Source organism: Amia ocellicauda, chromosome 15, assembly GCF_036373705.1.
Source record: "Amia ocellicauda isolate fAmiCal2 chromosome 15, fAmiCal2.hap1, whole genome shotgun sequence".
Taxonomy (NCBI): Eukaryota; Metazoa; Chordata; class Actinopteri; order Amiiformes; family Amiidae; genus Amia; species Amia ocellicauda.
In genome coordinates, this window is record NC_089864.1 from 11,685,878 (window position 1) to 11,757,966 (window position 72,089).

Sequence of the window (72,089 nt, forward strand, 5' to 3'; positions counted from 1 at the left end):
ACTACAAACATTCTTTCAACCTGATGTATTAGCTACCCTATCAGCAAAGTGATGTTCCTAAAATCATTAGAAAAAGTGCAAGTACAATATAGCACAAATTTAAAGTGAACTGAACTCAGAACAAAATACAATACAATGGTTACAACTAATATGAACCCATAACCCTTGGCCTATTTAAATGAAAACACTAAATGATGTGACACATTTAGATTCAATCAAAGGCAAATATATTCAAATGCAACAATCAATCTGCAGGTCTTCTAAATACAGCTTAGGTCAGGTTAGGTCATTCTGTTACACAATAGCTTTGAAAAGAAAATGTAATTCCATTTGTGGTTGAAAGTATTCAAATCCTTCATTTTACTAATGTGATTTGTGGATTAAATTATTTAAAAAATATTGTTTAAAAAAAACTATACATATTTATGAAATGACATATTATCAGATCCTTTTGAATGCTGATTCAACCAATAAAAATGCCTGTGGAGTTCAGACAGTGTAAGCGTAAACCTTTGACTGCCATTGAATGTATTTTTATTTTTAAGTAGAAAATGGTAGACAACCAACCCCAGAAATGTAACATTTGCTAAATGACATTTTATAAACGTCTTTCTCTGATGTTTGAAGTTTTGGTTATGGCATCATGGAAGCAGCTTTTCATTTTTTTCTTAAATAGATACATGGATTTTTAAACATTAATGCATTAAAATGACATCGGTTCCAGAAGCTTTGGAAAGGGAATGCATTTTCAGAAAGGATTAACAGGGCTACTGAATAAGTCATATTCCGATGAAAGTGGGAAATCTCAGACAGCATGGATTAAAGGTTGGGTCAGGTCATCAACAGTAGTATGTGGTAGATGCTGAAAACATCTACAAAAATGAGTAATTCAGGGTAATAAGAGGTTATTCATAGGTAATGCAAATGTGTGTACCTTTATTGCTACGTCTTGTAGTTTTAACAGCAAGTCCACAGTTGCTACTATCTTTTATAAACCACAAAGCAAGGGCAAATAACTCTTCATAGATTTGGTAATCACACATTTTATGAAAAAAATATATGCTGTCCATACAAACCTGAGGATTTGTCATCAAAGGTAAACTATAACTTTCCTGAGTATTCCTGATTTTTCCTGATCTCTCACAACCCAGAAATGTCCAGAGTTTGTTGTCTGTATTGAGAGAAAGGTACCAAAAACAGATAAAAATCTAATTCTCTTTTCTTTCCTCTAGTTCTCCATATATCCAGCAAATCATATAATGAATAGAGCCACGACCACACCTTTTTAATTTGAACTCGAAATCTTCCTAAGCAGCTGTAAGTCACTAATTAAGAAATAAATGAATACATTAATTCATTAATTAATCATACTATACCATCAGGCACATTGGTGAATTGCAATTGACAATCCCTGTAGTCTTCCCTTCATTTAATAATTGGGTAGTAGATGACTAGGTAGTGGTGAAAATCTCTCCTGTACACGGTATCATTAATTAGGTCTCTGTTGCCTTGTCTGATTTAATAAATCATGTTGCTTATCACTTAAGACTTGCTCGTGTCTCAAATGCAGTTTTGAATAACTTGAATATATGCAATTTTGTCAACCTCTGCCTATACTTTGCAAGACAATTATGGCTCGTCACGTCCAAGATGAATCTGTCTCTCAAATCCCATTGCCACACCGAGGTCAGTTTTCTCCTGTGAGAAGATTTCAGCTTAACGTTTCCAACTTCCAAAAAACAGACTACAAATTTGTAACTGTCTCATTCTTCTAACACATTATTTACTTTTTTTAATGTATGAACAAACAAAGGACTTCTAATGAATCTTGACACTCTTGTTATTACCATCAAGTAACATTTACAGATTAAGACTGTACATTACAATACTTCATCCAAATGATCAATTGTATTCAGTTTGTACAGATGGAGAAATGATGAATGGCCCCTTAAATGTGTACTGCTTGCCACCGATAAATCACTGTCAAATAATGAAGGATGGGAATTGTGCAGAAACCACTTTAATAACCAATTATGTTTATGAACATGGGAAATGCTTACAAGAACTGCAATGATATATTCCAGGCAATAACCATTTTTATGAAGTTCCGGATATGTTGTACAATAATACCGAACCAAAGTGAATGTTTTGCAATGTGTCTGTTAAATTAAGACACAGTGTAATATATATGTAAAGCATGCTATTCTTCTGCAGTTACAGAATTGACTGTTAATCTTTAGACGGTGTCCTAAGATTTGCCAAAGGCTGGTTATGCATTTATTGTTAATACATATTTTCTTGTGCGATCTTTGTGCTATTGTCTGGCATTGCCACCCTGATTTCAGCTTCACAATGTGTACTTCTTATAATTTATTAAATTCAATGATTAATAACACTCAACAAAATGGATTGTATAAAATTGTGAAGTCTGTAATGTAATAAATCACAAGGCACTAGAAACCATAAAACAAATTGCACTTCAATTTTAGGTGGAGAGCAGATTTTGTAGGATGTGTTAGAAAATTAAATGATCTATTCTCTTCATTATAGTGGTTTTTATTAAATTTCTATTTTAAAAAAAATGCAACTCATCGCCATGTTGAATAAATGAGTTAATAATGTGTGTCCATTAGAAAACTGATAGGAAACTAATGTCCTTCCCATCTTGTCAAGTCTACAGACAGCAGTATGAAGGCCACTGGTCATATTGCGTCATTTTACAGCTAAAACAAAGCGATTAAACCACACTGGATAACTACATAGTGCCTCTTTCTCTGTGATTGAGTTTCTGGTATCCTGGGGCCAGTGTTGTGATGCTGTTCTGCAGTGGTTACTTGTTACCTGCCAAACAAAGGTGAAATTAGTGTGCTTTTGATAGAAGCTACAATAAGATGCATACAGCACTGTGCAATTCAATGCCAGGAATTTGCTCTTGATTATTTCCGTTTAAAGTGACTAAATGGTTAATGGTAAACAATAATCTTGACTTGTCTTTTAATGGCCTGTGTTGCAGTTTAGATGGATTGTAATGCCTCTGCCTTCCAGTCACCAATAATGAAACTAATTTTTCAAATCTTTAAAATAAAATAGATGGTGTTGGCTATTTTGGCTCCAGGGAAAATTAATATTTTTATTCATTAAAAGTCTCATAAATATTTCACAGTTCCATAATGAAGCCCGTCTAATGTATTTTGGATGGTTCTGTTATTTAGTCCTGTATCTATGAAACTCGAGAAGATTAATAATTCCTTTAAAAGTCACAGTATGATTTGCTAAATAAAAAGTGTCACAGATTAATATTTCCTTTCTTAATAATAAAGCCACTAGTGGTTTTACAGAGAAAATCTAGTAATATCTACTATAATTTGTAACAAATCAGAAATGCTACGTTGTAGGAAAATCTATCTTGTATATAAATAAAGACCTAAAGCAATAACATGGTTTAACACTTTATAACAACAGTTAAATAGTTGGTAATCTGTTGCTATATGAATAAGGTATATTAGAGTTAATTCTTTATTCTCTAGTTCATCAACTTACTTTTGATTCTCATTTTTAAACTCCTTATATTAATAAGTAACAAATGCTTATTCTTTTTCAAATTGTACCTTTATTTGTATATATATGATTTTGTCTACAGAGAACTTCATTAAGATCCAATATAGAGCAACTGATATGTAAAAGTTAGAAGCAATAGGATGTTGGGATCAAGGGATTCAAGGGATGTTCAAGGCCTTTGATATATTTTTATACCCATCCCCCAATCTGTGCCTTTAAACAACTTTTCCTGCAGTTCTTTTGAAAGCTCCTTGGGGCTCACGGTTGAGTCTTTGTTTGAAATGCACTACCCAGCAGAGGGACCCTTCAGGGACCGCCGAATTCATACTGAAACTATGTGACTCACTACAATCTAACACAGGTGGAGGCCACTTAATGTAGTGTTTGATTTTGAAGGCAATTGCTGTAGAGCTATAAACTAATAAACGTAATTGTTGGACACATGATGGCTGTCTCCTTGATGTCTAAACCCCCCAGTACAGGGAACTTTTTTGGTATATATATATAATGTGTATGTATATGTGTGTTGGTGTACATGTGTGTGCTTGTGCTTAATTTCCAATTGTCAAATCATCTTTGCTTGCTTCCTGCTTATTATTCTCATAATTCCTAAGAGGAAATAGCATGTCTTTGTCTTGTTTCAATTTCTAATTAAATAAGCCTGCTGAATTTTATCCTTTTGATATTTTTCTAGTTAAATAGCTTTGTGTTGTAAGCTGTATTTGACAGCTCATTATACTGTTATCTACATGGATTGATCCAATGGACATTGTTTCCAAAACTTTATCTATATATATTCAGATCATGTTATTTGATAATACATCAGTAATGCCATGATGCATTTAAAGCTAGTTACCTTTACATATATATATATATATATATATATATATATATATATATATGGATAAAGTTGTCTGTAAAATAATTATTATGCTATGCACCATTCACTCTGTGAATTCATTTCCAATTTTTAACCAAGAAAGTGTGATGCCATACATGCCAATAATAATCTGCCCTTTGAATGTATTCCAAAATCATTTAGCGTTTTAAATAAATATAATCCTCTTTGGGGTGGACAGTCTGTTAATTGTCACAAAAACCTTTTTTTCTCTATTTAAATCTAAACAACTCACTGCACATAGGTCATGCCCTCCGCACCACACACCTGTCAGTATGTTAAGCTGCAGCATAATGGGATGTACACATATGATATTTAATAATATTAATAATAATTATTATTATTATAATGATTCTATTACATGTGAATAAAATACTGTACAGACACTTTTTTGTATTAAAATTATGTTCTATTTTTTTTAAAACAGGAGATTAAATACACAGGTAATATTCCTTTCCATAACAAAAGTACTATTATTTCAGGTGAAATTGAAAAATGTGTTATCTATAATAGATATCACTCCACTTTGTACTATTCAGTCTGATTAAATGTCTTTTTCAGTCTCACTGCTCCAGTGAGGGAAAAAAGTATTTGATCCCCTGCTGATTTTGTGCGTTTGCCCACTGACAAAGAAATGATCAGTCTATAATTTTAATGGTAGGTGTATTTTAACAGTGAGAGACAGAATAACAACAACAAAATCCAGAAAAACGCATTTCAAAAACGTTATAAATTGATTTACATGTTAATGGGGGAAATAAGTATTTGATCCCCGATCAATCAGCAAGATTTCTGGCTCCCAGGTGTCTTTTATACAAATAACAAGCTGAGATTAGGAGCACTCTCTTAAAGGGAGTGCTCCTAATCTCAGCTCGTTACCTGTATAAAAGACACCTGTCCACAGAAGCAATCAATCAATCAGATTCCAAACTCTCCACAATGGCCAAGACCAAAGAGCTGTCCAAGGATGTCAGGGACAAGACTGTAGACCTACACAAGGCTGGAATGGGCTACAAGACCATCGCCAAGCAGCTTGGTGAGAAGGTGACAACAGTTGGTGCGATTATTCGCAATGGAAGAAACACAAAATAACTGTCAGTCTCCCTCCGTCTGGGGCTCCATGCAAGATCTCCCCTCATGGAGTTTCAATGATCATGACAATGGTGAGGAATCAGCCCAGAACTACACGGGAGGATCTAGTTAATGATCTCAAGGCAGCTGGGACCATAGTCACCAAGAAAACAATTGGTAACACACTACGCAGTGAAGGACTGAAATCCTGCAGCGCCCGCAAGGTCCCCCTGCTCAAGAAAGCACATGTACAGGCCCGTCTGAAGTTTGCCAATGAACATCTGAATGATTCAGAGGAGAACTGGGTGAAAGTGTTGTGGTCAGATGAGACCAAAATCAAGCTCTTTGGCATCAACTCAACTCGCCGTGTTTGGAGGAGGAGGAATGCTACCTATGACCCCAAGAACACCATCCCCACCGTCAAACATGGAGGTGGAAACATTATGCTTTGGGGGTGTTTTTCTGCTAAGGGGACAGGACAACTGCACCGCATCAAAGGGACGATGGACGGGGCCATGTACCGTCAAATGTTGGGTGAGAACCTCCCTCCCTCAGCCAGGGCATTGAAAATGGGTCGTGGATGGTTATTACAGCATGACAATGACCCAAAACACACAGCCAAGGCAACAAGAGTGGCTCAAGAAGAAGCACATTAAGGTCCTGGAGTGGCCTAGCCAGTCTCCAGACCTTAATCCCATAGAAAATCTGTGGAGGGAGCTGAAGGTACAAGTTGCCAAACGTCAGCCTCGAAACCTTAATGACTTGGAGAGGATCTGCAAAGAGGACTGGGACAAAATCCCTCCTGAGATGTGTGCAAACCTGGTGGCCAACTACAAGAAACGTCTGACCTCTGTGATTGCCAACAAGGGTTTTGCCACCAAGTACCAAGTCGAAGGGGTCAAATACTTATTTCACTCATTAACATGCAAATCAATTTATAACTTTCTTGGAATGCGTTTTTCTGGATTTTTTTGTTGTTATTCTGTCTCTCACTGTTAAAATACACCTACCATTAAAATTATAGACTGATCATTTCTTTGTCAGTGGGCAAACGTACAAAATCAGCAGGGGATCAAATACTTTTTTCCCCCACTGTATATAACAAGGATTTATACTTTTAGAGCATAAAAGCAAAGATTCCTAATCACTTTCTGAACATGTACAAACAGAGGCAACGAGGGTGACAATATGGCCCTTGAAGCTTAAAAGAAAGATAACCAGTACATAAAACGATCAATTTTGTTAATATATTTTTGGTGTATTTTATTTATAAATCCCATCAGTTTAAGAGTAAATGATGATGAAGAAATCAATCCTCTCTTCAAATCCACTCATTTTCTATGAAGGATTCTGAATGGGACACACAAAACAAAAAATAATTATCAAAAGCAATATACTAGCAATTATTACATACAACCTTTGTGGCCGTTTGTGGATTTGCATCAGTGTGATAGAAGTGTTTACAGGGACTAGAAAGCAGTCCACTTGGCTGCATGATATTTTCCAAAAGAAAATATTAATAAATTACATTGCCAAAAACTAAAATAATTCAACAAACTGGTGGATCGCATTTACTGGAAAATTACAAATCTTATATTCATCCATAAGAAGAAGAAGAAAAAGACAACTGTGAGACAAAAAAGGAATGACCAATCAGTATTTACTATATCGATATGGAAAACATTGTTAGAACTAAAATTTGACCATAATATTATCATTAGTGATTGTCTGCATACACTTAGATAGAGCATATATTGTTTAACTAACTATATTTCTCAGAACAAGGAAGAGAGACAACTGATGTAAAATGTACAGATGACTATTTAGACATCCACAAAGTGTTTCAATAAGGTTTCAAAATAAAAGGATCGCTCTCAAATTGACAGCTACGGGAATACATGGAAATATATGAGAATGGCTTTGATGCTGGTCGAAAGAGAAATAAATCAGTTACAGCAATAGGAGAGAACTATAAATGGACACATAATTAGTAAAGTACTACAGGGATATGCTGAGGCCCATTGCTCTCTAAAGTTCAGCCATCTGTATTTTGTACATTTTGCAGCTGATACAGAAAAGGGTTGTGTAGCTACTGCACTATTTGAGTGGTATTAACAGGATATAGCTAAACATCACTGTCACATTTTCTGTTGTGGTCCTTGGACACATGAAAACCATTTTATTTTTGATATAGAAGCTTCTTCGTGGCGCCAAACAAGAAATGGCACAAAATAAATAAATAGGGAAAGGTAGTTCTTTTTAACCAAGGTTTACATATGATAACAGGAATGCTATGGCGGACAGTGACTCGTCAACATATTTCTTTAGTACCACTATTTTTCTGTTTCTTTCTACTGTAATTATCTTTTGCAGCCTGTCATGCATGCTGTGAGGGACTAAGTGTTAGCTGAAGAAAGAAGCATGTGGGCTAGTGATTAAGAGCTCCTGCTGGAACTGCATTAACATGGAAACAAATGCCTGGAAGTGTAATGGGCTTCAGGTTGAATGTCACATGACACCTTTTAAGATGAATGTCATTCTTTCAAGAATATATGACATGACATTCAAAGATTTGTGCATTTTTGTATATAAGCCTTCTGACAGAATTTAGCCCTTTTCATATTCAAAGTAAATCACCCACCATGTTAAGTGGTCTCCACCTGTATTAAATTGTAGTGATTCACGTGATTTCAGGATAAATTCTGCAGTTCCTGTAGGTTCCCTCTGTTGGGTACAGAGCACTACAGTGCATTTCAAAGCAAAGACTCAACCATGAGCATCAAGCAGCTTTCAAAAGAACTCCAGGACAAAGTTGTGAAAGGCACAGATTAGGGGAAGTGTATAAAAAATATCAAAGGCCTTGAATATCCCTTGATGTACAGTCAAGAGGATTATTAAGAAGTGGAAGGCATATGGCACCACCAAGACCCTGCCTACATCAGACCATCCCTCCAACATGGATGACTGAGCAAGAAGGAAACTGATCAGAGAGGCAAATTAAAAGGCAAATGGCAAGTTTGCAAGAGCTACAGGCTTCTATGGCCAAGACTGCTCAAAGTGTGCATGGGAAAACAATATCCCAAGCAGTCCACAAAGCTGGTTGGTAAGGTAGGGTGTCAAGAAGGAAGCCATTACGCAAGAAAGTCCTCCTTGCAATAAACACTTGCAGGAGATTGTGTAGCCATGTGTCAAAAAGTATTGTTGTGGGACAAAACTAAATTTAAACTTTTTTGCCTAAATGCAAAATATTATGTTATGTTTATTTGTACAGTTTTCAAAATGTACTTATATAGTGACATCTATTGGTTGGAATAGTATTTAAAATTTATTACATTCATGTTTTCATACATTACTAAAAGTAAGAAGGGCAAAGTGCACTAAAAAAGTGAAGTTAATGGTTTAAATATCTATCTAACTATATATGTATATATAGAGAGAAGGCTTGATCTATAAGATAATTCTTAATAGCATGTAGTACTATACCTAATCCATATAACTCTGGGCAGCTCCAGATACAATACATGGAGATTACTGCAATCAATAATGGGCTGAGCTGTCTGTGCTTTGCCCACCTATATGCCAAGATCTCTCTATCTCTTTTGTCTTTGTTGTTCCTGTAATTTAGAAGGCATGCCACACTATCAGACTTCTCAAAATACAAGAACAAAAGAATCAAAGATGCAGATTGTGCTGCAGACACTCAAGTACATGGATTCATTAACTTTAATAAGAACCAAACACACACACACACACAATATGGTTTCCAATTTCATTTAATTAAGAAAGAAATTTGCACTGAGCGTCAAAGGGTTCTTGAACTGTTTGTTTTGGGCACAGGCCAGATACATTCTCCTGGACACCTACTTCACTGATTGTTCTTCATCTTGATTTCTTATTACAACAGAGCCTAGAGCAGGACAATAATAAAAGTGCAATCTTCCGCAGGCATTGAGTTAATCACATTTAATGTAATAATATATATATATACATTTTGATCATTTTCTGTTTGTGTTCAGCCGAAGCTCCGCTCCCCTCACATATTTGCCACATGACTCCCTCAGCGTTATTTCAAACTGAACCTAGGCACACTTGGTTTTAACAGTCAGGGTTCAGGCTGATAGTGGTAGTTGCTGAGGCAGCCATACACCCACCATGTAAAACGATCAGCAGTTCCATTCTCTTTACTCTTGAGCAACTTCATAGTGCATCGTCATATGTGCCTTGGCAAAAGACCAAAATTAAATCAACACACCGTACACTGGCCAGGTACTGCGCTATTATCTGTGCTCTCTGGCCCTTGTACAACCTGTTGTCCCAGCTCTCTTGATCCCTGTCACACCATCTCCCTAGACTCCTGACTGGCTTCTCTGACAGTCTACTTTTCATTTATGGATAGAAATGCTCAATCCTGGCCCATTTAATCTAGTATTCATTGTGGTCATAGGGGACATGTTGTCCATAGCATACATGTCGTATATAATGATAGTCACATGCCAGGTGCCAGGCAGTCTCCTCCCCTCACTCATTTTGCATATGTACTAAACTGTCATGCCCTTAAAATCTTTTGATATTCTTAAGTGATGCAAATTAGATAAGTCACTCGGTTTTGCTTATTATATAAAACAGATTCTTGCAAATAAAGAAATAATGTAAAGCAGCAAATAGATGTGGGATGGTTATTATTAAAATCTATAGGCACAAAATCAGGCTAAAATTGCTGGATTAAGAGCAATTTTAATAATTTTTACATGCAAACATTCTTGAACAAACAGAATATAATATGGCCTGAACAGATGGAATTGATCCGTGTTGGAACACAGTATCTGTGGAATCATTTCTGAATAAATACCTGATGAATAAGCATTGTTCTTGCCTAACCATTTGCTTCTTGGTGCAGTTTACACAGTAAAACAACTAATACAAAACTGTAAACCAATACAATTATTTGCCATTACGATGTAAAAACTGTACATTGTTAAAATTAAGAACAAAATGCATTTACTGAATACTGAATACTCAAGTTCTATGCTCCAGTTCAAGCCCATCTTTGTTGGATCTAAATATTTTTCACAAATCCAAAGTAGCTAAAATAAGAAAGCGATCAAGTGACTCGTAGATAAAGTGTCCCCACACGTTGGGCACTACTAATGGAAAACGAACAAAAAGACAAGAGTGACGTTGGCCAATGCAGATTTGTTTTTATTATTGCTAGGAGGAAGATTTCAGATGCAACTCCCTACACTATAGATGGCCTTACATTCTCAGTAATACGATGAAATGTGCAAACACCAGAAATGACAAAAACCCAGCAACAATGTATGGCATTACACCAAGTATTAAATAGCAAAGACAAACAGATAAAAACACTGTTGTGAGAAAACAGTCACACAAATTCAGAAATGATATACAACTAGAGATAAATAGTCCAAAGTGTTCATTAGTTATTCACTTGCTGATAAAAGAGACTAAAGGAACAATCATCGAGTTCAGCCAGTACTCGGGTCAATATAAAATAAAAATAGTTTACATTTGTTTTTGAAGCCAACTTTGGAATCAAAGAGAAAGGGCAGAAAAATATAAATGGACGACTGAGATAGAGAGAGAGCTGGTGGAATTATTCTGTGGGAATATCCGATTACAGCTACACTAGCTGAACAGGTGGCTGTACATGGCTGTTGCAATTCCCCAGAGAGAGAGAGAGGCACAGCAGTAGTATTGTGGTTTAAGTTTTGAATCTGATTGTAAAGCTCTTCTTGCACACATGCTGCAGAGATATGTATTAGGGGCACTGTGTAATTGGCAGTCTTCAAAGATTAAACTAGTTGCATTCGTGTGAGATGTACAATGGGCCCCAAATTATTAAAGTTAATTTATTCTTCTTCTAAAAAAGAAACCAGTATATTGAACTGACATTTTAAATAGTGTATTTTCATAAAACATATGTAAAGGATTAGATTTGTATGAACTACATTTATAATTGAAATTATTTTGCCTTTTCTGCACTCAAACCAACAGAGTGAAACATAAAGGGGGAAAATGTAAATCCAGGCTTAATGATTAGATTTAAAAAACAAACAGATTTCAGTACATGGGCTATTAATAGCTGTTTGGATTATTAGCATGTTACGTGTGACACCAGATTTGCCATTCCTGATTTGCAGTGACCGAGTTCCATGCATTTTGGACATTATAGTGTAACAGAGCTATAACTGGTGCTGCTGGAAATTGGTTCGATCTGGTCAGCCATATCCGTTACAGACACCACAATGTGCTGAGACGCTGCATATCAACAGTTAACTGCAGCATGCCCAGTACATGGGATTTAGGGATTGGTACACGTGGTGCAGCTTCACCAGAAATTGGGCATTCAAGCTGTTGCCATGGCAGGATTCAAAACCGTGCTTTAAGAGATAAGGTTTACAAAGATTTGTTATGATCGTATCTGAGTAAGACGAGATGTTTAATATCCGATCCAAAGTATCAGCACAGAGCAGGTATTACTTGAACAAACAGATGGGGAACACAGACAAAATGGGTTTCTATTTATATACTAAATACTGACACAAAATAGGTTCCGTTTTATTTAGTTTGTTTTGATAAATACACTGAAATCGCTAGATGCCAAATGCATGTTTAATTGCTGGAGCTCTGCTCTGCACAGGTCACTTGCTCAGTTCCAATCCAAAAGCATTTTACAAAGTCCTCCATTTATGGGATCATAAGCTAAAATCAGAGGCCATATTTCTTCCGAAGAGATCTGACTGTTTCATCTTCTAAGCCTGCTTGATGAATGCAGGAGAATAATTCTTGTACATCTGAAAAGAACACAGAAAACACATTATTTTAGATGTATAATGTCTATATATATAAAAATACATGATTTAAAGTATCTATAATGCCATTGTCTCACTGAATGAAAACAGCTGATCATTGATAAAACTACAAATATTATGTATTGTTTGTCACAATATGAAAATACAGGTTTAAAATATATAAGAGATGGATTACCTTTCTTTTCTCCTGCAGACATAAACATGACTGCCATGTCAAACCTCTTCACTTCTGCCAGGTTCCTCAGAATCTCTAATATCAGAGATGGATCTTCATGCCTGATTTATATGAAAGGAAGTTAAATCTCACTAGATGTTTGTCTCTGAAAATATACTCAAATAATTCAACCATTCAAAAGCAAACAAAAATAATGTTGGTTACTTTTGAGTGTCAAAAGACGCATCTTCTTTACATACATGCTGCAGATATTTAAGCAGAAGTGTAATTATATTCTTTAACTGTATATCCTCACAATTAAGAGGTTTTGAGGGCATTTCTGCAGAAAGGTACATAGGTACATTCAGTACATGATTGATGGAAAACAAGTAAAGACCAAAGGAAACCCGAGACAGTACTAAAAGAAAAAGTTCGAGAACTAATGGTGTTTTGAAAAGGGCAAGTGGTTGTCAAATGGGATATTGGGGAAAGCTGAAGAAACCCCCCCCAAGGCACAGGATATTACACTGTTATATCAGGGTGATTGTCCAGCACAAGACAAAGTAATAGACAATAGTTCCTAGGTGTCCTGGATACACAAAATAATACTTCAAGCTGCAAACAAAGACTGGCAAAACTGAGTCCTGACTTTATCTAATAACACGGCAGAGCATCTGCAAAAGACAAGACCATGAAAGCTTAGATGCACAGCACGGGTCACAATGGAAGAACATCGATATTTCACAGCATGACGTTTCCCTCAAGACTTCTGTAATGACCAAAACTAACAATCTGCTTTAAATCAGTTACTCCCACTAAGTCAGTCATGGAAAGCAGAGGTAAACACAATGCATTCACTTTTCAAAGCTTATTTAAAATAAATTTCAATAAAACCAGTTGAGGTTTTCTACTTAACATGTACAAAACAAAAGACATCTTTCAGGGCATGCAGGTGTGGATTATACTTACTGTATATAAAAGTCCCGAAACACCTTCAGAATCTGGTTGAGAAGATCAGGCTCTAAAGACTTCTGAAATATTTTGGGGTACATGCATGGTTCTATTTGCTGGAAATAAATAAAACACAGATTAGTCCTGCACTAACCTAACATTGCTATAAAGTTAGCTAAATATGTCTGTCATATTCAGCAAAATAGGATTAAAATAATGTTTGACATCCCCACACCTTTAAGTACTTGTAGATCATGTCTGGGTAATCCTTTAGCTTCCTCACATCTGTTTCCAGTTGAAAGGCGTTTGCAGGGATGGGTGGAATAGATACAGATTCAGATGAGGAAGATGCATCTTCCTGACTTGTAGCATTTCTCACATCAATACTTTTTTCAGTTAACTTGTTCGAGTGGTCTGTGTTGGGAATCCTACAATACAAAAAAAAACACTCCATTTAAAATATGTCCATGTCAATTTGAGAATGCACACTTATATTACTTATATTACATGCTGGTGGGAAAGAGGTCAAATTTGGATAATGTTTACAAGATACAGACTTGTTTCCTGTTATTTGTTTATTGATTACGATGTTTAAAAGGTAACATTTAATGCCAGCTTGTCATTATGAGTCCCAGGAGTATAAAAACATCAAAGTTAAAAGGGGAATAAAGCAAACTAAAACTGATGATCTTACTTGCCAGGGGGATGTGCTGGAGTGTTTGAGATCTCCTCTATTTTTAGGATCTTGGCACAAGGGGCACATTCTAGCGGCACAGATCCTTCCTGGCTTGTACCGATTTCTGTTATGGATGAGGATGCCACTTTACATGGTGCCGAGGTAGCTGCCATTTCTAACCCATGCAGAACTGGAATCTCACTGCCCACTTCTTCAATAACAATCCTCCTCAATGGCTTCTGCACAGTGAAATAAACCAAGTACACAGTCAGAATTATAGTATCCGTTGGAGGAAAAGGCAAATGTTTTAATACTCATAAATTAAATTACTAGACACAGGGTAACAGCACATTTTAGAATGGAATACACACTATCATAGCAACTTCTATTAAAGAAACTCTAAAATACCCAGCTTTTAGCACTTCCTTATTAAATTACACCATATTTCAAAGGGGTGTTTACTTTCTGGTTGGTGCATCCTCCTCTTACAAGCAATAGTTCACTAAAGCAGCCATTTCTAGATTAATTAGCTTCAATACACTCTAATTCAAAGAAAAACCCAATAGGCCAGCAAAGGATTGTATTGTATCGCCCAACTGATTTTACTTGCTTTCTTGCTATTAAAATGAAAATTTAAGAAAACAGATTGCTACAGGGAGGACAAATCACTTGATATTGGAGGGTACGATAAATCATACACAAGGCCAACAAGAGACCAGACTGAAATACCACTACAGTAATAAACTAAACTAATGTATAACATGTATAGTTCACTCAGAAACACTTAGAAAAGGCATAAGAAAACATTAACTGCCCCCCCTCCCAATTTAAAGACTGAGCCAATGAGAGTACATAAAATTAAAACAAAAAAATGTATTAATAATGCCCCTGGAGATGGTTCTTCTCATGCGTGTCTGCTGAATAAAAAACATTTCTTCCAATTATTTGCATTTAATTTTTTTTCTTCACAATATACGCTAACAAATCAATGTGGAGAAAGTAGACTGATTAAGCAGCTCAACTGTGTGATTATTTAAAGGCTGGATGTGTTAATTACTCTCTCCGGTCTAATTTGCACGCATCTTTCTGTCCTTCATACAAAACTAAAGCAGAACGGGCTTTTGCAGGAAAAGCGGGCCCTGCTGTGCGTCTGTGTCACTCGTCTGGTTTCAACCTGCAGCTGCCCACAGCGACAAAAGAAGAAGGATGCTTGCCCTGCTTCCTGACTTGTGTGGTTTAATAATGCACAATTCATGGCAGAGCTGAAGATTAATTTGAGCGAGAGATTCACAGTGCTGGTGGTGGAGAGGTGGCTACTCAATCTTTTCCTGACTAGGAAGTTATTTTGGGTAACCAGGGCAATCGTGTCAGACTTTTGTTCGGCAGAATTAGGAAGGTCGAAAAACGATCAGGAGTGTTATTTAAAGAGATTATTGGGTACCACAGTTGTATGCGTGCATTTAATTTGCATAAGGCTTCTATGGGCATTTTAGTGTTTTACTAACAGTAATACATGAAAGTGATGTTTAACAACAAAAAAATGCTTTTCAAATTGTACCCTAATGCAATTCCTCAAAGAGCTATGACATCAGTCTAACAAAAAGCAAACCATGCAAAATGATCAAATTGTACTTACTGTTGAACGCAGATGAGGTGGTTTATTGATTGGCTGTACTATTCTCCTTTGACTGGTGCTGTGAGTGTGCTGTTCTGCAAACTGCTCTTCTGATAACAAACCTTTCGCCAGCATCTCCTTTCATCAAAACAAAAGTCAAATAATTAGGGCATGTATTTTTCTGCAGACTCAATTTAAAAACTAATCTTATTTTCCTGATACACATATCTATATACATTCTACACTTCCATTGCATTATTTGTTGATCCATTACTAATACATACATTCTTGATTTTCTCAAGTTCATTCATTGCTTGTTTATTTCCTGGTTCCAGCTTCAAAACAGCTTCAAAATCTGCAAAACAAAATACCAGAGGTTTGTTTAGCTAGTGAAAAGGTACGAACACTAGGTTCATTTACAAACATTCTTCCACAGATCTCCAGATAAAAACATTCCCCCCCCCCCCCCCTCTGAGAATATTACTTTTGTAAAGCAAAACTTCATTAAGAATCCAGTAGTAAATAAAATACAACCTTACAATCTATTTGTTTGCATGTTCTTGTGCCACTGAAAACTATTTTCTCAGGAGAAGCATTTGAGGGTGGAATAGACTTGCACATAAAGCGAACCTCTATATATTCCTAAATCGAAACTTACCTCTAAAGGCCTATATTACAAAAGAAGCCCCTTTGAAAAACATCAATACACAATATAAACCACACAGTTAATCAAAATTCCAGATCTAACAGAAAAGGATAACTATTTTGATGGTTGAATGCTTTATTGATCAGTTTGTACATTCTCATGGTAAAGTACAATGCTCTGCTACCTTCTTTAGCTTCCTTCAGTTTCCCCAGCGCTGCTCTTGCACTCCCCCTCCTGGCGAAGGCCTTTGTGTAAGTAGCATCCAGAGCTATAGCACTGCTACAGTCGCCCTCGGCCTCTTCGTACCTTTTCAAACCAAGCAACACACACACACACACGACACGTTTAGAATTGGTAATGCAACAGCTGTAACTGTGGATTCTGGGTCTCGGCACTCTCTGTGTAATATTGTTTTATATATACAGTGATGACTTACTTCTGCAGCTTCAAATAAGCCATTGCCCGGTTTGCTGGCAATAGTGCATTAGTGCCATCTGCTGCCATTCCCCTGGTATAGCACTCCACAGCCGCCTCGTACTTTCCTTCTTTGAAATATCCATTGCCCTGTGAAAAGGTACGTCTCAGATTAATTATGAAAAAGAGGTGCGGCAATCTGCTGCCTGGGAGGCCATTGCCAGGAAAACACACAAATAGTGCCCTGTAGTCCCCCTAGAACACAAACTCTGACGGACATTTAACACCAAAGAAATCTGACTTATTACAACAGGCACTGATATCATTTCACAATCTCTTCTGAAAGCCTGTGTGGATTGGAGAAGTGTAGTGCAAAACCAACTCACCAGATCTTTTTGCACCACAGCCTGCAGCTTTGCCTGCTGCTCTTCAGTCCGCCTCTGTTCACTCTCGTCAACTGGTGGCGTTTCCATTTTGGAGGTTCCCTTTTCTTCTGGTTGAGCCACTTGAGAATTTAAAGCCTACGAATAGGAAGATGGGTATGAATACAGACGCATATTAGAGGTTAGGACCTGGTGAAGACTCGGGCGTGTGAACCAAGGGTGTAGGTTTGGTTTGAACATTGATGGGGACACAATAGTTTGCAGGTGTGGAGGGTTGCTAGGGGGGTCTGGGGGCATGCCCCCTGGGAAGTTTTTTTTTTTTTTTTTTTAATTTAAATACCCTTTAAATGCTTGTTTCTTGTGACATTTCAGAGGGGATTTAAGCATTTCTAAGCCAGTCATGCTCTGAATAAACTGCTTGCCAAACAAGAAAATACAAAAAAACACTACATAAAGTAAATATTAAATGGCACACACCACTTCATAGATCATTTTGATCTTATGACTGTATTTATGTCATAAGGACACAGACTCCAACTTGAACTTTGAAGTGCTTTATATTGTTGGAAGAATCAAATTAAAACAAGAATAACTAGAACATTTCTTGTTTTTATGGGGAAAACTTCAAAGGGCAGCTGAAACGTTTCATTATCTGACAACCAGAGACCAGATACAACTTAGAGTAAATTTAAGTTACTGAAGTAGCACAATATTACCTTGAAGGGCATAAGTATCTCACTAACAAGAACAAATCATTCAATTTATAGAGCAACACAGAAAAAGTGCAATGTTTGTCTTTGAATGTCTCTCAATCTATGGTTGCGTCACCCCTCCTCGACAGAAGAAAACCTAGACTGTGCAGTTCGCCTAATAAATCATTTAACACTAAAGGCTGGAGATTTCACTTTCCCATTCCCATAAGTATTCATGCAGACTCTCGCCCTGCTGGGGGCATGTTTGATGAGAATGATGATCGATACTGCAGATGATCTAGGATGCTGATCTACATTCTGTTTTTTGATGTCAGTGAGAAAAGTGTATCTCTCTCAAAAATCATTGCAAGTGTCATGAGCACGCAGCGAGTATTGTGTGCGCACAGACAGAACTGCGCATGTGTGAACGGTATTGAAGGAGCGCAGAGTGGAGCTGTTGGCGGAAAATAAAACCTGCGATTGTAGAAAATGCAAGTTGTATTTTTGCTCTCGAATGTTGACAGTGAATTCAATCCATACTTAAAAACATGCTCCAGCACGTACACTCACATCATTATGTGTGAGTGCCCCAAACCAAAGGTAAGGATCTCTAAACACCTATTCATCCAAGGATGCTATTAAATTTCAAGCTCCAGGACCTTTTTTTCACGCTTTAATAACTAAGAAAGTTAACAAACAAGAGGAGGCCATTCGACCCATCGTGCTCGTTTGGTGTCCATTAATAACCGAGTGATCCAAGGATCCTATCCAGTCTATTTTTAAATGTTCCCAAATTTTCAGCTTCAGCCACATCGCTGGGGAGTTTGTTCAGATTGTGACACCTCTCTGTGTGAAGAAGTGTCTCCTGTTTTCTGTCTTGAATGCCTTGAAGCCCAATTTCCATTCAGTTCAGTTCCCTCAGTCTCTCAGTAGGACTTTCCCTTCAGACCTGGAATAAGTCTGGTTGCTCTCCTCTGAACTGCCTCTAGAGCAGCGATATCTTTCTTGAAGTGTGGAGCCCAGAACTGTCCACAGTACCCAGATGAGCTCTAACTAGTGCATTGTACAGTCTGAACATCACTGCCCTTGTTCTCAATTCTACACTTTTGACAATATACCCTAACATCCTGTTTGCCTTTTTATTGCTTCCCCACATTGTTTGGATGGAGAAAGTGAGGAGTCCACGTAGACTCCTAGGTCTTTCTCATGCGTTACTTCATCTAGTTCTATTCCTCCCATAGTGTAACTATAGTGGACATTTTTGTTACCTGCATGTAATATCTTGCACTTGTCCACATTGAATTTAATCTGCAGCGCAATCTGAATAACCTGTGCTGCCAAGATTGTATCTGCTGAGCCACCTATTTCAGTATCATCTGCAAATTAGTTTGCTAATTATCCCAGAGTCCAGATTATTAATATAGATTAGAAAAAGCAAAGGCCCTAGTACTGATCCCTGTGGAACTCCACTAACAACCTCACTCCAGTTAGAAGCGGTGACTCTAATCGACACCCTCCGTTTCCTATACATCAACCAGTTCATAATCCATCTACTCACATTACCCTGAATGCCTACAGCTTCCAATTTGAGGATCGTCTTTGGTGTGGAACCTTATCAAAAGCTTTTTGAAAATCTAAGTATATCATATCACTCTGCACTCACAGGTGAAATCGGCAGCAATACACTATTGAAACGTTCACTGCGCCCCAGCTTCAGAACCTAAAGCCAAAGACAATCACATTAGCGCTTTGGTTTTCAGGCAGTAGGGGCAACAATTTGGACAGAGTTAACTCTTTCTGTAGCGGATAACATTAAATCAATGTTTCAGATTTATCAGAATTATTGGTAGGGACAATTAAATGTTCCCTTGACATTGGTAGGGACATGTCCCTACCATCCCTACCTAAATCTACACACCAATTAAACAAGTAATTAAGTGAAAGAGAAATACCTCCTTAATTTTCTTTATCTCATTCGGCGCTTCAAGGTTTTCCGGATCCAGTTTGAGAACCATCTCATAATCTTACAATCGAGGAAAAACAAGAACAAAATCAAAGAGAATAAATACATTATATTTTTTCTTTAAAAAGAAGAAAAACATTTTAAAGATTATAATATTACAAGAACTTTACATGGACAACTACCATGCAACAACAAACTAAGAAAGCTTACAGTAAACGTGTTCTAGAACCCTCTTATCTTCTCAGCCCGTCAAGTTGTTGTGGATGCTGAAGTACCCATCCACTCACCTTCTTGTGCGCTCTCATATTTCTTAAGAGCAAACCGAGCTGCTCCTCTTCTCGCATAAGCTTTTATGTAGTTTCTGTCCAGTGCAATGGCTAGATTACAATCAGACTCAGCCACAGCATACCTACCAAAAACACATCAAATGGTTCAATAATAAAGACATGTTTTTTCCTGAGAAGGATATGTATACTATCTGTTCTTTAGGAATAAAAAGCTACTCACTTTTTCTGCCTGAAGAAAGCAGTTGCTCGATTTGTGGGCAAAACTGGATTGTAAGGATCAGCATCCATACCTCTGGTATAACAGCCTATTGCCTCATCGTATTTCCCCTCTTTGAAGAAATCATTGCCCTGAGAGTGAATTGATCCGAATTATAAAACTAAAAGTGCAATACAACTTGAATTTCTCTCATTTCTTCATGGCGTTTCACATTATGTTTTATGACAATTATATAAGTTAAACCTAAATATATTGTACAATACACAAACTGCCCTCTGTTTGATTTTAACATGTCCATCAAGTTGTTGCTTCAACTAAATAAAATAATTCGCCACTTTGACCTTAGTTCATGCATACCAAAACTATGGTGATGTACAACTTACTCTTTCCTTCTCAGAAAGTGCTGCGTCTCTGTCGATATGCAGCCCATCCTCATCAGAATCGGATTCATGCGATTCAGTAGGACTGTCCTCTTTGTCCAGGGTTTCTAATACTTTATTCTACAATTTGAACAAAAATAATAAATACATTGGATTTATTATTTTCAGTGCAGAATGTAGCCTATATTTGACTGAGGCACCATGTTAGGAAGTTAAATAATTACTGAACTATATTTAGAGGAAAAAACAAGTGTAACTTAGAATATGCCATTTTAAAGATATATCACGTATTTTAGGTTAACAAAACACTACATTTAACATTAGATAAACGTGGGAAAAAATATGCTTTTAATTGACTTGACAAAATTATAAAAAATATATGCATTTTCTGAAAATTATAATTTACATGCAGGTCCAAAGGTCAAAAAAGGTAATTAACTTACCACATCAAATTTGTCCCAGGCCTGGTAATCATAAGATTTAATTCGAGATGCTTTCTTCTTTTCATTCTTTGCATTCTTGGCGGCCACTTTGCTCTTCTCTCTCTTTTTCTTTTTGTAGTCCTTATTACGAACAGGCGGTAAACTTTGCTAAACCAAAAATAAGTGTTTAAGAGTTAGAATTACATTTTCAATCACAGCAATCTGTAAAACATGCAGCAAACAGTGGAAGCACTTTTTCATCTACAAAGAATACAAATTATTCAAGCGTGGTTCTCTATAGTATGTATTATGCTCATGAAGAGTTGATTATTTTAATTAGGGAAAATAGTCTAAATTACAACTGTTTTAGTTATTGTAGATTTAAAGTTTCCTAAGCTATGGTTCTACATTTGCGAGTATCAAAGCTATTCCAAAGTATGAGTATCAGATTTCAACAATAATATCAGAAGGCCCAATTCACAACAACAAAAGAAGGTCTTACACTTCTGTAGACTCGACGCCAAAAGACCAGATCCCCTGACAGACACAGGGGGTTTATACACTCTCCTGATTTCGCAGAGGGTTTACATCACGTAACGAGCTCATGTACACATCGAGCCCCATTTAACTGACACATAACACTTACTTGCGGAAGTTCAACTCCACTCTCTCTCCTCAGATTATCATCTTTCTTCTTGATATCCGTTTCCCAGCTCTCCAGTTCTTTCATGAAATCCTGCAGCTCCTCTGCATTTTGTCGCATCTGCAGCTGCAGCTCAATGGCTTTATTTGGTCCAGACATGCTACTTGTCAATCTAAATTAATTTGAAAATAAAATTACATAAAGTATAGACAACACATACCAACATATTATATACACCAGAAGTCAATATTATTGTTACATCTGTGAGTGTACTGAAGTACAAGGTAGAAAGATTACTTTGGATTGCATTAGCCTTCACCAAACATGGTCTGTAGGGTTTTTACTGGGAAATATCACTGCTTTATAGGAATCACCAGTGTATAGCAGTTTATTTTGGCCTCTTTAGTCTAAATTATCTACCAAAGCATATTGATTGCTCACCTCCAGTCTAGCTTATCCCATTACATGTTAAGGAGACAAAGATTACACAAATTGCAAGTACATTAGTTTCTAAAACTCACTATTCTACACATATAAACGACTTTAAGAATGGAGATTGATTTAAATCTCACACGTAGGCATCTCATATAGACTAAAGTACAGGCTGTGGCAGCTTTCTAACGTTAGCCTACAGCTTTATGACTTTACGTTTGAAATACATAAATGATAATGCAAGTACAAAAGATCAATTGCTTGAACTGGATAATACGTGTGCATAAACTGAACTAATGAATTAATCATGGTATGAATTAACCAATACTTAAACAACCTAACCAACAACAGCCAGGAAACGAATGAATAATGCACTGTACTGTTGTCTTACGTCTACACATTACTGACAATGAACGAGTTACAGGTGTAAACTATGCGTCATCACACACGCGTACACCATCTTCCAGCTAAACCGTTAATTGCGCCTGCGCATCACACAGCGTGAAACAAACTTCATACAATTCATTATGGGTACTTCATTACTAGTGTTAACGCAACGTTTCTATATGAAACTCATTAAACTCATGCTATGTTTGGCAGCAAGAGCTGGGCAGGTTCACTCACTATACACTCGCAGTTCTGGTGATTATTAATAAACACCGACTTCTCTACCTGTCACTTATACTCCCGGCGTGTCTGAGCCCTTCTTCCTTAACGAGCAGTTTCCCCCGGACACGGCGCAACGAGGCTCCGCAGTTTTCCAGCTACTTCTATCCCACCCGTGTTGTGTTTGTGCGCGCCGCCATGACAGCACTTCCCAGCAGCCTCAGCGCGTCTCCAGAAACGAATAAAACGACAGGAGTCATGGAAACCCGAGTCAGTCTGCTAAAATATTACACATATAGTGGATTAAACAAATAACTCAAACATCTGTGGGTGCGCTAACTGGGAATCGTTATTATTTTTTTAATTTACGTTTCTATCGAACAAGCCAAACATACGACGAACACCGCATGACCCTTAACCTTTCACCTTTGGCATAACATGTGACGTACAACTTCAGAATGCCCTTTTGCTGGGGAACGATTCTGAAAGGTTGAGTGAAGTGCATGACGAGAAGGATTGCGAATCATTTGACACTTCCCCCCTGTAATGGATCAAAACAAACAAAATGAAGACGACTACGGCTATCAGTTGTTCCCAGAGAGAAATACATCGAAATATAAAAAGGGGTCTATCGCAGAAAGCCTGTTTACCTTCAAGCACAAGTGTCAGGTCATGCTTCAGTTTACACTGGACACAAGTAGGTTTGAACATTTGTATTGGTTACTGTTTATTTTCATCATGCATGTCTGGCAGGCGAAACAACCTGAATGCATTCGCAAAATTAGCATTTTGTAATGCTAGGCCTATACTTGTGAAGATCTGTGAATTAATTGTATATCTAGTGTAGGACACTGTTACACTAGTACTAGTTAGAATATATTGCACTTTTTTGTAAATATTTGCTGACAATATGGAGAAATAAGTTAATATGTACAGCGATGTTTTGTATGTATTTAATTGATTTATCTTCAACTTTTTCTGAGAAAGTTAAATGCATGTATTTATTGCTTCAGGTCCCTATGCAAAACTGCTTCTTGGTGCAATGAAACATTCCGGGTGGTATGTGTAACTTTATCAGCTTTACATAACATCTATTTTATATGCATGTGTAATTTAGGAGTTTATACAATACGAAGTGAATAAATAATGCATCACTTTGTTAGTTACTTTTTATGACCTGTTGTTACAGCTCTGTTTATACAGATCGGCATTTCTCCTGTGAGGATTGTGATGGAAAAGTTAGCGGTGGTTTCGATGCCACAACCTCACAAGTAAGGATGTTTCTTGTTTTATTTTCTGTTTTATTTTATCTATATTATGGAAAAACACTTTATTTTGGTCCAGAAACTCTTGATTCCTAATGATTTCTGTGTATTCTATTTATTTATTAGCAGACCTTATCCAGGGCGACTTGCAATTAACACACACACACAAGAACATTTTAAACCATTACAAAAGTGCAGTAATACAAAATACCATAGTCCTACATCCTAGTACAATGAGCAAACGAGTGCAGACATAATACAGTTAAGTCCTGGGTATGTGCTAAAGGCATAGGAGAAATTGCAACAAAACCATGCTAACCCATAACTTTAATGAAAATGTTAATCAATCATGATTTTGGGAGGCAATATAGGATGACATTGTCTTTTCAATTTGCAGATTGTTTTGTGCCAGAATAATATTCACCAGCAGTCCCATATGAACAGGGTCGTCACCCATGAACTTATTCACGCCTTTGATCACTGCAGGGCCCATGTTGATTGGTTCGATAATTTCAAGCATTTGGCCTGTTCAGAGGTAAGTGTGTTTGTCATGCACTGATACAGAAAAGTTGTCTGATTGTATAGATGTTTGCTGCCTACATGTAAAATGGTGTCCTGACATGTGCATGCAATAATACATGTTTCCACTGTTGATTTATTGTATATTTATTTGACCTTTTTTGGTCACTGGTTGTGTTTCATAGATCCGGGCAGCCAATCTGAGTGGAGACTGTTCCTTTAGTAATGAAATGGGTAGATTCAACTTCGGCCTTAAACAACACCATCAGGTAATTTCTTATTGGGACTGGACTGAGTAGCACGAGTTCTGGGAAACCCAATGTTATGTGAGATGTGCAAGTAGAGCTCATTGAAACCAGTTGATATTGTTCTTCAGATTTGTTTGACTCGTATGATTTTCATTTTCTCACATTTAATTGTGTTTTTATATTACCCTTAATAGAAAAATAACAGAAACCTTTTTCAATATACTGTTTATGGGGAGATTTTGTATTTATTTATTTGAGACTACACTAGGATTAAAGGACGGGGTGCAAAATGTGCAAAAGCAATCTTGTAGAACAATCTCATGTCTTTCTCGCCACAGGATTGTGTTCGGGATCGAGCCCTTCGCTCCATCTTAGCTGTTCGGAAAGTGAGTCGAGAAGATGCAGAGAAAGCAGTGGACAAAGTCTTTGATAGCTGTTTTAATGACTTTGCGCCCTTTGGAAGAATCCCACATGGCAACAATGATGCAAAATATGCATACAGAGAATTCCAAAATCGAAATCGCTACTATGCAAATCTTTAATAAAAAGTAAATAATAAAAAGGTGTATTTCAAAGGTGCTATCATACTGATTCGCTCAATAGCACCAGTTTTGTTGCTTCTGAGCTCTGCATGGGTGCAGCCCTAACGGGAACAACATTCATGCTTTTGTATATATGACTAAAACGCCACATGACTTGTGGCAAGTTATAAAATAATTTGGTGAAAATACCATATTTAAAAAATAAGTACTTTTTATGAACTTGTAACCAAAATGTTTTAATAAAACATGAAAAACACATTGGTGTCACCTGCAAAAAGTTGTATTTATTGGTTGCTATATAGATTGTTTGTAAGTTTGAGTTAAGGTTTCATATTTATATTTTTCATCTTGTAGTGTTTGATTAAACAGGAATTTCCAGTCCTGTTTATTTGGGATCTTTTAATAGACGTCTTTATTCCTCAACCATCTGTCTTACTGAATGTATTCAAAACATTGTATTTTTCCTGTTCAGTCTGATTAATTCAAGGGGATACATGTAGTGTTATTTAACAATTGCCCATAATTACAACCAGAATAAAAAGAAAGCCAAAAAACAATATTCTGCAATAGCACATCAGTTGTTTTTTATAGACATATAACAATTTGCAAGTTCATTTAGATTTTATAAGGCTGTTTTTTATTTTTAGGTTTATATATTTAATAATCATATATTTCCTTGCTTCAGACAGTAGAGGGAGCTTTCACACCACCTATCTATTTTTGATCGAAAAAGGAAAACTTTTAGTCACAGCACTCATTGTATTTTTGCCACTTATATGCTAAGCAGCTAAAGCAATTCAGCAGAATTCTTCTGAAACACTTTTCTTTCTAATCTGCTATGTATTGATCTACAAATATCCTTCTTTGGGAAGGTAAGCTGAAAAGTGGAACAGATGGCAGAAGTGAAAATACCAATCGTTAAGGAGTTTCCACTTCAAAGGATATGGTAAATAAACAGGATGTTATTTTTATCTTTGAACATATACATTATTGTGTAGCTGTATCAGAAAGCCTTGTACTTTGAGGATTAAAGAATACACTTATGATTACACACTTATACATTGCATTGTTCATTTTCTTGCCGTTATTTAACCTCTGTAACAAAAGAATCCACTATTTATTATGAAAAATAATACTCCGTGAAATGTATGTACTTTGAAATATGTAATGAATTATTTTCAAACCCTTGACAAGGTATTCTACTTTGAAGATAATTTGTCAAAATATTACAATTTCTATTTGCATGTTTCACATTCATACTACCAAGAACTGTGTAAACAGAATTTAGATTTTATAGTAATAATAATGAATAATAACAACATTAATTGAGAAAATGTTATTGTTCCTGGTACAGATAGTAATATGGTACTATCTACATTCAAGTAATCCTTATTTTAATCTCGTACTAATGTGATTCAAAATGAATTAATGCTGCAGATAATTATTAATATGCAGTATTTACTCCATGCAAGTATTAATTATGTAGCATTTGTAAGACACAAAGGGTGACATATAACAGCAAATAATTACACCGACCATGACAGAAATGTTTCAAAGTCAAAAGTGTCACCTTGCTGTCAAATAATCCTGAAGATTACCATAAACAGAGCCTCGGAAATAGCACTGCAATTGAGAAAAATATGTGATGGGAATCCTAGTCATTATCAGAGGCATGACTTCCATTAAAATTTCCTTCCCATCCTGATTTGAGATTCCTGCATTCATTCACTCACTAACCTGCCAACACATAAACACATTCATATTTTGTACTAGAGCAACACTATTTGTACAGTAAACCTCAGTGTTATGCAAGGTCACCCCTTATTAATGAAGGACTGCAGAAAGCAGCCCATCATTGAATTCAGAACTAAAATCTTTCACATTTACACATATGAATGACTTATATGCCGAGGTGTTATAGTGTATCATCTTGGGATAAATCTTCTTTTATGTGTTATGCACATTGGTCACTCTTGATATGCCTCCTAATATCCATGTTTTGTTGACCTTCGGATATTTTATTTATACTTAATTTATAAAGTCTCCAAATGTGTCCATGAGATATTTAATGTAGTATAGTTAAATATAGCATTACAATCTTTGACTTTGTTTTGTTGTTATCCCTTTGTTTTTAATGTTATAAGTATAACACTTTAGTACTGACAAACATTGTAAATAAAATCCTTCCATATCACAGCTTATGCCACAGTCTTGTTGTTCTGCAAAATGTATGTAATGGTTGCATACAATGAATCAACTAAAGCAAAAATCCCAAAATGTGTGAAAATGTTAGCGATGGCAAATTATGGTATCCTGACAGTGTAATGCTATTTTAAATTCTTCATTAGTTTTTTTATCGTTTTTGAACATGTGATTGTGTAAAGTTATAGCTCTATTAATTTCTTCTAAGCTCTTTTGAAGTTGTCTTTGACATCAATGCAGTGCAAATTCTGTAGTCTAAAATTACTTTTTCCATTTGAATGGTTTCATGCAATACCTGTCCTTCATCTCGCAGTACTGCACAATACAAATTATTGTTCTTCATCTTGTTTGTTGTAACTTCAGCAAGACCCCTTCTATGTGTGCTAAAGCAATTACTAAGTATAGCCACAGTTGGCCGTTTCTTACATTGCAGATTACAGCAACCTTAATCAACGAGAAGGTGTTCTGTCTGTCAATATAGGGGAAGTGGCAGATACACCGATCATCCATAACATTATGACCACCTGCCTAATATTGTGTAGGTCCCCCTTTTGCCACCAAAACAGCCCTGACCCGTCGAGGCATGGACTCCACTAGACCTCTGAAGGTGTGCTGTGGTATCTGGCACCTAGACGTTAGCAGCAGATCCTTTAAGTCCTGTAAGTTGCGAGGTGAGGCCTCCATGGATCGGACTTGTTTGTCCAGCACATCCCACAGATGCTCGATTGGATTGAGATCTGGAGAATTTGGAGGCCAAGTCATCACCTTGAACTAGTGATTCATCAGACCAGGCCACATTCTTCCATTGCTCCGTGGTCCAGTTCTGATGCTCACGTGCCCATTGTAGGCGCTTTCGGCAGTGGACAGGGGTCAGCATGGACACCCTGACTGGTCTGCGGCTACGCAGCCCCATACGCAACAAACTGCGATGCACTGTGTGTTCTGACACCTTTCTATCAGAACCAGCATTCACTTTCTCAGCAATTTGAGCTACAGTAGCTCGTCTGTTGGACCAGCCTTTGCTCCCCACGTGCATTAATGAGCCTTGGCCGCCCATGACCCTGTCGCCAGTTCACCGCTTTTCCTTCCTTGGACCACTTTTGATAGGTACTGACCACTGCAGACCGGGAACACCCCACAAGAACTGAAGTTTTGGAGATGCTCTGACCCAGTCGTCTAGTCATCACAATTTGGCCCTTGTCAAAGTCGCTCTAACACATCAACTTTCAGGACAAAATGTTCACTTGTTGCCTAATATATCCACCCACTGACAGGTGCCATGATAACGAGATTATCAGTGTTATTCACTTCACCTGTGAGTGGTCATAATGTTATGGTTGATCGGTGTATATATATTTCTGAATTGTTTAAAATGAGAAATAGTTATTCCCATGGTTTCGCTCATTCCATGACTTCATCCTGTACATTCTTAAGTGTAATTAATTGGTTTAGCTGAAGTCAACAGGCTGTAGTTTCAATCAGTTGATAGAGTCAGGAGGTTGACCAGATGTCATGGTTTAACTGGGACAATCCCAATTTTCCATTAAAGGTTCCAGTGACCCAAAAAAGTGATATCCTTTTGAGTTGTTTGTTTTTTACCCACTGTTCTGTTCTGATAATTGTGCCAAGACAATTTAATTCTGTCACTGTAATGATAAAGCATTTGGAATAATGCTAGTACCCATAATTCCCTTCTGCAATTATATAGCAGCCTAATAGGCAGTATCAGTAGCACTGTTCCTTGATAATCATAAACTCGATCTATTGGACTGTTTATTACTCTGTCTTTAGCATCTGACACACAAAAAATGCTTTCAGGCACAGGTGGGCAGCCAAAATATTTTTGAAATACACAGGATCCTAAGATCACTAATTTACAATAATAAACAATATATAACAATGTATAACCACATGAATTGTTTTTAAACATGAATGAACTAATCATTTTCCATTTATGAAAACCCATATACAGTTAACAGTTTAATTTAAAATACATACATTATCTCATAAAAACTTTTCATTTATTTGCCAGATTACCAAGCCTGGAATAGTCTAATTAAATGGTGTCTACTGGATATGTGTTGAATGGCAAGTCTAACTTATTGATCAATATGAGGTGTATTCCAGCATTGTATTATTCCCCTAAATAGAAATAATATATTGAGGTCATCTGTATAGCTGGCACAAGTAATAGTGTTCCGGTCTGGATGATTTTAAAACTTGGAAATGGTATGCAAACAAGCAATCATATATTTATTTTCTGCAGCAATGATAGACACATTGAATACTATATTTATTAAAGCCCCCCTAGTTTTTCGAGATGTCACAGCACATCATGACCTGGCAATTAACTGGAGTGTCTTCTATTGTCATACAGGGTCTGTCCTTTTCCCCGACAACAAATTCTGGTACTTAATGTTTCCATTTAGAAGAAGAAAAATGTCCTATGAGAAGATAATATTACCTGCCACATGCCAATCTGCTCTTTCACACATTCACAGAGTCAGTGAGCCATATTTGTTTCTGATAATGGCTGCACAAAAATAACACCTGCTGTGCTATTATTATAGTAATTATTAATAATAATTTATTTATTTTGATGACTATCTTTAGCTTCCAACTGTGGTTATTATAATAACAGTTTGACTTAATGAGTGGTGATAGATGTGGCATGTCTATTTATTATACACTGTCATTCTTTGGGTTTGAGTATCATTCCACTAATTGCCATATTTACAATTTTGAGTGATTTTGTTGCTAGAACCAGTAGTTGTTGCAGCATTATTGTGCCTGTGTTTACTAGAAAATATGCCAAAGTTTGACTGGGTGTTTCTCAGCCTATCTGCTTTAAGTACAGGTGGCTTGGCTGCTTAAATTCGGCAAAAGATGTGGATGCTTTGTTACAGTTACTGTAACTTCACTTTATTTATAACCTATTTTTATCTTAATTTAAAATGTGATTATAAAATATCAAGAGACTTCCAAGAACATACTCTACCAGAAAATGATACAATTCCATTGATGAAAAGTCTGGAAACTGACTTTTTGCAGCATAACAAATTCCACATATGCTACAATCAAGGGCATAGGTTTGGTTTGAACATTGGTGGGGACACAATACTTTTGGGGGGTGGAGTCATAGTTGCTAGGGGGGTCTGGGGAAAGAAAAAAAAAACATCCTTTAAATGCTTGTTTCTTGTGATATTTCAGAGGGGTTTAAGCATTTCTAAGCCAGTCATGCTCTGAATATACTACTCGTCATCCAAGAACATAAACAAATCACTACTTATATACATAAAGTAAATATTAAATGGCACACACAACTTCATAGACCATTTTGTTTCTAAACTGTGATTGTAGGTTACTGCATTTCTGTCATAAGGACAAAGACTCCTACTTCAACTTTGAAGTGCTTTATAGTGTTGGAAAAATTCAAATTAAAACAACAATAATAATTAGAAACGTTCTTGTTTTTATGGGGAACACTTCAAAGGGCTGCTGAAAGCAGCTGAAAAGTTTCATAATCTGACAGCCAGAGAACAGATCAAACTTAGAGTAAACTTAAGTTTCTGAAGTAGCGGAATATTGCCTTGAATGGTGTAAGTGCTCACTAACAAGATCAAATCATTCAAGTAATAGAAAGTAAAAAGTGCAGTGTTTGTCTCTCAATCTATGGTTGTGTCACACCTCTATGTAAATTAATCATTTTCATTAAGGCTGGAGATTTCACTTTCCCATTCCCATAAGTATTCATGCAGACTCTCGCCCTGCTGGGGGCATGTTTGATGAGAATGATGATCGATACTGCAGATGATCTAGGATGCTGATCTACACTCTGTGTTTTGATGTCAGTGAGAGAAGAGCATCTCTCTCAAAAATCATTGCAAGCGTGACACAAGCGCGCACAGAACTGCGCATGTGTGAACGGTATTGAAGAGCGCAGAGTGAAACTGTGGAGTAAAATAAACCCGTAAGTGTAGAAAGTGCAGTTTTAGACGCACAAGTTGTATTTTTGCTCTCGGCTGTTAACAGTGAATTCACTCCAGCACGTACACTGATACATCATGACGCAGCTGTGAAACAAATCGCAAACCACCAAGGACGTACGCCCCACCGAAATGTATTTTAATATCTGCCCCCGCTTTTCAAATTAACTTATACATTAAAAAGACCTAGTCTATATAATATAGTGCGTTTACTCAGCCCCCTGAATAGTCACACTGTCCGTTCAATCTAATACACCTGATACAGTTCGAGTTCACTGTACACACGATAACAAAATATCAAGCAAAGCGTTATAAAGGGAGGAAGGAGGATACAAATATATTGACAATATTAACACATTAAATATTAAACTGATTAAATTTACTAAATAGGCACAATATACACCATTTAAGAATGACTACGGTTTATTTGATTTTAGACCTGGATAATGTCCTTTTCCTCCCGAGTCCTCACACACTTCCGCGCCTCAGTACACCCTCCACGTGGTCCCTGACGTCAGCCGCGCGATGTGTGATGCATTCTGGGATTCGACATTCTCTTGTCTGCTGATTGCGCCCTAAACCGGAAATACATGCATACCTGCAATTACACAATTAGCTGTTTTTATGTATGTATGTATGTATTTATTTATTTATTTATTTTTAAGTTAGAAGTGAGAAAGGAATAATTGAATTAATTACTTGTACCCTTTCAAATGCCTGCAGGTGTCCTTTGGTTGTTTTTCTGCAAAGTAAATAAACACAAATATCTATTTAATAATACTACCATTTATTTATTTATTATTTTGTTAATGGTAATTTAAGGATTGTTTAAATTTCCTCATTCACTTCCAAATTATTCTTTATCTGTTTGCCAAGCACGGGGAACTGAATTCTTAATGTGTTAAGACTTAAACCTAGTTTGAATATTATATAGGGTTTTTCTGGTCAGATTTAGCTTCTTATAAAGGGGGAGGGGGTGACAATGACATTTGCTCAAGCATTGTATTTAAAGTTTTAGTCTTAGTTTGTGAAAGGATAATGAAATTGACTTTGTATAGATTTGTAAATGCCAGTCGCATTTGCTTCTTCATGGGATATCTCACTGGAATTTAAATAAAGAAAACCAGAGAGCTGATATATAAATGGCAATCTGTAATGCATTTAATTGTTATTTACACCACAGAGACACTGTAAACACTCCTACCCATTAACAAAAGACAACTTGGGAAGATATAAAAATCTTCAATTAAACACACAAAAGATAAATTGTATTAAATACTTTGGTCTAGGAACTGTGGAAAAAAACTTGCATAAATTGCAAAAGAAGAAAACATTTCAGTTGCATTCAAATATGAATATCTTTGTAATTGAGCTATTTTAATGATAAGGTATGTGCTAAATTTTATTCATGTGAGTGAGGTACTTACCTAGATTCTTCCAGTATAAAATGGGTAATTGTAAGTACAAATAATGTGATGTATTGTAAGTAATAATAATAATTGTGGTATTTTGGTATCTGTGCTTAAATAACATCAGTCTATTGATCATTACTTCAGCAAGATGAGTGCAATGTTTTGCTTTTTGCGTCTTTATTACTCATTTTAAATGGCTTGTTTCCAGTCTCCCTATTTTATTTGTGTTGGGTTAGAGTGAACAGCAAAGTGTATTGTTATATATCATGGTTTATAGTTTACAGGCAACTGTTGTTAAAATATTAATCTATGGGATTCTGAAAAAAGGAAAATATATTCTGAAGAATGAAAAAACATTGTTTAGAAAGCATGGAAACCATTCCCTCTGTTATTTAAATAAAATATAATGTAATTTTGTTTATATGCAATCAATCCTGATGAAGTGAAGATCTGCAGAACTGACTTGTTATATCTCCAGATAACGAATGGATATATCATGCTGCCTGTGGAAATCATAAAGAAGATGCAGCTTATATAAAAATGTATTAGCTAAATACATTTTTAACTGTTTTAGTTTTCTGAACTAAACAAACTGTATATAAATGTTACGCTTATCAATATTTAAGTATATAAAGCAAGACATCTTCAGTCTGTTTCTGCATCCTAGCAATGCTGCTTTATTTAAAATGTGTCATGTTTTATTCATATTCTTACTTTAATGTAATTATTTACATTATTCTAGATTTAGTTCTTTGTTTTGTGTTTGTTTTTGCTGCTGCCTTTAATACCTTTTGAACTTTTTCATATTGTCATTGTGTTGATATAGTGTGGTGGAACTCTTTCCAGATTTTTCTTTACAAGCAAACAAACGAAAAAAGGAAAGGAAACAAACAAACAAAGCATTTCTATACAATAACTTTGAATAGTAGAGTACAACACATTTTACTTTGACTATTCTGTTCTAGTTTTTGCAGCCAATTATTAATTTTGTGATTATTCCTCCAGCATTCTCATTCACCACATTCATTATTTCTTAGATTATCTCTATTGTCAAGATTTTTGTGAAATGGGGCTCAATGTGTACATGAGCTCATTACAGTGACATAACCCTTCCATGAAATCAGTAGAGTGTATAAACCTGTGTCAGGGCATCTGGTCTTTTGGAGTAGCGTGTTTATCACTCTACTGGGTGGAGCTATGTGGTGCCAGTTCAAATCCCAAGTATGAACACCTATTATTAAAATGGTGTCATTAAAACAATTTCCCTTCAAAATCAGTTCATTTTCACAAAGCAACTACAATATCTACTCACTGTAGAGTTTCAACACCAACAGATATAAAGGGAAAAGCTCCTCTCAGCTGGTTCACTACTGAGACCCTTGCTGTTCATGGGTCAATAACTTGGATTCCCATTTCAGCAATATAAAGCTCTGCCCTACACAGCAAGATACCAATATTTTGAGGCCAAACTAGATCAACATGCTGTCTAGGGTGGCACATTCTTTCTTTCACAATGTATTAAGGAAACTAGATGAACACGCTGCGATCGCAATGCTGTTCATAGATGGGAACTGTGTCCATCAGTTCCAAGTCCAGAGGTTGATTTGGAGACACCAGGGATGCAGAAGAGCAAAATATTACTAAGCTTATACACAAGTCCCAAAAACACATTATACATAGAATCCCAGTAACATCATCACACTTAGATATACACTTTTTAATGTCTTGGATGTCTTGGTTTAGAGGACTTATATCCATGAGTCTGGCCAAAGGTGATAGGTGATTGATTTGAGTCAGACAGACTGACTCTTAGTGATATCCCAGTAAGGTACCATAAATTACCAACACTTTGCTTTACCTATATTGGTGATTTTCAGTGAACCTAGACATCAAGTGAAGTATATGTACTTTTATTTTTGTGCCACTTTAAATACCTTAAATAATGTAACATTAATTTGATCATCAGTCTTATTACAAGTGATTTGTTTTATAAAGAATAACATTTTTTTTGTATTGCATTGTATGTTGCAAAGATCATGAATAAAACATGGTACTTATCAACAAACTCAAACAAATACATGTAATTTCACTTTGCGATTGAGTACCAGTAGCTCAATATTAGAAATCCTGCTTTAACATGATATTGAACGCTTGAACATTTGATTAATAGATCTTATTACTTGCATATTAAAAAAACACTATGTGTGAACACTAATTAAATAAATAAATCAATCAAAATAAACACATTCATGCTAGTCAAAACTGTTTGCCCTCACTGACACTGGAAATTATTTTTCTGATCTGCTGCCAGTGATGTCCTTTAAGATGCAAACTAGCTCTGGGACTGCACTTACCCCACAGTCAGTATCAGAGTAAGATGCTAACAAAGATACATCACACCCTCTTTCCAGCTGTGTCAACCCAGGGCTACTACTAATGAATAGGAAAAAAAGTTGTGGGTTTAGGAATTGAAATTTATTTCAAAATATATTCAACCTTTGACCTCTATAGTAACTGTAAAGGAGATCTCTTTTTCCTCTTGATTTGCCAGAATGCCAGATCTACAGTAAGAGAATACAAATCAGCTTTCCTTATTTTTTCAGGTATTAAATATCCTTTTGTGAGTCACATTTCTTTCTTGTGCTTATACAGGGTCTACTTTACTTTCATCAGTAAAAAGCAATCTTGTAAAAAAAATATGGTCTGGAAGTATTTTTTTATCAATCTTTTGTGCAACTAGAAAGAAAAAAATAATTATTGTTTCCTCTCTGGTGTTCCTCTGGGCAGTTTATCTCATCACAGTTTGTCAATGCATTTCAAAATTGTCACAACACACACATGCACGCACACACACAAATATATATGTGTGTGTCTAGTTAAAAGCAGTCACACCATTCATATGAAGCAATTGAACAATGAAAAGTTATTAATTTCAGTAAGCTAATAATGTTTAATAAATGATACTTACAATTATACTGTTTCAGAGTTTGAGGAACACTGATGCAGCCTAGAACAATCTGCACAGTTTCATGTTCATTTTCAAAAGAGTTGAATGGTTTTTAAGCTCTTGACCAACATGACTATATCATTAAAGCTAATTAACTTATGACATGTTATAAGCCATGTCTTTGTGAGTTTATAATTACCTTAAAAGACAAATTAAATGTTTAAAAATCCTCCTGTATCCCTAAAGCCAAAGCATTTTTTCTTTGTCAGCGTGCTGCTCCTCTGACCCTAAGAGATTTTGAGGGCTTGTTATGCCCCAAGCTCTTTCAGTGCTTAGATTAATAATGGATCAATATTAGACTGACATCATGAATGACTCTCGCTTCTGATCTCTTGCTGTGTATGGCACATGGATCTCCATTTCCATTGGATAAAATGTCTACAGCAAATTTGTTAGGTCTCTCTACAATCTAATGAAACTTGGATTCCCACTTTTCTGCTCAGACAGTCTGTCTCCACTTGTAGTATTTTATGCAGGTCTGATTCCTCTGATTTACATTTTGTCTTTGCTCTTTTAGATATTCCTATTATAATTACTACATTTAATTGTTATTTTTTAATTGCCTTGTGTGGAATTGCATGTTAATTGCAGTTGATAGTGCCAAACATTTTTCAGTAGTATAGCTACTGTTCTTGCTTTTTATCTGTTATAATTGTATCATTTTCATACCAATCAAATGAACAAACTGATCACTGTACGTGAAAATATATTTTCTACATGCACCAGTGAAGCCAAACAAACGACCCTAACACCTGGGGAAATATGGAGATATTAACATCTAAGCACAATGACAACAGCATGGCAAGAAATCATCTAATTATAGTGCCATCAGTTTTTTTACACTAGAGAACACCGAACCAAAGGAAATGTGCAAATGCATCTCATATAACATCTCAAATATGCACACAGAGTACAAATACACATAGTAATTTCAACACATTATTCTAGGATTGTCTGTATAAATATATATTTAATACATTGAAACATTACAACAACATGCTATTATTTATTATATTATAGTATTAAGATTAATCAATATTAATAATAATGTATATATATAAATAATCTGCATATTGAAATGGATACCTTACTATCATTTAGGCAGCACAATAAAGAACAGCAAGTAATAGATCAAGAAAGTCCTTCATTAGAGCTAGAAAGGTATATAGTTATTATAGATTAGCAACAAGTAACATATTCAAACAGCAAGATATAGATGGACATATATGTATATATTGGTTAGGTAGATCAGTGATCCATTTGCGTAAACAATGAACACAAGACAATAATAATTGTATTGTAGGTGTGTGTACATTCTCTTCTATCGAAATCCATCTGGTGTAATTGTCCTATGACAACAGCGATGTGACAAGAAAATGTCATGTCCCATGTGTCATAGCAGAGTGTTATAACATAATGTCTTACATGTATCTAATACATGCATTTTGATGCTTAGCCCTAAAACACGGAGGAATCATTATATGTCATGTGGCATGTTATGTCCAGTGCTATGGTTACTTATGTGTCTTATGTCATTTGAAAAATTGTTTATGAATGGCTTATAACTGTGTTATATATCATTTATGAAGGTGTTATGAAGGCTACACAGAGGGGTGTTCAAATAAACCATTACCATTAATTCATCATCAATTTCTGTTTAGAGAGTGATCCAGTTTTCTCTTTAATCCCTTACCATCTTGTTGTCTATACTCCTACTAGTACACACTAAAGAAATTAATATAAAACAAATGATTCACTGTTCATATGTACTAAGGTGTAATTAGATTAACAAAGTAGTTCAAATTAATTCATTGTCAGTTTAAAGAAGTATTGTATGAGCTTTAACATGCAGGCAATACTCTTTAGCCGTTTTGTATTTGAGCTCTATGTTACGATATATTATTAAATCATATTCAACAATCCAACAGAATGTGAGACAATGGTAATACAAAATTACAAGGTTGACATATTACAGCTGACAAACTGATCATTAGCTCTTTTACTTTTAATGTTTACTTACTTTTCTTTACTTTTCTTTAAACATTTAGATTAGAAACAAAATCTTAAAAGGTTTCAAAAGCACATTAATAAACAAAGACATTCTGGATGAACAGTTAATTGGGCGAGTTTTAACTAAGCAGACCAATTATAATTAGGGATGCAAAAACCATTAACGGCAATGTGTTTTCAAAACTTCTAAGTGGAGGACTTTTTCAGCCATAAATGATCATTTATAATGAAGTCTTCACCAGGTTGGCCATGCTGCTACCTTTTATAATAAATCACTAACGCACTGAAGACATTGTTTTCCTCCGGAAGATCACTCTGTCAGAAGTATAAGGTCAGTCCATAACAAAAGGTAACTCAGACATAATGAGCGGAACAGATCTCACGTCTTGATGTGTTCTCCATTATGTTTTGCAATCTAGCAGGGATTAAAGGAACTGTAATGCAGATTGTTAGCATTGCCAGAACTCAGTCAATTTCAGCCAGATATTAATGGTTGCCGTCAAGAATACAGTTTATTAATTATATGCATATCAATTAGAATTAGATTAGAAAGACAATCCAGTCTCATTTTTCTATTGCCAATATTCAGGTGGAATAACTTTTTCAAAGAACAAACTATGTTTTTGAACTATAATTGAATAAACATTAGCTCTTTCTGATACTTCCTGTAGAAAAAGCCTGGTACTTGCATTGTGGAAGGTAAGTTGGAATAGAGTGTCTTGCTGAAAACCACGTTAATTGAGTGAACAACGGTGCCATGATGGATTTGTAGGTATTGAATATGAAACAGACTGCAATCCAGTGAAGTTGATACAAATAGCTGCCTTGGGAGTATAGACAAGAAGTCAGTGCAACAAGCAGAAATCTAGTTTATTTTGGCCTCAAGACACACAAAGCTCTTGTTGTATTTTTTCTCTTCCCTGAGACACCCAGTGCAATATTTCAATGCTTTTATCATTATTATTATTTTATTATTAAATTGACTGAGTGATTTTAAATAGTAGCATATTTTTTGATGTTTTATAGATGCCTTGGCAGCCAGCATCACAGAAAATGAAGGTGTTGGTGCATGTGCATAATACGTAACTAAAACTACATCAAATAATACAAAACTGAATTTGCACAGAGTGACAGCAGCACTGGCTAATTCCAGTAACATTATCAATAGAATATCTATATAATCTGAAAGCAGATAAGTTACAGTAATTAAAGAAAAATACTTTGGTAACATAATGTGAAATGCACAAGTAGATTTGTATAGCTGACCAACACATGCACCTAATCTCAGATATAAAAATGAGAAATGTAAAACACTAAGAAAATGTGAATTTCTAGAGGTATAACACAGTAAATAAAGTTAATGTTACTTAGAAATTCTTAAGTAAGAAGATTTTATTTTTGTCCTGTTTACAGTAAACATTGTTTTGCTACTTCTGGATTTAAGATTAAACACTTAATGTTTTATATTCCTAATTAGGTTTGCACTCAATCATTATTCATTCTTTCTGTAATTCTGAATTTTATCTCTGTTAATTAGAAAGATTCATTTTCATAGTCACATGTATCGTTTTTTATTATACATATAAAGGATCATAACAATGTAATTTTTTTTTTCTCTGTCAGTAAGAAACCTCTCCAGCTCCTCCAGGTTGAACAGCTTGTGTTCGTAAAATGCATTTCCTGCTGGAAAGACCTTTAGACTTTCTCTAAGATGATGAACGATTGTTTTCTCCTAATTGAACTGTTTTGATACAATCATCAAGGGTGTGAATCCATTTGGAGGCGACTATGAACAGCAGCACGGCTTTGAAAAAAAACTCTCGTCTCTGCTACTGGTATTTTAATTGTACATTGTTCAAATGTTACATCATGTCAGTCAGACATTTGCTAGGATCTGACAGCAGTTTGACCAGATCTAACAGAACCCATAGAATCCATAGAATCAACAGTAGACAAGAACTCCAACAGATGCAGACCATTGTTAATGCAAATGCAAATCAGCTGGAAATGGATCCCAATTTTCCATAATAATGCTGTGACAAGACTGGCTTTGAGGTGAATTGTTAATAGTCCTTGGAGGTTGCATGGTAAGTAAACAGAGTAAACAGAGGACTCGATGCCAGTAGCTGACGGCATAGACAGACAGAGATATGGGCATGCTTGCACTGTGAAGGGACAGAGAGTCCAACCATGCAGCAAGGAAAATTAAGTCAAACCTCGGAGGCAAGTTTCAATGCTGCATCCGGAGAGTGTAAAGTACATCGTGAGGCACATAAGCCGATACAAAGGTGAGGGGAGATAGTATAATTGAGAATAAAGCAGTGTGTGATGAATAAAAAAGGCCATGCACTGAATTGCCCACTTATGCACAGGCTATGCCTTTGAAGCTGCAGTTTTCATTTATATGCCTCTACTTTAGTGCCTGGAGGAGGCGTTCAGTGTACATTGAGGTAAAAGTGTGATATGCAATAGCCTCATTCTTTGCAGTCTCCACAACAAAAGGATTTAAATAACTGGATCCTATTTTAGATGGAAATATACAGTAGGAGAACCAGCTAAAGGAGAGAATGAATCTGGGAAAGACAGCAGTAAAGGCCATGGACCTGCACAAAAGAAACATCTGCCACTTGTGTTCTTGTGATCTGAAGCAAGAGAAAACCTGCAAAAGGTTTCTTTTTTGTAGCTGAGACCAAAGAGTTCGGTTTAGACCAGTGTTAGAGAGTTTCCCTGTCTTCTTTATGTAAAACAGGGCATCTATTATAAATACAGTTGAACATAATGGTTAGCACTTCTTCAGACGTGCTTCAGTTCTACTTTTAATAGACTGTTGCTTGTGATACCATTACTCATTATACATAGATGATATGTTTTATGCTAATTATAAACAGAGAACTTTACGCATTGGTGGTGCTTCAGCAAACACCTTCAAAGCACACCAAATAGATGTGATTCAGGATACAACCTATTTCTATATTAATTATGTACAGAGTGTCAGTTTCTGTGAAAAAAAAAATACATTCAAAGCAAGGCACTTGACTGATAGGGCCGACTAGCTTCTGGCAGAGGACAACACAGCCTTGCTTGCTTTGATAGTCTTATAGAAGAGGGCTGGTAAATCGGGTTGGTCTGCAGCTTTCATGCCCTGCCAATGTGTAGGAGTTGTCTGTCTCTCAGTCACAGCCAGTTCATTTAATTTAAATTGGTCTGAGATACATTTCAGATTAATGTAAAAAGCATGCAGTACATTGCTGGTGGTGTTTTTAGTGAAAACAGTAAAAATGCATTTGCAGTTTCCTATACTATTCCATAAATATTGGTATCATATTACTGATACCAATCAAGCTATAAGCATAAAAGGTAATTGCTGTAGTTTAAATGCTAACGAGTGCTGATATTAGCTTATATTCATTGATATCAGTTGGCTATATGGCTATTCAAAGGAGAAGCTGAGAAACAATCTACTTCAGCTGATTTCACTGAACCCTACCTTGTGTGGCAAAAGTAACAAGATGGATGTGCTGGAAAATACCTGATTTACAAAAATGTCTAAAGAGGTACTCAGCGACCTGTCTGGCCAATGTGATGAGTTATGGCTAACAAACCCCCATGATGTTGATATTTCTATATCTATCTCTATATCATTGGTGTTTATATAAGCTATAGATCAATGCAAGTGGAAGCGTCTTGTGGATGCCTTCATCCAGCAGTGGATCAATATAGGCTAATGGTGAAGATTATATATATATATATATATATATATATATATATATATATATATATATATATATATACACTCACCTAAAGGATTATTAGGAACACCTGTTCAATTTCTCATTAATGCAATTATCTAACCAACCAATCACATGGCAGTTGCTTCAATGCATTTAGGGGTGTGGTCCTGGTCAAGACAATCTCCTGAACTCCAAACTGAATGTCTGAATGGGAAAGAAAGGTGATTTAAGCAATTTTGAGCGTGGCAGGGTTGTTGGTGCCAGACGGGCCGGTCTGAGTATTTCACAATCTGCTCAGTTACTGGGATTTTCACGCACAACCATTTCTAGGGTTTACAAAGAATGGTGTGAAAAGGGAAAAACATCCAGTATGCGGCAGTCCTGTGGGCGAAAATGCCTTGTTAATGCTAGAGGTCAGAGGAGAATGGGCCGACTGATTCAAGCTGATAGAAGAGCAACTTTGACTGAAATAACCACTCGTTACAACCGAGGTATGCAGCAAAGCATTTGTGAAGCCACAACACGTACAACCTTGAGGCGGATGGGCTACAACAGCAGAAGACCCCACCGGGTACCACTCATCTCCACTACAAATAGGAAAAAGAGGCTACAATTTGCACAAGCTCACCAAAATTGGACAGTTGAAGACTGGAAAAATGTTGCCTGGTCTGATGAGTCTCGATTTCTGTTGAGACATTCAGATGGTAGAGTCAGAATTTGGCGTAAACAGAATGAGAACATGGATCCATCATGCCTTGTTACCACTGTGCAGGCTGGTGGTGGTGGTGTAATGGTGTGGGGGATGTTTTCTTGGCACACTTTAGGCCCCTTAGTGCCAATTGGGCATCGTTTAAATGCCACGGCCTACCTGAGCATTGTTTCTGACCATGTCCATCCCTTTATGACCAACATGTACCCATCCTCTGATGGCTACTTCCAGCAGGATAATGCACCATGTCACAAAGGTCGAATCATTTCAAATTGGTTTCTTGAACATGACAATGAGTTCACTGTACTAAACTGGCCACCACAGTCACCAGATCTCAACCCAATAGAGCATCTTTGGGATGTGTTGGAATGGGAGCTTCGTGCCCTGGATGTGCATCCCACAAATCTCCATCAACTGCAAGATGCTATCCTATCAATATGGGCCAACATTTCTAAAGAATGCTTTCAGCACCTTGTTGAATCAATGCCACGTAGAATTAAGGCAGTTCTGAAGGCGAAAGGGGGTCAAACACATTATTAGTATGGTGTTCCTAATAATCCTTTAGGTGAGTGTATGTGTGCATATTGAGATTTATAAATATGCCTTGAATTCTATATCAATATCTAATATTTGTTTTATTTATTTTTAATTTCCCCTGTATGCAAGTTGAGTATATTGGTCAGTGAGCAGGCATGCATTGTAAGGACAACCAACATCTTCCAGTATCTTCCACTTGATGGCACTGAAAGACTGAAATTTTAAGTAATGCTCTACTATAGAGTGTGTAATGCAGTCCTTTTAGGATTTTAGGATGATGGATTCCATATAAAGCTGAAGCTCACTGTATAAGTAAGTAGCCCGACCACTGTGCACCTCAGGATAATTCTCATGATACATGGAGATAACACAATAGAAATCGCAGTTTAGAGATCCAATTTATCTTGCTGTGAATAGAATTGCTTCCACCACAGAAAGCAATTAGTTTTGTTCCACAATGTGTCTGTAAAAGTCTGACTTTGAAAAACTTGACAACAGAACGAGACAATTTTCTGTCAGAATTATTACACTGTCATATAAAAGTTAATTGAACGACTTTCATAAACAAACTACAAACAATTAAGTCTAAGATTAAAGATATATATATATATATATATATATATATATATATATTATATATATATATATATATATATATATCAGGCAAAATAAAAACTGTAGAACTATAATTCTGTGTTTACCATATGTGCTGAGAGCTTGTAATTAGTTAATCAGTGTTTCATGGCTTTATTTATAAATAAGGTGCTGCTGGTAATACATTAAGCTATTTTAATTGGAAACAGCTGGTGCTGGCAGTAAAACTGATTAGTTTTTTCTTCACAATTAATTGTAATCTTATCTGTTTGAAAGGTATGATCCCTACATTTATTTTGAGCACAGTCTAAAATTAATATATCCTAGAAAGTAAATGTAGTAGGTTTTCTGTTATGCTGTCCACAGTACAAAAACCCTTTTATAAAAATTATTGGATAAATATAGAAATAGGAAAATAGTTGAATTGACTGTTTCAGTTTCAAGGTTGCCCAGGATTCTTCTGATCTTTTATAAAAGAGTACCTATAAATACAAATGATGTATTTTTAACCTCATGTATAGCATGTATTGTTCTCTATTTTACAGTACATGTATTTTTTTAACAAGCTCCATACATGTATAATATATTTAATTCCAATCACACATAAACAGAGATATGATTTAACTGCCTTTGTATTATTTTTATATACATGGTATGCAAAACTGAAATTCATGTGCCTTTATTTGATCCTAAATGCCAAATTAATGTTTCTGCTGATTAATCATTTCCTACTCATATCTTCTGCATGTTTACTCTAACTCTGTATCATCAGATTTAACAGCACGCTTTATATACTGAATATCAAACATCACGGCATCTCTTGACATTGAAGTCAGCAGGAGCTTCAGACATGGATTGGGAAGAAAAAAGAGCAGTGAGCGAAGGCCGGGCGTATCTGAGCTACAGCAGCAGTATTTCAACAGCACCGAGTACCGAGTTAATTGAGTTCTTAGATGAATATGAAGCTAGAATCTCTTCATTTTGTAGTCCAATGAAATCTTAATAACATGACACTTGTAGTTATTTGCTGGTAATTGTTTTCATGAAATGATTCACTCTCTATCTATAGAGATTTCCAAATAGTTTGAATGACTGAAGCAGCTCACTGGCCTCAGGGCAATTCTCACATTTCCAGCAGCTCTTTCTTTGGACATCGTTGGGTTGAATGGCATTGGTTACCCTTAATAATTTGTACATTAACACTGAACTTGATTTTTCATCATCTTTTTGGGTGAAGCCCAAAGGGTGGTTGGTGACTGTTGATCAGACTTTTGTTGCATGTCATGTGACTGGAAATACTTTCTTAGTTTATATAAATAATTGTGATATATATTTCACACTGTTGTCATTTATTAAAGCATATGCGAGGAAACTCTTCCTTTCAGTGAGTGATTAGTGTGTGTTTTGGCTGCTTAGGCTATTGTGTGTTTAGGCAACTGCACCCATTTGACATCAGACTTCTCTCGTCCCAGCCATATAATATTGATTTCCTTTGACACACTTCATACTACATTAAAAACTCACATTTCCCTTATTTTGCACTTCACATGGTTGTTTTTGATTCTTAATTAGTTTGAATCAAATTCAGTCCAAAACCTCATTTTTGATTATAAACTGATGTGCATTTTCATAATATGTTGCTTTTTAATGTATTTATTTTATTAACAGACCATTGTAATGTCTTTGTTTTCAAAAAGTAATAACTAAAGCATATTTGTTCTATAATAAATCTTGGAGAAACTGGATTAACATAATGTATTGGCAAATTAGATATCTAGCCCAGTGTATCTGAGAGGTTTGAGTGTCCTAGGCAGAACAAACTATACAGATTCAAGTACAACTGGCTATTTTTGTACAATGATTAATCTGCTCTTAAGCAGCTTGCTGGAATTTGAATTTCCAGTATCTAATTTATTAAGACTATAGAGCTTAGTTAGCATTTAACCATAGGCTTTGTTACCCAGAGGAAGTTTTCAATTGACCTAATACTCATTTTACGGCTGTCGGGGTGAAGACTATTTTTTATACCAGCATTCTACGACTCGATCATCATTTCCCACAGCATAAATATTAATGCTGCTATGTTATTCTATTGACCTAATTGACTTTATTATAATGTTCCAAAGTCACTTGGAGTCTGCATGAAAAGCTCAGTGTTTGGGCATGTTTTATGAAGAGAAGCTTTTAAATAATTTGAAAGAAAGAAATAACAGCACCATTGCCCTCTCTAGCCACCCTGACCCCTGTAATGCTTTAACTCAATAGATTTAAATGTCCACAAAATACCTTTTTAAGGAAAATGCTTGTCAGGGAATACTTATGGAGTGAAATGGCACGTGGTTGTAATGGATGAGTGCGACTATTTAGCAACGGCTTGGTGAGGAAGCTATAAGTTAGTGCCGAGGACATTCAAACGGATCTCCATCAATCCGGTGGGAAAACTATTTCTTAGGGAAGTGAGACTGGACAGTAGCCAACCCTCTGTGAGTAAGTGGGAAAAGATTGCTTGTCTCCAGAGGCCGAGCTACAATGCGCCGTTGACAAGATGGTGAAGAAGGAACAAAGAACTGCCCAGAGAAAAATGGAAAAGTAATACATTTTAGATCAGATATCACTTGGATTGTGACAGAATGCAGGGCTTGCACAATTTGTCTGAATCTCAGGTGAAATTTGATTAGATGAATCATGCTGTTCTAGTCAATTTAACCCGGTGGAAGTAGATGATGGGAAGGTCCATCGCTGTTCTTTCGTTTGTACAGAAGGCAGTGCGATGTAATTCAAACTGGGGTTGCAGGTCTGAAGTGCTGTCTATATTGTAGAGTCAAAGATCCTCTGTGTAGGCAAGATGGTCAACTCCCCCTTGTCTTCCAACCATGCCAAAGTGTGGCATTGTGGGATTGCAAGGAGTTCCGGAGGTGATTGTTTTCCCTAGTAGAGTATACAAATCCCGTGTCGGGAGGTCAGTCTTTTGGTTTGGCGCATTTATCACTCTTTAAATTAGTGCCTGAGATGCAATGGTCTGAATCCGTTACAATAGCTAAAAAAGTCCAGGAAAAAAAAACAGACAGTAATATATGAACTCAACTGCCAAAGAGTTTATAACACTCACCAAATGTATAGTGAGAAAATCACCTGATGCTGCTTATGCACACATGCAATTATTTTCAGACCACAATTATAATCCCAGAAAGACATATTTTAACAGGGTATTATTTGCTTTACAAAAACCTTTGTCGTGATGTGGAAAACATCATGAACACTTTGCACTAAACATAAGAAAATCTATAAAGAAAGAGTATTTCTGAGGGATAGTTAGCCTGTATTTATATATTTATTATTATTATTATTATTATTATTATTATTATTATTATTATTATTATTATTATATTATATTTATTTATTTATTTATTTATTTATTAGCAGACGCTCTTGTCCAGGACGACTTACAAAATATAAGCGCAATACAAAGTTCAATAATACTGTGCAATTCAAGGCATATGATGATTATTCAGCCATAATATACACACACAATAGCAGTCAGAATTAAGAACAGTGAAATACTACAAATTAACATGAACTTTTGTATTTCACCCTGGCTTTATCCACAGGCAGAATTTAAGTGTGTGGCTGTAATTTAACACTGAGTTGTGCACCAGCAGGACACACCTCACGTCAAAGACATTAAAAGACTGTACATTCACACTTCAAACCGATCACATTTGTAAAGTGACAGGTGGTCTTTCAGCTGAGAGAACTTCTGGACATTTTAATGTCATCGAGCAAGTAAAGCAAAGTGAGTGATTGCTTAGGGAAATCTCTTGCGAGACAATTTTCTCTGACCTTTCGCTGTCCCTAGTTTGAAAATTCTCTGACCTAATACATCTAAAATTCTCTCAAATCTCAGAGCTTTGTTATGGCTGCTGCACAGGCCCTGCAGCACTATTGAAGAAGAACAGAATTTGCATAGATCCCAAAAGAGCGCTTCCCGAAACTACAAGGATGTGAAGAAGAATAACTTAAGGAATGGACTTTTATTTGCCAGACAGACTACTTAAGAACAGGTTTAAGCTTTTCTAAATGTAACACCTTGTCATGTTATATATAATATCTGTAAAGGATATTTTTGAAGGAACAGTAGAGAGACTGAACCAATAGATACATAGATAACTTCACTTATTTCAATACTTTAAAATTAAAATAAAATTCTTTGAGGTTCATTTAATTTTAACTCTAAAGTCAAGCTTTGTGAAAATCAAATAGTTAAAGTATACATACATACTGCAGTAAAAAAAGATTAAAAAAATCATTCAAAATATTTATGTATAGATATAAAATATTTAATAATATATATAAATAAATTAATTAGATTATCAACTACTTATAGTTTTTGAATAGTAGTTTTCACAACTTACTGTATTCAAACAAAATGTTTTAAGACTAATATGAAAATATAAATTATAAACTATGTTACAGGATATGAGATATTGTGATAAATCGTATATCGTATCATGTGCATTCTATGTCGGTTTAAAATACTCACCAATTACAGTTTCTCATTTGTCTAATAAATTGGACTTTGTCAAAAAAGTACTACATGTTTGGGTGAGATTTGCATACATACAAGATCATATAAGAAAACACTGTAAAAAATGTATATTCAGGGGACTTCTCTGTCGCTGCTGTGTGGATCAGGTGCCCAGAGATGATGATTTGAATCTGAGTGGGGGCTGGGCGTACATGCCATGGATGTGACCAGCAATCCATTTATGAGCTATGAGTGAGATGGATTTAGGTTCTCGACTACAATATCAGAAAGCATTATCATTTCTTAAACTTGACTTGGGACATGATTGGCTAGTGCTTCGGAAAAGTATTTTTCTTTCTTTCAGTTTGACCTTATGTGACCAATATGTAAGCTAGGATGATTAATCTGTATTATTGATTTATTCCTACAAACTACAATCAAATGAAGACAACAATGTCATGTAAAAAGTGCTGCTAGAAAGAAGCATAGTATTTATAAACAAAATGATTTACAGAGCAATCAGCTGCAAACAGATAAAAACTGCAAATGGGCAGGAGGAGTCAGGTGCTTTACTACAGATAAGGCTCCAAAAACAAAGGATTTAAAAAGTATTTGATGCCTCAGGTATTATATATTATATAGAAAGTAATAAGGAATTATTGTGTTAAAGGAACGCAAAGATAAGGATGAAATATTTGAAATGAGCTCTTATTGAGAAGAACTTAGATTTTTTAAATTTCATCATGGCACTGTATATTAATCAACCACACTGAGAATAACTAAAAAAAAATAAGCTTATGAGTTTGATTTATAAAACTCTAACTTCTGGACATTTGAAAAAAACTAAAAAAAAAAAAGTGCTCTTCCAATAGTATAAATCCATCTTTGCACTGACAGAGAATAACAGATGTTAAACATAATAATATTACACATTGTGGTTATAATATGTCTTTGGTTACTCTTTAAATATTCCTTGTCGCTTTGTTTTGGTCTGTATTCTTGCTATTGCAGACTCATCGTAATGGCTAAAATTTAGTCTAGTTCTGCTTCAAGGGAAGGCAGGTTTGTAGTCCTTCTCCACATCATCCACAATCCTCAATGATCGCACCCAGGTTGCTGTCCTTTGTAAACTCTGGCAACTGATAATGGCTGCACAGTTGACCTTTCCAAATGGGGTCAGTCCATTGAGAACACCTGCAGCTGTGGCCAAACACAGACTATATCGCACTTCATAAAAGACTGCCTGCTGACCCATTTCAACGGCTGTCTACCTGCTCTACACATCGCTGAAGAAGATGCTATCACGTAGCTGGGCATGAACAACATAGATTAGTAGTAGTAGTAGTAGTAGTAGTAGTAGTAGTAGTAGTAGTAGTAGTAGCTGTTCTTATGTATAGTGTCACCATCTAGTAATTATTTGTAACCACAGTTCTTTTAGCCATTGGCATGTCATCAAAACAGCTGAATACTTGTTTTATATAAGTGTAGATTTAGAATGAGAGTTGTTTCCCTCATATTGTCTTCTATTTTTCAGCCTGAATCCTCATTGCAGTCCGCCTTGATCTAGAGAGCTGCAGACACACAATGATAGATCAAATGCTTATTTTCATTCATAGAATCCAGACTAGATACTGTGGGCTTAGGTTTAGAGGACCGGCACAGCTCCTACAGGGGCTTGGAGAGCATGAGGGGTCAGTCTTCTGCAGCAAAGAAGGATCACCTATTTGACTCTATCCCATCTAACATTTATTTTCCATGCCATTACATGTGGAAATACTAGGAACAGTCCCCACTCAGGATGGTAATGTCTGAGTACACCGATCCTCTATTCAGTATGGATAGTGTGCCCAAAAAGCCACATGGGTAGCACTACGCCTGCAAGCTTTTGATGCAAGGGTCATGTAGCTCATTCAACAAGTGCTGTATTTTTATATCTGCCCTGAATCAAACATATATATTAATGTGGTTGCTAACCAGCCATGAAAATATATCTCATCTCTGTGTATGTGCATTTCTCTGCAGCAGCTCCATATCAGATACACATAACATCTTTTCAGATTAATGATTGCAACAGAGAGTACATCCCCATTGCAGTTATAACTGTCAAACTGTGAACTAATCAAAAGAATGTAATTTTAAATGCAGAGCCCAAAACATTCTCAAGGATGGGAGTACAGTAAATGAGTAACTACTGAGCCAATAAAAAAAATACAAAAAGGCAAAATGTTTTACCTTTTAACATATAGAGAGGTTCCAATGGGGAACAAATGGAAAATTGGCTGCTCAAAAGACCAAGGACAATAATTTCCTAACCTAACATCCTCACTATCATTATTGATTCATCCAGAAATCCAGCGATTAATTGAAAGGCAGTAGATGTCATCTCTCACTTAATTGTGTTATCATCCACTAAAGTCAGTCTCTCAATTTCCAGGATGAAATTCAAATGGTCACCCACAGGGTCTTATCTGAACTTTTTTCCAGCTTCGTCATATTGTGAACAACAGCAAGATTCTTCCTCCCTACTAGCCTTCTTTTCAAAATACAACACACAAAGTGTATGCTGGTAGATTTCTTGACAATTCAACATTGACATCATCTCTTTTTTGTTTCAGCAAAGACAGAAGGAGAAAAGAAAGAGACAAACATTAAATCTATTTAGGAAATGAGAAATCCCAGAGCCTAGAATACTTTGTGCAATTAGCTATTTATCATGCAACAAAGAAGAGGGGGGAGGGTGCAGAGGAGAAATCTCACTCTCCTCTGAAACCTGTTGTTTAGCTGTGAAGTTATATTTGCTGCAGGCTATCAAACATCAATGCAGAATGTTATTTATCATGGGACGTCTTGGTTCAAATGCTAAATCTAGTAATTTGCAAAATGTGGACTCAAGTGTATCAGAGCAGAGGACTTGATCTCTCTGTTTGATGAAAACATAATTTTGTACTTGTCAAGAGCAAGCTCCAAAGTGACATTCGGTGTCATCCTGATGATCTGTTTAGCTCAGAGCAATGCCACATTTCATAAGCTTTGGCCTCAACGCATAAGTTTCAGACTGATTAAAGAATCAGTACACCGTTCATTAATTCTGTTTCTTGCTTTAATACTATTTAAATTATTCACATATCCATTGCTCGCCTTATGAATAAGTCACTGAAGTTCAGCTAACAATTAAAGAGAATAATATTAGGAAAAGAAAGAATATAATTGTATAAGTTCGTATTCTGGAAAATAGGATCCTGTTGCAGCTCTTTGCTCTGGTTTATAATTAATATGTTGTAGAAGGAGTGTTAATTAATTATTTACTTGCTGATACATGTCTTGGATATTAAACATATCTGAGATTAGGGTGTTCTTTATTGCCTAGTAATCACAGCCAAAAAGGGTCCCTACTGGAAAACAATCAATCTGTCACTCAATCAATCAAAAATGAATTGCTGGAGAGGAGAGAAATCTGGGCAGGGGATCAAACTCAATTCATCAGCATTGCAGGAGAGTTTGTTAACACAAAACCAAAAAGCACAGACTGCCCAGTGAGGCATTTATCCAAAGTCTATGAAAATGATAAGGGATGTGAATATTACACTTCCCCCCTCCCAGTCACAGTGCACCCCAACACTGACATAGCAATCCTCCTTCCTGCTCAGATGCCCCATTTACTTCTGAAACCAACATAACACTATAATTATACTATGGGAGGAATAGAACTAGAAGAAGTCAAGCATGAGAAAGACCTAGGAGTCTATGTGGACTCCTCACTTTCTCCATCCAAACAATGTGGGGAAGCAATAAAAAAGGCAAACCGAATGTTAGGGTATATTGTCAAAAGTGTAGAACTGAGAACAAGGGCAGTGATGTTCAGACTGTACAATGCACTAGTTAGAGCTCATCTGGATACTGTGGACAGTTCTGGGCTCCACACTTCAAGAAAGATATCGCTGCTCTAGAGGCAGTTCAGAGGAGAGCAACCAGACTTATTCCAGCTCTGAAGGGAATGTCCTACTGAGAGACTGAGGAACTGAACCTTTTCACCCTGGAACAGAGGAGACTACGTGGGGACTTGATTCAAGTCTTCAAAATCATGAAAGGCATCGACCACATGAAACCTTGGAGCTTTTCCAGATCAGCAGGGACACACGGACCCGGGGACACAAATGGAAATTGGGCTTCAAGGCATTCAAGACGGAAAACAGGAGACACTTCTTTACACAGAGAGGTGTCACAATCTGAAACAAACTCCACAGCGATGTGGTTGAAGCAGAAAATTTGGGAACATTTAAAAACAGACTGGATAGGATCCTTGGATCACTTAGTTTTTAAAGGACACCAAACGAGCACGATGGGTCAAATGGCCTACTGTTGTTTGTAAGCTTTCTTATGTTATTATGCTCTAACACTTGAGGGGAAGGCATTCTGGGCTTGGAATGAAACCTGCCTCCCTGGCACCGCAGGCAAGGTCATTACTGTACTGTCAAAAGGCCCAAGGCAAGTTGGCAAGGCAACAGTCACCTGCTACACACATCCAGTCTCCCTGGCATCCTATCAGGGATGTGCAGGATACAATCAAAAACACACACAAACAAAAATAATTGCTCAATAAATATATGCACAGATATTTCAGCTAAATAGGCAAATCAGAAAATAATGAAGGGTAGAGATTAGAAGCTGGAGTCAATAAAGAGATAAAACTGAAATTAAGAAACAGTTCCCAGAGGGAGTGTGGGACATCACCTTTCAAATGGAGCACTGAAAAGCTGCCAATAGGCTCCTGCATGAACTCACTTGGCCTGCCCTCTGCTACAGCCCAAGTATGCTGCATGCAGGCGGCACATTATATTATTTGCTATATATGATTACATCAGGTATTTTTTGTGAAAGTAAACGATTCCCAAACCAAGAGTGGTTTTTGCAGCGGTGTGATTACAGAACTCAATGTTAATTATTTAAAGTTCCAAGCAAGTATTTGTAAACCCTTTTCATATTGGAATTCCTAATTGCAATGTCTTGTTTATTAACCTTAGATGGCCGCACATCCCTAGGGGGTTCATTAGCTAGGAGTTTCTAGAAAGGTTGCTCTTGTGTTCAGTGCTGTCAGTATGAAAGGTATTATCAGAAGAATATGGCGGTGACCTTGTCTTTGTTGTTTCAGCATTAATGTCTTATTAGCAGAGAATAAAATAAAATAAAAAAACACCATCACTATGAAGTTGTCTGAGCTTTCCTTATTGCCGTTTCTCAAGCTTTGCATAAGATATTTACTTTGCCCCAAGCCTCCAGTAATTAGCAACATGCACTGCTGGAGTATAAATGAACGTGACATAATGAAGACCTTCAAATGATTAGGCTGGTGATCGAAAAAGGTTGTTATTACTCTACCATGTTGTGCTATCACAACACGCAATATAATCACCCTGTTAAAGTTGAAAAGTAAAAAGCTTCAAGGGAGAGCTTGACTCAAAACCAAACTTATTAGAAAAACATTTAACATAAGAGGTGATGTTCAAAGTACTGTAATATATAAATACATACATACATAACTTTGCTTGGAATCTTCTTAAATAAAGCCAGTGTAAATTAAATGAGTCAAAATAAATTCTTAACTGAATTGATTCTGCATTTGAGAAATATATTCTTATGCACATTACGGGGATATACATTTAAGTTATCATTTCTTTAAAGTCAGCCCCCGAAGTTATGTTATGTTATGACAAAATTTGAGACAGATGCCATTGTGAAAATTCAGGAGTAAACAGTTAAATTAAACTGTAAAAAACTGTTATTAGAGAGCAGAGAGATTCTTTCAATGTAAGCGCTGCCTGCAGAACAAAGCTCTGGTGCCCCTCCCATGCGACTGCGCAGTGCAATGTTGCCGACGCAAGACGAGACGACGGGGCTGACTGTAATTTGTTTCACTCTCTTCACATCCTGTCAAGCTTCAGTCACCCCTTTTGTAAGCTTGCATGAATCTGCCATTGTGCTATTTTATTTTATGGTGAGTTGGAGTAACAGAACTCCACACACATTGAAACTTTGGACACGTACCGTCAACAACACACATTGGGTCAAATACATAAATAAATAAAGAAATGCTGAAATCTTGACAGTTGACACATCTTATCTTATTTGGCTGACAGTTTGAAGCTCCATCAGCACTATAGAGAAAACCATTTTAGCCAGGGGCGATTGCTTTTACAGGGAAAGCAAAACACTGAGAACTTTTTACAACATTCAAAAATCGTAATCTTTTATATAATGTGCTTCATGTTATCTAATAAATACCAGGTACCTTGATCAGCTGTCATGCTGGTCTTCTTGTGATACAGTGTTTAAAACTGATTTAAGTCCCCATCTTAAATTATTTACTGATGTGCCAGAGCTGCAGACGCTACTTCAATAGGCAACATATTTATTACTAAAAACTTTCAAATACGAACAGGAAATGGTAATATATATAAACAGCCTCTCTTCACTGACTTTTATAGATGCATTAGTCTGTATATTAAAAAAGCTCTGGGTAAGAGATATATTTTCTTTTACTTCAAATACTTCTAAATTCTGTAAGTAATAAAGAGCAATGAATATAGTCGATTTTCAAATATACACACACATATGAAAGCAGGTATGTTTTATTCATTTTAATGTGAAAGCACTGGGGCTGTTTGTCGTAATAAAATCAAGATTACCTTAGCAAATAGCATATTCTCCTGCTGGAGCTCATATCTGCTCACACTGAACATTCCCAGGGTAGGTGGAGTTTGCCTTTTTTTTCTTCTGTGTGGGCCTGGGGTCTTTGCAGATCACTGCCAAGAAAACATGAGAAGTTCATTTAAAAAAAACAACAAAAAAAAACAAGGCATGGGTTTTAAAATTCAGATTTTGTTTATTTGAATTTCTAAATTTGACTTTCACTGCAAAATAAATAAATGTGTTTTCTTACTCAGTTCAAACCTCAGTGTTCCACCATTTACTTCCAAGTTTCTCCTGCTGTTCTCTTGCTACTTCATTTACCACTCTCCTATACACTCTCCATGATGTCTTACAGCAAAAGACTACTAATTACAATCGTAATTAACAGCAGTACTGGCCATTGTGCTGATAATAATTATTTTAATTCTGTTTATTACACTACAGGATGGCCAGCTACTTCACTATTTTTATTAGTGCTCTAATTTATTAGTGATCAGTTGCTTTTCATCTATGCATGAACAAAGTTAACAGTTCTGATAGGGATGTTTCTGTGGAGAGAACCCCAGACTCTTTGGGTCTCATGAATGCCCATACAGTTTCCTCTTTTCTTTTTCATCAAATAAAGCAGTAAACACACAAGATGCCTAGTTAATCCATAGTTACCATTGCTCTTGAATCTATTCCGTTTTTAAAGTTCTGCAATGCTGTTGGTACGCGTGCACTGCACTGTAAAATGGGGATTATAGTTTATTGTTCAGCTGAGAGGAGAAGGCAAGGTGGCAGCTGGGGTGAACAAGGTCTATATTGATTCTGCAGAAAAGGCAGGCATTGTACATGGAATTATTCCTGTCAATAATGTCAGAAGCAGGGGAAAGATAAAAAGTAAAGGAGGATATAAATGACAAGGGCGGCTACTTTTAACCTGCACAATAAGGAGTAAATAGAATCAATAGCTAAAGCTTTACCAAGGTCTTTATGTCTACAATATTTGTTATCCACCTATTTGTTTATCTCCAATGAGGAATTTCTAAATGTAATTTTGTCTTAACCTGCACAAGAGTAAGCCTAATAGTATGTCCTCCAAAGTCAACATTTGACCACACGTCTTGACTACTAAGGTGGTCTTGTTGTTGTTAAACTCTGTAGGTTCCCATAGGCTGGAAATGCTTGGCCTACCAGGAGCAGTTTTATACATTTAAGTGTACTGCGGTGAGAAAAGTCCCCACAAACTACTTTTCCTCCATATCCAATTCTGTATTACACTAGATACCCAGGATGAATGATTTTTCTGCTCAAGGATTTACTCTTTTCTAGTATTACATTTTGTCTTTTACTGAAATATGATTTTTTTAAATGATATACTGTATATACATTTTATTTCAGCACTTTAAAATGAGTGGAGAGTGTTCATGTTTAGACATTTGTAAGGAAATCCATGTTGAAATCATAGGATGTTATTGGTTAATTTCCCCAATAACTGATTAATGCAGTCTACTGTTGTAGTCATAGTTGTCATGTCATCTATGTGTGCATGAATCAATGGTAGTCAGTGGGGAAATGGTGCATCTTGCCATTATTCCTAGGCATTGCCATGTAGTGGTAAAATCTGCAGTTGAAAAACTAAATTGCAAGTCTCCAAAGTAGGCTTGTCTGTCGAGGGACCCCGTAGTAACCCCCGTCTCTCAGTAACATCCAAAACCCCAGCACTGACTACACCACCCCACACGTTTATTAGAGTGAGGAGTGGAACAGGCACCCCTTCCCTCAGTGTAGATTTGTATAAATCCCAGTAGGGCACCACTAATGCATCGGGGAAAGGCAAAAAGGTATTTATTGACACATATCATAAATGAGCAAACCAGGGATTCCCAAGGATCATTACAATCGACGTCATCAAGATCAGGCAAAAGAAAGCAAAGCATTATTGATATCCAAGAAAAACTAAAAACAAACATCCTAACAAAAAGCGAACCCATTAAAACTTTGTCCTTTAACGTAATCCTTTTGCGAGAGTTCAGGCAGAAGAGGGAAGGACTTCAATCCTTAAACCACACAACAGTCTTACCCATCAAACAATATTTGGGGTAGTACAAAAGCCATCTCGCTGGCCCCCTGATCACAGTACCTGTAAGTCTCGTTCCACTCCCTGCTGGGGACAGCGGGAGAAAACGTAACTGACCATCTAGACACCCTCACATCCGCCTACCATAGGAAACCAGCCCTTCCCGGTTCTGGTAGCTGGGTCAATATCACTGAAAGTGTTCTTTTTGTCCTCAAGGTAAATCAATCAATATTGTATGTAAAATGTGCACTAGCTCAAATTTCAAAATGATCCCTATGTGTGTATGCCTTCATGATAATAGAAGCATAATGAAAGACTTCAAAGTCAATTTGATACATTTTAGACAATTTTATTTCAGTCGAGGGAGGCATTTTTGCACTGTCCCAAGTGCTGCTCAATCAACATCAACGAGAATAATTAGGAATATAATTATAATTGTTTCAAAATATTTCCTAATTTTCAAATTTTCTTTATTAAATGTTATCTTATGTATAGTATTTTTATGTTAAATGCTGCACTTTTTATAAGTTGACTATTTTCTGTACATCCTCAAAGTCACTGTCCACCCTGTTACATTGTGGTTACTGGCACTTTAAGAACAAATCCCTTTTCTGCAATGACATATTTTAATATTAATAGTAGTTTACAGAATTAATGAATGAATAGCCAAAATCAGAAATACATTGATAGTTTAATTTATTGATAAGTAACTGATTAAGGTCGGAATGGTCCGATGTTTCCATTTAGTATTATGGTGAGTAATTTAGCTACATTATGCACTGAAATTAATTTTATTGACAAATGTAGGGTTACATTATTTTCCGGGCCAGGGTTAGGATTAGAGTCCCCGTTAAACTTGGGCTTTCGTTAAGGTCAGAGTTGTTTTTCTGCTGGTTTAACTGAATTGGGTGTAGATTTATATGGGCTCAGTTTGACATTTTGGCACTGGCTAGGGCTGGGGTTCAGGCTGCTATTTGGGCCTAAAATGAGGCCGGTACTCTGTTGTTGTTATACAGTGGGTTAAAGTGAATAGTCTCTCCTCTCTGCACTGTAATGAAGGCTAACAATTGAGCATGAATTGGAACTTAAGCTGATCTGCATCAACTGAAAATGTAGATGTTTAAGAAAACAATCACAATAAAAAAGGGAACATTGAAAATGATGAATATTGCCCAACCAGTTAAAATCAGTTTAGTTGTAATATGCCATATAGATGAAGATAGGGAAGATCCAAATCCTGCATTACGATTGGCCAGAGCGAAATACAGTGACATCACTGCCTCACTGTAACATGGCGCATTGTGACACATGGTATCCATGACAACAACTTTAGAATGCTTCACATGTATTCTAATGGTCAACCAGTCAATACAGAGAGAGACACGCCTTCTCATTGTTAACCAGACCATACAGAGAACCTAAAGAGAGCACCAAGATGTGTCGAGTTCTTGTAACACAGAAAGTTAAAGACTTTTTTGGCCAATTCCAAAAAAGCCAGGCCCACATGGCTACAGAAGTACCCATGGAGATCGATGAAATGGAGGAAGAGCCCATGGAGATTGATTTAAAATTTCCTGTAGATGTGGAAATGTTGACTCTGGCTCCCCTGGCTATTCCACTCAAGTACAAGTCCAGGAGAAGATGGAGCCACAGAATGCGCCCATACTGACACCGTTAACTGGGCATGGTCCTCTCCTTCAAGGCCAGGTCCATCTGCTGGCCTCCCTCCTCCTTCCCCGAGGCTGTGCAGCTGGAGGCTCAGCCGGAGGGCTTCACGGAGGAGGAGGAGAAAAAGATCTGGACCTCACTGTGGAGGCAGATAGCAACCTCCTGCTCACGCTCCTCTCCTTCAAGGCCAGGCCCATCTGCTGGTCTCTCTCCTCCGTCCCCGAGGCTGTGCAGCTGGAGGCTCAGCCGGAGGGCTTCACAGAGGAGGAGGACATGAAGATCTGGACCTCACTGTGGAGGCAGATAGCAACCTCCTGCTCATGCTCCTCTCCTTCAAGGCCAGGTCCATCTGCTGGCCTCCCTCCTCCGTCCCCGAGGCTGTGCAGCTGGAGGCTCAGCCAGAGGGCTTCACGGAGGAGGAGGACATGAAGATCTGGACCTCACTGTGCAGGCAGACAGCAACCTCCTGCCTTTTTCCAAGTCCAAGTGTATTCGACCTATGCTTTCTCTTTGGATGACGCCTTTGGGATTTCCTTGATTGTCTTGTTCGTTCGATCGCCTGACCTGCCGACTGTGACTCCACTACGCCTCTTGCCTAGCCCTATTGTACCACGCACCGGATTCCTGACCCTTAGTCAGTTTTCTGACTTATTCCCACTACCTGCGCTTGGATCCCCTTCTCTCCTGTCATTCGTGATCCCCAAGAGTGACAGAGGTGGGAGGGCTTTCTGGTGATGGCCTCTGCACTGCCTAACACCCTGCTGGCCACCATTCCGCGGGCTGCACCTCCCGGATCCAGGCACTAGACGAGCGCATGAGGCCCGTGCTGCGGGGCTTCCTGCAGCAGAATGGAGTGCCTGTTTGGGGCAATAAATAGAAAAACCAAATGGAAAATCAAATCTCTAATAAAAGAGTAAAATATATATTTATATTTTGTGGTTCTTGTTTTCCATCTTTGTTATTCCATTTTCTTTAACTGGTTTGATTACAAATGCATCCAACTATGTGTCCACAACCTGATTTTTAAAGGGGAATTTCAAAAGGTTTGTACTTTTTATTTTTTTTACAGTTCGTTACACACCTTGCATTTTATTTGTGTGTTGGGGGAGAGGGTGGGGACAGAACTGAACGAGCCCGTATTTACAAAAATCTCGGATATACTTTTTATGCCTTCCTAGTGCATCCTGCCCTGATTCTTGTAACTTGTTGCGAGGTTCCATTTTGTAGTAAACATTTCAGTTAACGTAGCACTAATTATGTTGTCCTGTGCAGTAGGGTAGGCAATGCTCCAGGTTTGCTGGCTCCGGCTCCGGAGTGGCTCCAGAGTCTCAGTTCTAGCTCCAGGCCGGCTTAAATCAAATGGCGACATTTGCAAAAGTCAACACTGAGATCCCATAATTTGAAAAAACCCTGAACCCATATGAGTAGTTTTACAAGTATGTACCAGCTGAGATGATGGCATAGATCAGCGGTTCCCAAACTTTCTGGGTCGCGCCCCCCAAAACCATTTGAGTCACAGCTCAAACCCCCCCACCCCCCATGTCTCACACGGTCATATTTATATTAACATTTATTTTTTTTAAAGTGCTAATGCTTTGAAGGATGAATACACTTTAACACTTGTTTGCATTTCACTTTTCACAATTTTATTTGGCCATTTACATTGGAATCTCTCTGCATGAACCTATTCTTACTCCATCTAGTGCTGCTCACTCGAATTAATGAGACAGGTGAGCCTGAAGATACAGTAACGCCCTCTTTCCATTTCGTACGATTTTACCCATTTTATATATATTTTCCAATATTCGGTCTCATCCCTAATGATATATATATTTCTACATTAATGTGTTTCCAAATGAGTTAATGAGTTCTGGTGAGCTCGTTTCCCACGACTCGATGACATTTTGGAACTGCAAGTTATTCTTATGTATTTATTTGACCATAATTATCACCTCACATGCTGTGTATTTTGGTCTGAAACTACCAATTAGCAGCTTCACAGACGCTGCTATCTGACAATCCACTATTCTCATTGGACTGAATCTCATTGACTGGATATGGAAGAATCCAATAACCGAGAACTGATTTACACTCTTATTATTTGGGACAGTACAGTTTGTTTTTAGTCTGTAAGTGTGGAAAAAGTAGAGATAGGTAGATGCAAAAGAAATATGAGTATCCAATGTGATTTCAGCAGGGCGGCAATCAACGGTTGTCAGATCCCCTTCACGTTTTACCCGTTCAGCTCTTTCCCCGCGCCTCCCATAAAGGGTCTTGCTCCCCCCAGGGGCTCTCATTCACTCTCTGTGAAACAATATGTAAAAGGAAAGCCAAATCCATAGGGTGTGAAGATATACTTCCTCTGTGGCAAAAGTGGTCTTGCGTACAATTTCCTCTTCCATCAAGATGCTACTATGGAGCTCTCTCAAGACAACAAGAAGCGTATGGGTCTTGGAGCTGCTGTCCAAGCACCTCTACCATGTCACATGAAGAGGAACAGCTGTTGTTGAAACAAGCTCTGGAGAGATGGCCCTTACCAGAGATCATGTTTCTATGTACTACATTTTAAGAGTATATGAGTGAAAAAAATTAAGAAAATGAACTTGAATCATTGAATCAAAATGAATCATTTCATGACCATTGAAACCCAAAGTCCATTGCAATGGACATAAAATAAAGTCATTAAAAACGTGAAGTTTCATCTCAAATTAGTTTGAGCCTTATTTCTACAAGGGATAGGTGTAAGAAAAATCACACAAATATTTTTTTCTTGTGTCTAGAAATAAATCTTGTCTGAAGGGTTTTGGACACCAAACGAGCACGATAGGTGGAATGACCTGATCAATATTGATGTATTACATTTAGTTACCGGGCTCAAATAAAAACCTTGTGCAAATACAACCAATAAAGCAATCATATTATCAAACCAAATAAACTCCTATGTGACCAAGATTATACAAGAATCAATAAACTGTGAAATGACTACAACACATTATGAGTGTCTGTGACATTGTAACTAAATTTATAATTGTCAAAGGTACTCTCAATAGCTGCCCAAACAAGTTCATGTGCCACTGAACCATATTAATTTGCCAAATCTAGGAATGTCACGTGGTGTCCCCTCCTCTCCCCTTTTTGTAATTTTTATTTGCCAGATCAAGCTGATGTGTTCCAAACATCCTGGGAAACCTGGGATGTCTGCTTTCTGTAACAAAGGATCAATTAAGCAGTTCTTTCAGTAAGTAAGTTGACAACGTCTGAGCAATAATGCAGAAGAAAATGTTGTCTTCCACATTGAATAGGGGCATAGGGCGGATCTCATTAATGATTGTAGATTATTTTTCTTTTGGTATGAAGTTTCCACAAACATTGTAGCAGTCTAGTGTGGCATTCTTCTTGCTGGTGAACAACTTCTTTACAAATTTGAATGATTCTTCATTGATTGAGTCCTTCTTTCAGATTTTCCTTTGCTCTCTCCATTGCTTCCTCGGCTGCCTCCTTTCTTAAACTAAGCAATAAATAAATAAATAAGCCTCTCTCATATATATATTCATTAGCTACTTGGCACACCAGACTTGTTTTTTTAATATTATTTATTAATTTTATTCTTTGAGAAGGAAACATAATTCGAAATCACAAGGGATCAAAATAATGGTTTGGATCAAGGTGGTTCTGATAGCAAGAATGTGACTGCTTTTGAATTTAAGTATTTTAATAAATTCATGTGCAGAGTCATTTTAGATTGTTAGTTTTATCTGTTGTAAATATAATCTGCAAATGCTGAACAGGTATTTCAGCATCTAAAGCTGATTACCAAATTGCCAAAAAATAAAACAAAACAAAACACAATTCATATAAAACTGAAAAATATATATTTTCCTCGATGCATCACAAAGTACATGATGCAAAAAGATGCATCACAAAGTACAAGTACATACTGTATGAAGAAATATACAGAAATATGATAATTGGTATAATATGTAAATTATAAATAAAATAAAGTATTTCTGTTTGCATAGGATCTGTAGATTATATATAGAGTCTATTTCTATAGACATTCTCATGGCATCTCAGTTAGTGTAGTATCTCCAATGTGAAGTGCTCAGACAGTCACTAGCAAAAGTACATTACAACATGTACAATTCTGTGGAGCACCACCGAGTCATGTTTAGATAAAAGGGATTTTTCATCACAACCACAGTGCAAACTCTGCAGCCCAACATGGGAGGTGGAGAAGTGGTAGCCCCCTTGGGTATGCTATTGTATATCTCTGCCACGGTGAGAGATTAAAAGCTCAGCAGCAGGAGGGACACAAGCATATAGACTTCCTATAGTTTGATCCATGGAGACCACCTTACAGACTAGTGCAGGTGGCTGATTGAACTTAACTGGATTTTAAATTCTAGATCAAATTAACCTTGAATAACCACTGAAGCCTGGATGCCTTTAATTAACAAAAGTAAATTTAGTAAACTTGTAAACTATGTAGCAGGTTGGAAGAATTTCATAGTCTTTAGCCAAGAAACATTGACATTTTCTCTGAAGCACTATTGTTTAAATAGTGAAAACATGTCATTATATATATCAATTCTATCTTGTTTATTTTCAAGACCAACATGGGTATTTGCTGTAATTCACAGTACTGTAGTGAATTTTTATAGTAACATCATTTTTTTCCCAAATACATATCTTTTGTAAGATGTTTAGAACAGATCAAACACAAGCACAAGTTCAGATGCTACACACTTTTAATTATACATGTATAGTTTACCTATAGGGAAGCTTTCAGTTTATGATTGAGTGCAACTGTGTAAAATATAGGCTAGATATCAATCCGCAATATTATTAGCTAATATTGAATTTGGTCTCAAATAGCTAATGGCAGAGTGGTCAAGATACACACATATGATCTATCTATGCTAGATAATCACTCATATATGTATAACAGACATTCAAATGAAGAGGGAGAAGAGTTTAAGAATAATCACTTGATATCAGTTCGTATTCATTAAATCAACACAACATGCTGGTCACTACAGTATTATGTTGCATTTACTAGACACGTTACATAATGGAACTTCTCTGGTCTGCAATTCATATCACTTAAAAATACAATGTATCAATACGCACACAACAACAAAAACGATTCAATTTTATGCTAATATACAGATTAATAGACCAGAACTTCTGAAGGTCAAACTAAACTGACCTCCAAAATGATTCAATAAACAACTCAGTGTCAGGACAAAATCCTGTATACAAGAGGATAAAGCAGAATACTGTTTGTCTACAGGCTTAAACTAAAACTGTTATCCTAGCAATGAAATTACAGAAGGGATATGAGGATCCCCAAAGGAGTCTACAATGTTTACAGGAACCGAATGAATCTGGGTGTATTCCATCATAGAGAGACGTGAATAGCTGCTTTAATAAAATTAAAAAGGTTAAAAATATGGATTTAGATATGTTAGACATCGGTTTTATTTTATCAGAATAAGAAATTAGAAAAATGATCTGAAGCATGAAATTAAGGAGAGTCCCGGGAGCATATGGATTTGCCGTTTGTTTCTTTAAATCCTTCCTGAAACCTATGTTTCTATTAATCCAGGAATTCAACACTGTGCCAATTTATGTAGCTTTGTTAGAAAGGGCAAGTTGTTAATAAAAAAATGTACTGAAACATCCATATTTGTACATGGAATATATACACAGATGTTGCATATCAATATTGTTTCAGATTGTAAGTAACATGCAGATGAATTAAGGAGAGGTTGTAGCTATCAATAATACAAATATTGCAAAAATATAGTACATAATTTGAAAAGGGAAACATTCTAAAGGTGAAAGAAATCAAATTGACGGACTATTTTGTAACAGTTAAATTCAAATCTAAAAGATATTAGGTCAATTTTAAAATGTTAGATATAATGAAAAATATCTGAAATGCAAATATATTTGATGTTACATTACACCATATGTCTGGAAATGGAAAACTGCATCACCTAATAAAAAATCAGAGTTTCAATCTGCTTTTATTTTCATAAATAATTAATGCAATGCATTCCACCTGTGACATTCAGAGCTGCTATATTTCAAGTAAAAGGATTACCCAGGGATTAAACTATACAGGGAAATCTATTGCCCTTGAAGTTGTGCTTCCATAATCTTGGGATATCTAATTTAAAACAATCAAATTTACTGCGGCTATAAGAATTGTCACATTTAAAAGAAACCACATACAACGCACTGTAGGCTGTGAGTATTTGGCCTCTGGTGACAATAACTGTATTCTAACCATTTGTACTGTGAGAGATTTGTTTTCATGGTGGGGTGGGGGGTACTCCACCCACAATTGTTCATCTCTACCCCCAAGCTACAAGGAGTCTATTAACAAGGCTGTGGAAAACATGAATTCTTTGTTTTTAATATTACTTTTAACATGAACCTGTAAAGTCACTATTGTAATCCACTGAAGTTGTCCTCAGGGAATTTCCTCAACATGCCTTGCTTTTGTCCAGTGTCAAGGCCTGCTTGTATGTGGGTCCGGACATTTCTGAAAGGGAATTTAAGATGTAAGTCAGTGGTGTTCGTTTTGATGCTAAAGGCTTGAAATATTTTAAGTGCTTTATAGCAGTTTCTCATAGAAAAGCACATATAGTGGTTTTATATTAGCTACACGGGCACTTCATTGGGGTAACATTTTGACAGAAGTCCCTCTTGTTCCTAAATTTAAATTAAGATGAAATTAAAAGCGTAATAAGATTATTGTTTTTTTTAATTTGTAAAATAACAAAACTTCTACTTACGAGCTGATATTAGTTGATATTGATCTTACATACAAGGTGAGATTTTTCCAAGCTTTCCTGGGGACACACTGGGCTATCTTTAAGGATTCCTGGTCTATCGATCCCAGCTTTTGAGGCACTAGACCATGGGATGAATTACAGTTGACCTGAGGAATTCCCTCTCCTACCTGTGAGCTAAGCCATAACAAATAATACAGTTTTCTTTTTCCTCTCTCTGTGAGATATTGGGTTTCGAAAGCAGGCAACTCAGTGACATCTTATATCTTGTTTAAGTACAGGAATGGCTATTTGTAGATAGTTACAAAATATGAATACATCAGCCTTCTTAGAAAGTGTGCATGAATAGATTGATGGCACATCCTTCTGTTTCACCAGCGCAAATTACGGTCTCATCGCATGGCTGATAAACTTGCACTGCATGCAACCAAGCCGTTCCAGCAGGCTCTCATATCGATCTTTCTGTGATTACGTTTGTGCCAATGTGTTCAGTCTTTGATCGGACTTTCTCAGCTCAGGAATTTAGGAAAGTGGGGCTGAACTCGCTAAGGCTCTGCCATGGTCTGTTTGTATTGTTTTCTGGTATTGGTCAAATGTTAAGTGATATTGGTATTGATGTGAAGAGCAATGGATCAAACCTTCTGTTAACTTTACATTATTTTTCGGTTTTCTTCCCCCACTGCTTCATTTTCTTCTTTATTTTTACAGCTCTGGAAATAGTTTTGATCGTCCGTTATCGGAAATGTCTGGATCTGACTGGTTGATTGACCAGCTTGACAATGTTGTTGGGTTCCTTCTCATGGTTCACTGCTTGGCCATCTATCAAATGGAAATCTGTGGAGAGGACCACTTCCAAAGCATAAGAAAATACCTGTTCTTAGTTTGTGAGTTAACTGTTGGTTCATTTTGGTTGAGTTGTTTGGTTTTCTACTACTTCATAGACACAAATCCTGAATACAGCACAGTGCTCTAGTCTGAATGTAAAATTAATTGGAAAAATATGTTTTTTTCAGTTAGATTTGAGGGAACACAAAACCCTTTTTTCTGTGACTTTATTACATTCTGCCACTCAGTACAGGTACAGCAGGCACTTGTGTGTGTGTCTGAATATTTAAATAGTTTATTTTACCTGAGGTACAATTGTTCTTTAATCTAAATGTATTTACTCTACTCTATTAGAGAGCTGGGCTCTGTGGAGTTTCCACACTTAAAAATCTTACACATGATTGTTATCCAAAGGAAGTGTCTGCCTGTGTGTGACCTCAGCACTGCTGAAATTACTCTCCAATACAGGTCAGCCAGATCCCTTGGCAAAGATCATGACAGGTTTAAATGAGGTGGAAAAGTCGATGGGGTGATGACTGCATTGGAAACCTTTCACCTTAAGATCAGTCTTGTTCTTGGATGCTACTCTGCACATCAGAAATAAGATGCCTTTTCAACAATGAGCTTATAACCTCGGATATATTCTGGACAAGTGTGTTGATTGCCAAAGTAAGATCATAGAGGATACCCTATCTCAACCACTTTTGAAGGCTCAAAACAAGGGGATATCCCATACAGTAATAAAGAGTATGTTACACCCAGAATAATAGTGTCCTCGTTCATTATACCTAGATCATTTTACACAAAGGGTAAAAGGGAAACAATTAAAAAAATATGTAATGACATTCCTGTAAATGTCTTTAAGTTTTTTTTTAATGTATTGACATTGCATATTCTATTTTTTAATTTAGAAAATACAGGAGGATAAAAATATGTATATTTTTCTCTAAAATGAATGGAAGAGTAACCTGTAATATTTGCCTGCTCTTGACACAAGGAAATAATGGGATTATTTGTAATTTCATGCAAAAGTCTGAATGAATCATTCACAAAACAAATTGGGTAACAATTTAATCTATGTCTACACTCACTTGTTTTACTGATGAAAAGATCAATCAAATTCAACATCCTAATAACTAAGTTTCTTACAAGGCACTGTCTACTAAGTAGAACATTTTTTATTTTGTTGATCTGTAGGCACATCTGTCTGTGAATCATGATTGTATACTTCCTTACCTTCACAGTATAATTTGCAATTACATACATATTATACTGCACTCCTCTGTAATAAAACCTTAGATGTTATAAAACAGTTGCAGATCTATACATTGGATTTGATTATAAAAGTTTTTAAAAGCAAGTTAAATCTGTATATCTGGCTAATACAGGAACTCTATTGTCAATATTATTTATCTATAATAATAACACAAAAGTTTGCTAACAAAATAAGGTGCCTGAGGAATACCAAAATTAAGAGAGCAGTACAGCATCAACCACTACCTTGAATATCACACAGTCCCTTATCTTCTTTAGACTAAAGGGAAAAATACTACTATGCCCACATACAGACTGTATGAATAACACAGATAAAGTCTGGCATACATTATTTAAAATGAAAATAAATTTCCTCCTTTCACTGTTTGATTCTTTCTGTATTTTTGTGTTTTTAGGATCTTTTATTAAAGGCAAAAAAGACCATCAATATTCTTTAAAGAAGTTCTGGAGTCATTTCACAGATGAGTGGGATCCTAAACAGTGCTATCATAGTGTAATTGAGCAGAAAATGAGTGTCCCATAACAAGGCTGGTTTATGGTAACAAACAGCTCATGAAAATCCCATCTGCTTCTAAATGATTCCATTTTAGTTGCCCTTAAATCAAAATGATATATTTCCCATTTTCTTTGTCAAAGAAAAAGCTCAGGCAAAAGAGAGGTTGAGCCACGAGAAAATGCATGTTGACTACAAACTGCTCCATTTAAAACCCACAGGAGATAACCACAGTGCTGCCTGGGAAGTTGTTTTATGCTGCTTATTAACATATATAAGACATTCTGTACAAACTGAAATTCAAATAAATACTTTTTTTTTCCCTTGCCGGGGGCTTGATGGCCTTGCTGATATCATCGCAGAAGAACACTTTTTCCAGTTTAGAGCAGCTTGCATTATTGAAAAATACAATTAAGACGATATCATTTGAGATGACAAATTGCTGCTCGTTTACGACGTACGGATCTTCAGCGGTGATGTTTAAATCAGTGATCCGTCACTGCTTGTCTATTTCTTTGCATGCCATTAAGAAAAGCCACTAACGTGTGAGAGGAGAGCTGCAGTCCAGCTCAGACTGTGTCACAAATACTTCGATAAGCCGAGTGCCCTTCAAACTGATAACTCCACGGCACTGCGTGCAAAGTTAATTTTTTGAACTGCCAATACAAAAAACATCTGAAAGTTCCTATTAATCCTTTCAGAAGCGTATGTAAGACCATCCTCTGACATTTACTTTTTGGGGTATGTTACTTGAAAGGCAATGCGAACACAAGATATTGCTTGTCCGTGTTAAGCTACTCTGACAAATGTATGTGGTTTGGAATGTCACTTAGGAAATGTGAAAAGCACAGAAAGCACATAACGTGTCTTATAATGTAATTTCTGGCGCAGCATGGTTGATCATCCAGAAAGAGGTTTATAAAAGTGAAGTTCAACTCGTGCCATTTTTCCCTTGGGAGGAGGATACTACTAGTACAACAAGCTTTAACTCCAGCCAGATAAGCACTGCTGAGACACCGATGTAAAGTGCGGCTGCTGGGCTTTGTGAGAAACTGAGCGAGCTGAGAAAAGAGAACATAACAGACTGAGAAGGATGTTTTATGTACCTTCACTCAAGAGAGCTACATTCTGCTTCTGTACAAACATATATGTAAATACCTGAAGCTTAAACATGGAGTAAAATCCTCATCCCTGCATGTAAGTGAATCCTTCCGATTTCTTCCATGGTCCCTCTGGAGTCTTTGATGCCAGTGCAAACCACGCCTCCCCCCCCGCCCCCCCAAAACAAATATATTTGCAAAATAATGAGCTGTTGATGAGCACTAACTTCAATTCAAATTCAAATCCCTGTCTCAGTGTTTTCTAAAAATATATAGACTCACACTAGATTCAGCTTGGGAGGGAAATAAAATTTGGAGTCCGGGTATATAAATCAAATAGTTTTCAGCAGCCTTTGCTCAGCCCTGTCAAAGGCCTCAGAGAGAATGGATTTGTTTGAAATGAAGGTTTTTGTTGTTTTCTGAAATGCTAATTTGCCTAATCTTTAAATCCCATACTAGGGAGAACCTGTTTTATATTGATGAAAAAAAATTGCTTAAAACATATTTGTTGCTTTATCCTATTCATCTAAAAGCCTCTGTGCGCTTGTCTTTGTTGTGTAGACTAGTATTGAACATTAAAGTACAACCTGGGATCTTAGGAAAAATTAAACATATACCATGCATGTAAAACATTCTCAATTTAAGAAGAAAATATAACAATGGAAGACTGTTATTTGCCTTTCACCACAGTAAAGATTGTTTTCCCATAGTTATGCTTCACAATGTCTGTATAGGAATCTATGAGAAAAGTCAAAACGCCGACAAGACAACACACAACAAAACTGAACTGGCAGGGGTCAGAGGACAAGGGGAATAAACAAACAGATTTAGTTACAAAAGATGAGCAAAGGAAAACACGTGTGCCTTGACAAGACTGTAATCAAGCTGTCCACCTCATGTATCGGCAGGATTATGCTGTCTTGCTAAACATAGGCAGTCCCGTTCTTCCTTCATTTAACCAGCCAATCGCACCTCAGTCGTCACATCGTTGACTCTGAGATGAAGTAAGCTATCAGATAAATAATAAAATCACTTCCATTAAATCGGGTTATTGTTTTTTCCCCAATGTATTGGAAACGGTCTAGTTCCTTTAGACTAGGATCCAGCTATCGTGGCATCAATATATGATCCTCAGCAGAAACTTTAATTTTTTCTGTTTCCATAAGAAAATCCTTGGATTCGTTTCATTGTCACCCCCCACGTTTATACATAAGAAATAATTCTTGTCTCGTTGAGCTTTCCCTATGGCACCTATTGAGAGACAGAGAGAGAAGTCACATATTCTTCATAGTCTTTACTTAAAAGAAACCTACATTATGCTAAAATGCTATTTACACTAGTGGGGAAATGACCCTACACCTCACATTATGTTTTATTTTATCCCTTTAATGGTTGTGAAGATAAAAAAAAAACTATAAAAAATAAGTGGCTGCTGACAAACCACTTTCTAGAGCTAATGCAAAGTACTTCAGCACAGCAGTTTATTTTCTTGTACAGGACAAGGACGATTCTCCACAGGACCCCAAGACAACATCTCTGTCAACATGACCGACATGCATGTTCACAAATATTAGCAATATTGGGATTAGGGTTAAATGTTGATGCATACTATTCCAATGTGGAGAAATGACCCAGTGAGTTAAATATTAGTTGTGAGGAAGAATGTGTTTACACACACGCTGGCAGTTCATTTCCAAGTGAGAGTCATATGTTTTCTCCATAGATTGCACTCTCAGTTTTCCTACTGTGAAGTTTTAGACAGCCGGTCCATTCTGCCCCAGCCAAGCCCATTAATATTTATACCTTCCATTCACTCTCCAGTCAAAGCCTATGAGTTTTATATTTCCTTTCTTTTCCGATTTAGAAGCTATTAAGATGCATGACCCTCTTAGCAATTTATTCTGTGGAGAAGACGCCATCCAATCAGTTTACACTTGGAAGAAGAAAGCACAAATCATTACTGTTTAAATGTTGTCCTGTACTATGTCCATTTGTAGTCCATCAAGGAGCAGCCAGGAGCATTAATGTGTTCATTTATCTCAGCTGAGTGCCTTATTATGTCAGGGCTATTTTATTTAAATATATATATATATGTGTGTGTGTGTATTTCCAATAAGGGGCAAAGATTTGAAGGTTTATGCTGTAGAAATTAAGTTGCCTAAGATAACAGAAATTGTACACCTATGGTACAACTGCGACATGCCAATTCCACAGAAATTAATTATTTTAATGATTGTTTATGTCTTTATGTGTTTATGTGTTTATAATATATAGTTACCACAGCACAACTATTTTCCCCCTTTCTTTTGCCAAAACAACTGACTTCAGTAAAGTAGTTCTCTTTTTTCTGTTTTTTTCAATTGTTTTAAAAGTCTACAGGAACGCTTCCTTTTTTTTTTTTAGCGTTGATTCTTGCAACTTTGAGCTCTACAATGTGTCATTTGATCGCATGTCAGTTTCAGCAGCCTACTGAGAAATGCATTTTTCTCCCAGAACTGAGAAATGCATAAGCCTTTGATTTAAAGGTATAGAAAATAGCACAGACCATCAATACTTGGTCATTGACAGCAAGAAAATAAATTAAAACATTGGTAGATTATTTCCCTGTGGATATATTTTCGATAAAATAAAATGATCAGAAATTAAATGAATCAATTAGTATATTCAAATGTAATTGGGGTGCTCCAGGTTTCAACCGCATCCTTAAGACAGGCTGCTTAGGTTGACTGGCTACTCTTAATTTTCCTGTATGGTACAGTAGGGAATGTTGTGTCTGGAAGCCGGTACTTGGGAGCACCATCTGATTTTACTTCACAATAGAATTAAGATAATACATTATTTACAAACATTAAAAATACTATCTGATACTTGCTTTTGTTCTTAATGTTTAGGCAGTCGGAGGTATGCCAGATTGTCATATGGTGAAAACAATTTCTATACGCACATTTTTTGAGATACAGAGTCCTGATACAAATATTTATTGGCAAAAATGTAGTTAATTTGACTCTAAAGCAGGATCAATTGTAGAATGTGAATTAACAAAACAAA

At 36.5% G+C, this 72,089-nt stretch overlaps 2 protein-coding genes across 2 annotated transcripts; one reads left to right on the forward strand and one right to left on the reverse strand.

Moving 5' to 3' along the window:
• Nucleotides 1-10,705: 10,705 nt before the first annotated feature.
• On the reverse strand, nucleotides 10,706-23,070 carry rpap3 (RNA polymerase II associated protein 3). Its single transcript, XM_066723547.1, has 17 exons — nucleotides 22,908-23,070; nucleotides 21,807-21,975; nucleotides 21,182-21,328; nucleotides 20,742-20,858; nucleotides 20,362-20,489; nucleotides 20,142-20,263; nucleotides 19,844-19,914; nucleotides 17,203-17,337; nucleotides 16,839-16,966; nucleotides 16,587-16,708; nucleotides 16,041-16,111; nucleotides 15,778-15,894; nucleotides 14,160-14,380; nucleotides 13,701-13,893; nucleotides 13,484-13,581; nucleotides 12,536-12,636; nucleotides 10,706-12,342 (listed from the first exon to the last, which is right to left on the reverse strand). Exons 2-17 carry the CDS (start codon nucleotides 21,960-21,962, stop codon nucleotides 12,257-12,259), a joined length of 2,013 nt encoding a protein of 670 aa, XP_066579644.1. The 5' UTR covers nucleotides 21,963-21,975; nucleotides 22,908-23,070; the 3' UTR covers nucleotides 10,706-12,256.
• A 210-nt stretch (nucleotides 23,071-23,280) lies between these two features.
• atp23 (ATP23 metallopeptidase and ATP synthase assembly factor homolog) lies at nucleotides 23,281-25,671 on the forward strand. The gene is made up of 6 exons (XM_066723548.1): nucleotides 23,281-23,538; nucleotides 23,855-23,900; nucleotides 24,031-24,112; nucleotides 24,504-24,641; nucleotides 24,811-24,894; nucleotides 25,212-25,671. Exons 1-6 carry the CDS (start codon nucleotides 23,388-23,390, stop codon nucleotides 25,413-25,415), a joined length of 705 nt encoding a protein of 234 aa, XP_066579645.1. The 5' UTR covers nucleotides 23,281-23,387; the 3' UTR covers nucleotides 25,416-25,671.
• Nucleotides 25,672-72,089: the final 46,418 nt, after the last annotated feature.

Bases quoted from the DNA above. Each gene is read 5' to 3' on its own strand.
- rpap3 (XM_066723547.1), bottom strand. From the start codon at position 21,962: ATGTCTGGACCAAATAAAGCCATTGAGCTGCAGCTGCAGATGCGACAA. The intron at 21,329-21,806 runs GTAAGTGTTATG...TTTTTGGTTTAG, and splicing joins GTGGAGTTGAACTTCCGCAA to CAAAGTTTACCGCCTGTTCG. The intron at 16,112-16,586 runs GTAGCAGAGCAT...TTTGTTTTGCAG, and splicing joins ACTGAAGGAAGCTAAAGAAG to ATTTTGAAGCTGTTTTGAAG.
- atp23 (XM_066723548.1), top strand. From the start codon at position 23,388: ATGGATCAAAACAAACAAAATGAAGACGACTACGGCTATCAGTTGTTC. The intron at 24,113-24,503 runs GTAAGGATGTTT...TTCAATTTGCAG, and splicing joins TCGATGCCACAACCTCACAA to ATTGTTTTGTGCCAGAATAA. The intron at 24,642-24,810 runs GTAAGTGTGTTT...TGTGTTTCATAG, and splicing joins AGCATTTGGCCTGTTCAGAG to ATCCGGGCAGCCAATCTGAG.